Raw genomic sequence first — 72089 nt, 5'->3', positions numbered from 1 at the left:
GAGCAGGGGTTTTAGCCCTGCCAGCTCCCTCCTTTCCCAGTTCCTTCCCTGCCCTAGGTCACAAATCCAGTGGCAAAGCAGCTACAGCTACAATCTCAGATTTAGAGAAAGCCTGCAGGCTCTGACTCCCCTTTCTGGCTTCCAACCCAAACTGGATGTTGTACTTTTTACACACCCAACCATTGAGGGGTTGGGTCCAAGTCCTCTTCCTTTGGATCCGGGTATACTTGTGATCGCTTAGACAAGTAGTATGGCAGAAGTGATCCTTGTGACTTCCAAGCTAGGTCATCGAAAGCCACATAGCTTCCACCTAGTTCACTGGAGACTAAGCTCTCTGATCAACAGTCCCTGCTGAGCCCAGCCTTGCATCCAAGTCCACCCATGAGTCTGACATGTGCGTGAAGCCATCACAGACCCTTCAGACCAGCCCATCTGCCAGCTGAGTACCTCCGAGAACCATAGTTGGTGCCACGTGGAACAGAATTGCTCAGCCAAGCCTGGCCTGAATTCCTGACCCACAAAAACTGTGAGATATAATAAAATGGTTGTTTTAATCTACCAGATTTGGGAATGGTTTGATATGCAGCAATAGATGACTAGAACACTAGACATAAATACAAGAAACTTTGCTGACGGCTTTTGATAAATTGAGGCTGATTTCATGTGATTTGCCCTATCCATCTGCTCCTGACCATGATAATTCCATTCTGCTTAAAACTTGGATCAAGTTACCTCTTAATGGAGCCAGAACTTCACCTGGGTTCACGGACAGCTCCCTGAGCCACAGCAAAGGTTTCAAGCTCTCCGACTCTGGTTTGGTTGTCAGTAAACATCCACTCCGCTCATTCAAACACAGCCCTGCATGATGCCTTCATCCAAAAAAGATTTGCAGAACTGGCCACATATTGGAAGTGTGGCGGCACAAGCCATTTTCTGTGGATCCAGAGAAACAACGCGGAGACAACTTTTTCTCAGCATCTTCACATACAGAAAGGGTATCTTCCCATTTCTTGGCTTGTACCTGCCTTCAAATATAGAGTACAGGATTTCCACATGGCAATTTTTCTCCCCAGTTACCATCATTCCTGTCCTTACAGCCCAGAGACCTCTTTTTCAGCCTTGATTTGAGGAAAGTTCCCAGTTTCCTGAGTGCGGTGAGTGTGAGTAGGGGTGGGCTGTGTCCCTGTGGTCAAGTGACATGCTTATGTGTGCCCTTCTTGAAGTGTACTAACAGGACAGGTGTGGACTTGGAGTCAGTAGGATGTGGGTTCAGACTTGAGCTCTACCACATGCAAGCTCTGTGACCCCAGACAAGTTACTTAATCTCTTTCAGTCTTAGTTTTCTCATTAGTCAAAAGGATAGTTTTCACCAGTTTCACAGGAAATATGAGGCTGTCTTAGTTTGGGTTTGGCCAGAAGCAGATCCTGAGACAAGGATGTGAGTGCAAATGGTGCATTTAAAAGGTGGAGGGAGCACAGACAGAGGTGTGGAAAGGAAGGAAACCAGTTAGGGGTTCATTAGCAAGCCAGTTATCACTGTGGGCAGCTGCAGCTTGATCCCAACAGAGGCATTCTTGAAAAAGGGTAAAACACATGCCCTGAAAATTATTCTCCCCATGGGGTAAGGGAGCTGGGGTATTTAAACACTGACCCCTCCCAGTCTATTGGCTGAAGGCTCTTCCCCAGAGGGGGTTAATTTCCCAGAGAGAGAGCTAATGTCCTAGTTCAGCTGGACTGCTCCCTTCTGGAAAAAGCCCTCAGACCCACAGACACCAATCCTGGAAGCTGGATGTTTTCTGGAGCATGCTGAAAGGAGATGAGGTTGGAGGGTCACAGGCAGCACTGTAATAGCATCAGTTAGAGAGGACAGAATGAGATGTATGAGATGTATGTAAAAAGCTGGGGGCTTCCCTGGTGGCACAGTGGTTGGGAGTCCGCCTGCTGAGGCAGGGGACGAGGGTTCGTGCCCCGGTCCAGGAAGATCCCACATGCCGCGGAGTGGCTGAGCTCAGGTAAATAAAATAAAAAAGCTGGGCTACAACAGGCACCTAACACATGCCAGCTCATTTCTCTTCTTCCCTTTCTTCATCTCTCTCCTCGGCCCACAGTGACCTCTGCCTTCTCGTGTCCTTACTGAACACCCCAGGTCATTTGGTACTTGATATATAGTGTTTTACCCACTGATAGCTTGTCCTTCAGATAAATAGTAAATGCATCAAGGGTCAGCTCCTCCCATTTCTTACACTTTGTTGCATCTCCCATAGTACCCAGCTTAGCAAGAAATATACAGTAGATGCTAAGTAGTAAATACTAGTCAGACATCAGGGGCAAACCACCTTGGTTGATAATGGGAAGGGCTTGTACAGGTCTGGTGGAGTAACATGTACAAGTGAGTTAACGTGTATAAAGCACTGTACTAATGCCAGGGACAATTATCCAGTTGATTGTTCCTTTTTTATTTGTGGTAGCCTCGATCATGAGGTTAAAGACAGCAATAATACATGGAGGAGACAATGACTCTCAAAGTAAAGAAGAAGGAATATATTCTGGGAAAACAGTTTTCTAGTTCCCTTTTACTTTCCCCAATTATTGGGAAACAAACAAATCCGCTGTTACCCTCCTCTTGTTTTGTGTGACACAATATTTAGACATTGGTGTTGGCTGTGCAGTGTGCAGGTTATGGTAACAATGGACAATTTACTGCGGGCACTCTGTAATGATTTTTATGATTAGTTCTCATCATAAGTCTATGAAGGAGATTTTATTTCCATTTTATAGATGAGGAAATTAAAGTACAGAGAGATTTAGGCAACCTGCCCCAGGTCACACAGTTATTAAGTGGCAGAGCCAGGATTTAACCAGCTTGTTGGGACCTCCCTGGTGGCGCAGTGGATAAGACTCCATGCTCCCATGGGGCTTCCCTGGTGGCGCAGTGGTTGAGGGTCCGCCTGCCGATGCAGAGGACACGGGTTCGTGCCCTGGTCCGGGAGGATCCCACATGCCGCGGAGCAGCTGGGCCGGTGAGCCGTGGCTGCTGAACCTGAGCGTCCGGAGCCTGTGCTCCGCAACGGGAGAGGCCACAGCAGTGACAGGCCCGCGTACTGCAAAAAAAAAAAAGACTCCATGCTCCCAATGCAGGGGGCCTGGTTTCGATCCTTGGTCGGGGAATTAGATTCCACATGCATGCCACAGCTAGGAGTTCGTGTGCTGCAACTAAGGAGCCCTAGAGCTGCAACTAAGGAGCCCACGTGCTGCAGCTAAGACGCAGCCCAACCAAATAAATAAATAAATATTTTCTAAAAAAACCCCCAAACCCAGCATGCCTGCTCCAGTGGCCATAATAACAAATGCACATACCACTTTGTTCTAAATTAACTGTGGAGAAGCAGAGTGTTTGTGTCCTGAATCATTTTCCCTTCCAGAACGAGGGTTCAATAATGCAAATTCGTGTATATGGTCATTTGGAAATGGGTACTGATGAATCTAATATTCCTTTCTGCATGCTCTCTCCTCTATTGTTAATATGTCCATTGCGATCAGAAGTTCACCAACGTGCTTAGCTGGATAGAGAGTGACTGCCCAGTGTCATATTTGCTCTGAAGAGCCTGATTCTTGGGGAGCAGAGGATGTAGGTGAGTGAGTCAAAAGGCATGGGTTCTTCCCCAGCTGGAGACACCCTGAGGGGATGATGAGATGGCCTGATCTCATGGTGAGGTGACAAACTGTCCCAGTGTGCCTGGGCCTGAGGGACTCCATTGGCACTTTAGTGCTAAAACTAGGATGGTCCTGGGAAAATCGAGATGATGGGTCTTCCTAACTCACACGCCAAAGTATTAAATAAGGAATTTGTTTTTAACCAGAAAACAAGAAAGAAGAGCTCTATAGATTTTCAAGGTGCTAAGAGGAAGGCTTCTAGATGTATCTCAAAAGTCAAGTTTCTGAGACTTAATAAGAAAGTTACAGTGGAAAGGAATTTGAGCCAGAATACCGGGAGTCCCATTAAGGAACTTTATACTGTGTGACTTAGAAAATCCTTCTAACCTCTCTGAGCCTCAGCTTGCTCACCTGAGAAATGGAGAAGATAATCCCAACCTGTTTTAGTCACAGGGGCTGTGGCTGCCATCAAAAGACATAATGGAATTGAAAAGTTACTTATTTGCAGACGCTCACCACAGTCCTATAGGATGACTAAGGGCTGCTGTGAACAATCCTTGTGGAATACAGTAAGGTCAGGTCATCTTGATGAATAAGTGGGAGGTCAGCCCCGTGGGGAAATACGGCATCTTCACACACAACTCTGAGACTGTGTAGACAGAATCATAGGATCTTTTCAACTGATAGACCAACCACAGTTCAGCTGGTACCTGAGAATGTATCAATCCCTTCTGAGGTCTCTAGGATTCAAGATGCCCGGAAAGTGTATATTGATGAAAATGAAACATGCAAGTCATTAGAACTCTTAGATCCCAAGAATCTGTAACAATCTGTTCATCTCTCTTCTGCCCTCCTCTAACATTGTTCCTGTAACCTGGATCAGTGAGTGGCCAGGAAACCTGGACTCTGATGTCACCTGCAGCCCCTATCACTCCTCACAAGGCACAGTGGTTCTATTTATTACTTAAGTATCGTGCATCAGCTGTGCTTCCTTACTTGTGCTAACCCCTGCTGTGGTCTCGGCTGTAGTCAAAACTTGGCTCTTTTTTGATCCACCTCCTAGAGTAATGGAAAAAAAAACAAAAATAAACAAATGGGACCTAATGAAACTTAAAAGCGTTTGCAAAGCAAAGGAAACTACAAACAAGACAAAAAGACAACCCTCAGAATGGGAGAAAATATTTGCCAACAAATCAAAGGACAAAGGATTAATCTCCAAAACATATAAACAGCTCATGCAACTCAATATTAAAAAAACAAACAACCCAATCAAAAAATGGGCAGAAGACCTAAATAGACATTTCTCCAAAGAAGACTTACAGATGGCCAAGAAGCACATGAAAAGCTCCTCAACATCACTAATTATTAGAGAAATGCAAATCAAAACTACAATGAGGTATCACCTCACACTGGTCAGAATGGTCATCATCAAAAATCTACAGACAGTAAATGCTGGAGAGGGTGTGGAGAAAAGGGAACCCTCTTGCACTGTTGGTAGGAATGTAAATTGATACAGCCACTATGGAGAACAGTATGGAGGTTCCTTAAAAAACTAAAAATAGAACTATCATATCATATGACCTAGAAATCCCACTACTGGGCATATACCCAGAGAAAACCATAATTCAAAAAGACACATCCACCCCAATGTTCATTGCAGCACTATTTACAATAGCCAGATCATGGCAACCTAAATGTCCATCGACAGACAAATGGATAAAGAAGATGTAGCACATATATATATATACACAATGGAATATTACTCAGCCATAAAAAGGAACGAAATTGGGTCATTTGTAGAGATGTGGATGGATCCAGAGATTGTCATACAGAGTGAAGTAAGTCAGAAAGAGAAAAACTAATGTCGTATATTAACGCATATATGTGGAACCTAGAAAAATGGTACAGATGAACTGGTTTGCAGGGCAGAAATAGAGACACAGATGGTAGAGAACAAACGTATGGACACCAAGGGGGTAAAGCAGCGGCAGGTGGGGGTGGTGGTGTGATGAATTGGGAGATTGAGATTGACATGTATACACTGATGTGTATAAAATGGATGACTAATAAGAACCAGCTGTATAAAAAAATAAATAAAATAAAATTCAAAAATTAAAAAAAAAAGACTTGGCTCTGGACCCAGCCCCTCTCATCTGCCTTTTCCAGAATCAGATCCATGGATGTGGGGCCATGGAAGGTGGGGTCACATGACTTGGGCTTTACTGGATTTGTGTGTACCTGAGTCTCCTCTCTTGGGGATCCAGGGATTGGCTGCTGAAGGACATAGAGAAGGTTTGATGAGTCTTTGGCAGCAAATAGTGGGGCCTCCAGGTTAGTGACTCTTAAACATCAGCATGCAGGATGTTTAACCACCTGATGTACATGCTGAAATCTGATTCCCTGGCCCCATCCACCCAGAGTTCTGATCCAGTATGTCACAACAATGTGGGTTTTTAAATAAGCTGCTGGTTTGCTTCTGATACTTGTGCTCTGTGAGTTATACTTTCGAGAACTATTGCTGACAATTGGGGCGCTTCAGTTAAAGAGATATTCAAGCTAAGCTAGATATGTTACCATGAACTTTTAGAGACCAAGAACATGATAGTTAAAATATAATTTAGCCTTTGGTGCTTTGCCTCTGGTGCTATTGCAGGCTGAGATAGTCATTATTTAGAAGTGAAAAAAGTTTTGGAGTGTATTTCATTTTCTGATGGTTTGGATGCTGGTGAAATGGAAAATTGACTCAAGGTCTTGGACACCTTCGTGACTATTATCTCTTCTGTCCTCCCAACGTTCAGGAAAGTGAAATGCAGAGATTACTCTATCCATTTTATAGATGAACTTGGCCAAGTTCCTTGGCTTAAGAAAACCCCCATGACTGTGCATTATTTTACTGTTTCAAAGAATTTGTACATGCATTCCCTTACTTGAGCCTCACAGGAAACTGTGCAGGTAATACCATTGTCTCTGTTCTGCAGGGGAGGGAATTTAGTCTCCGAGAAGTTACCGGACCTGCTCAAGGTCACGGGGTGAATAAGTGATGACACCAGGACTGGCCGGCTGCTCTGGCTCCTGACATCACACTCTTTTCAACGTGACCGTGTGCCTCTCTAGAGAAGACAGCAGCACACCTGAGACTGGAACCTAGAGACCCTGATTGTTGGGGAAGCAAACTGTTTTTCCAGGCCCGTGGACATTTCTCCCAAGATTTAAGATCCACTGTGACAGTTTGCTAGCTCCACCCTCACATCACTTCCCAAGCAGGGAAAAATGAAAAGGAACTGGCTCCTGATAGCTCCCCATCAGACTTCCTGGATAAAACCAGGATAGACGGCAACTTAATTTAAAAGAAATGGAGGAAAAAATAGGAGATAAAAGTGACAAATGGATATGGACGTGTTCCTACAGTCGTGACCGCCCTGGCTGCGTCTTTGCCTCCTGTCACAGATCTTTCTGTGTCTGGCACCTTTGTCTCCCCCACTCTGGGGCCCCCAGGGAGGCGGGGTGGTGAGCAGGGACAGTTGTTGGGATTTATGGGGCTGCTGCAGCACCCCCCCCCCGCCCCACCTCCCACATGGTAGGGAGGGGAAGCAGGATCCATTTCCTCCTGGGTAAACATTTTCACGGGAAGCATTTATCAGATGTCCGCAGGGGCAGCGCAGGGTCTGGGATCAGTCAGGCAGGATCTGCCTCTCTCCTGCTCTCCCGGGTGAAGGCTGCGGGGTTTCTCCTACCCATTCTCACCCTCTCTGTCTTGCGTCCCACCTTCTCTCAACCAGCTGAGCTGCAGGGGAGGAGAACAGATCCTAGGACACCCCAAGTCCACTCCACCCTTTTTAATAAATGGGGTTTTTGTCAGCCTGAGCCCTGTAATGAAGCTGATTGCCCAGATCCTTCCAGAAGAAATGCTGATGAGGAAATGTCTGGAAAAAGACTCAAGCAAATAAAGCTCCATTACTCCTCAGGTGCTGGCCTTGGACTCTGAAACCATCTCCCTTCCTCTGAGGCGGGGACCGGTGACTTGTACTTGACTCTTCTAGTTGGAGAAGGTTGGCCAAGAAGGACCCCTGATTCAGGGCTCTCTCCTGGATTTTCAGATTCCGGCCCCCTCTACCAATGCAGAGGGAAGAAGCCTTCCCTCACCATGCCTGCTTTTCCCTCACGGTGCCTACAACCTGTCCTCTTCTCTTTTATGAGAAGCAGTATGTAGTAAAGAGTTGAATCTCAACTCTGCTCAAATCTCCTATTAACTGTATGACCTTAGGCAAGTGACTGTACCTTCCAGGGCCCAGTTTCCTCATCAATCATTTCTTTTTGTAAATTAACTGAGCACTGTCTCCGTCCTAGGCACTGGGCGAGGTGTTGGATAAAAGTTACCCCCTTACAGGTTTTTGTGAGGGTTAAATGAGACAGTTCAGTGAGAAACACTTAGCAAATCATAGAATAAGTACTCAATAACGGTGAGCAAATACAGTTATTCTCACTGTTATTATTTCCACTTCTGTCTTTGGGGAATTTGAAAGCCCACTGGTAGCTTTCCAGGCCTCTGACCCTCATGCCATCATGTAGAACCCTCTTGCCCTTTTCACTGGATCAAGGTTGCTGTCTTCCCAGATTTCTCTGTGGAACCACAGCCCAGTCACTCACTTACTCTGTATTTTAATCATTCGACAAAAATGTACAGAGTGGGCTTCCCTGGTGGTGCAGTGGTTGAGAATCCGCCTGCCGATGCAGGGGACATGGGTTCATGCCTCGGTCCGGGAAGATCCCACATGCCACGGAGCGGCTGGGCCCGTGAGCCATGGCCGCTGAGCCTGTGCGTCCGAGCCTGTGCTCCGCAACGGGAGAGGCCACAACAGTGAGACGCCCGCGTATTGCAAAAAAAAAAAAAAAAAATTGCATAGAGTGTGTCCTTTTTGTGACAAAGAGGAATAAGAAAGGCACCAGCCAACAGACACGGAGCTGGGGGCAGCAGAATACATCACCAACTGCAGCCAAGTCAAAGACAGAGGTGAGACTCTGGAAGAGCTAGTAAGTAGTGCTCCTTCTGGGGAAGAAGTGGTTATTTCTACCTGGGGACCTGAAGGAAGGCTTCATGGAGGAGGTGCCATCTGGGCCATGCTTTGAAGGAGGAAGATGGTTGGTGGGTCCTGTGGAGGGGGGAACATGCATGAGCTGTGAGACATGTTGCCAAGCAAAGGAAACCACCTCAGCCTGGGGAGATGAAGTGTTTGGTCTCTGGGCTGTCACTTAATTGTGCAGACATATTAAAGCTTCCATTAGATTATCAATAATACTTGTGGGTCAGTTTCCACATGCATAATGTTGTTTGAATTTCACAAAAATTGAGTCAGAGCGAGAATTATTATGCCCACTTTCCAGATGAAGAAACTGTGACTCAGAGAGGTCAAGGGATTTGACCACATCCGTGAAGGTGGCCGGTGGGAATGTGGTCACTGAACTCGTGTCTCTTGGCTCCAAGTCCAGAGCACTTTCTGTGGCATCAAGCTGCTCCTCCCACCCCCTCCCACCTCACTCAGGCTGGTAAAGCTGGTCTTTGGAGCCAGAGGAGCTTTGAGCTGGTCCCTTGGCCTCCGTTGATGCTGCATCAGCACTTGCCAAGACTCTGCCATAGCATCCTTAGAGGTCTTCCTGCTTCCATCGGATGGCCTCCAATCCATCTTCTATAATCATCTTTTATGCAGAGTAACCTTTCTAAAGCCGAGGTCTGACCATGCTATGCCCTTGCTTGAAGGACCAACCCAAACTCCTTCACCTGTTCTTCCAGGCCCTTCAGGATCCATCCTGCCCTTTTTGGCATCCCCAGCCCCCTTCCTTGCCGGCCTCCCTTGAAATTCCTGTGTGTAACATGCTGAATTTCTTGCAGTTCCCCAAATACTCCAAGCTGTCCCCTCATAGTTTTGTGCCTACATGGGCCCTGGAGCCAAACTTCCTGGGTTTAATATTCAGACCCACCACTTAAATAGCTGTGAGATTGAGAACAAGTGGTTCAGTGGCACTGTGCCTCAGTTTCCCTATCTGTAAAATGGGGATAATAATAGGACCCATTGTGAGGATGTTGTGCAGACTCATTTTCATAGATATATAAGGATTAGCCCAAGGCTCAGTACATAGTGGGTGCTTAATAGATATTGTTGTGGCTGTTCGCAGTGCAGGAAAACTTTCCTTGGCTGGTGAGTTTCCTCTGCTGGGCTGGTTCTCTCAGGCTCCTTCTCCTGTTGCCCCCTCCGGAAAGCCTGCCTCAACTGCCCAAGGTGAGTACCTCTCACCCGCTCTCCTGTGTCCACAGGCCCCTGCACGCGTCTTTACTGTGCTCCTCTGGCTGTAACTGCCAGCTTGAGTTGGCCTCCTTACCACACTTAGAGCTCCTTGAGGGCAGGGTCTCATCTTTGAGAGCTGGGGCCACGTCTGAGTTACTGTGGTGCTTTTCATGCCCAGCACGGCCCTGACACATGGGAAGTTCTCATACCGTCTGCGGAGGGAGTGATTGGCCTGCAGGGCTGCCACAGGGCTTTGTTGGTGGCATGGTCACTGATGTGTTGGGTGACTGACCACAGACACCTCTCTACAGCTTTGTTTCCCCAGAAATGGAATGGATGACTGGCCTGCCTGGTCGGACAGGTGTCCCAAAGACCACAGTGCCTTCAGGACCACACCAGTAGCACCCTGGAGGGTATGACAAGCTTTGGAAAGGAAACTGTTAATGTCCCATCACAAAACGTTAGCCTGGGGCTTCCCTGGTGGCGCAGTGGTTGAGAATCCGCCTGCCGATGCAGGGGATACGGGTTCGTGCCCCGGTCTGGGAAGATCCCACATGCCGCGGAGCAACTAAGCCCGTGAGCCATGGCCGCTAGGCCTGTGCGTCCGGAGCCTGTGCTCCGCAACGGGAGAGGCCACAACAGTGAGAGGCCCGCATACCGCAAAAAAAAAAAAAACGTTAGCCTGTTAGAGCGGATTTACTGGGAGGTCATAAAGCTCATGACAGGGCCCCTCATTGCCCAGCTGCCTTCCAAGGCCCTGCGCTCCATGTTATTCTTGGCCCTTCAGATTCTTTTTCTTAAAGATGTCCCCCCCCCAAACTGTACCAGCTTCAGGACCCCCAAATCCCGATGGCCCTAAAGCTCATCCTTCCCCGGTGAGTCTCCTCATCTTCTCTGAATCTGGGACTCTGAGTCAGGGAGGAGGACCAGGAGCCAGGCCCCTGTCACACTCTGCCCTCTCCTGGCTTCCCCACACTCACCTGTACCTGAAGAGCAGCTCTGGGAGTTGCCAACATCCATGCAGAACCCCTCCCGTCGCCCACACCCGCGGCTTCCTCCCACAAGGCTTCTCAGGTCCTCAGAACCTCCCTGTGGGATTGGCTCTGAAACACACCCCACCCTGTCCACCTACCTTCGGGGCGGTGTCCTGGGGTACAGGCCTCCTTGGACTTTGGGTGGTCCAACCTCCCCCTTCCAGGATCCAGCCTCCAGCTCCACCCACCACAGCCCCAAACTGCAGGGCAGGCCTGTGGGTCAGAAAGGTGACCTCCCTGACCCATACCCATGGGTGGGAAGAGGTAATGGGGGGATGGCAGGGTGATGCTAGACACATTCAGGCCATTTCCTTAGGCAGGAAGTGGCATTTTCATAAATACGCTATTTGAAGGCTACCTACACACACCCTACAGGGCACAGTTCTCAATCCTGGTTGCACTTTTGAATGACTTCAGGGAGCTTGAAAATATGCTGGTGCCTGGGTCTCGCTCCAGAGATTCTGTTCTAATTGGCATGGGATGCAGACCAAGTACACGGCATTTGTAAATTTCCCCAGATGATTCTAACATGTGGTCAAGACTGAGAATCACTGTTTTAGGGAACAAGCACATTCTGTAAACATGAAGGCAGATGAACAGTAAGGGTTTGGAGCAAAATGAGTTTTAGCACGAGTAACACGCCCACGCTTGCTAAAGTTGCCTCCCTGATTTGACCTGAAAGAGACACACCGTTGTCTCCCTCAAGGCCCGAAGCTCTGTGGGGTGGGTGAGGATCACACTGGCTCAGCCCACCTCCCCTCTCCAAGAGGGTAGGAGTTTTAAGGTAGAAGCAGTGACGTTTAGGGGAGCAGGGCCAAGCCTTCTTCACTTTGGCGTGCCCCAGGCCTAAGTCGGAGGTCATGGGCTCGCCGGGAGCTTGGGGCAAGGGTTCAGCATTTGTATTCCAGCCGAGCCCCGGGTGCTGTTCCATGCCTGCTCCTCCTCCTGCCTCCTCAGCTCAGAGAATTGTCCCGTCATCGTCGCGGCTGTTTGGTCTCCCCAGTTCACTCACCCTGGACTCTGCCTCCATTTCCCTCCAAATGCAGTTGGTCACCACATTCTGTGCCTTCCCCCACTAACATCCTCTAGATGCCCTTCCTCCCCAGCTGCCCGCCCAGGCCCTCCTCAGGTCCCCCCTTGCTACTTCTACCAGAAGCCCCTGCTCTGGACTTCCTGTTTTCTCTTTCTGCATCAGATCATGTTCCTATCTTAGTAAGTCTCTTCCTTTCTTTTTTAAAATTAATTTGATTCAAGTAGAGTTGATTTACAATGTTGTGTTCATTTCTGCTGCACAACAAAATGATTCAGTTATACATATACATACATGCTTTTTCATATTCTTTTCCATTATGGTTTATCACAGGACATTGAATATAGTTCCCTGTGCTACACAGTAGGACCTTGTTGTTTATCCATCCTATATATAATGGTTCACATCTGCTAATCTCATACTCTCAAGCCATCCCTCCCTCCCTCCCCCTCACCCCCTTGGCAACCACAGGTCTGTTCTCTATGTCAGTGAGTCTGTTTCTGTTTCGTAGATAGGTTCATTTGTGTCATGTTTTAAGTGATATCATATGGTATGTGTCTTTCTCTTTCTGACGGTAAGTCTCTTCCTTGCTCTCTCTCCCTCTCTCAAACGCAGTCTCCGGGAGCCAAAACCTCCTGTGATTTCCCTTGACCCAGCCAAGTGGTCCTTAAAGTGTCTTCCAAGGACCAGCAGCATCAGTGTCACTTGGGAACTTGTTAGGGATGCAAGTTCTCAGGCCCCAGCACAGACCCACTGAATCTGAGCTCTGAGGATGGGGCCAAGTACTCTGCTTTAACAAGCCCTCCAGGCGCGCTTCTGCTGTGTGGCCTGGACAATTTAGTCCACACTCCTGAGTGTGGCGTTCACGGTCTCTCACACTGCAGTCCCAATTGACCTGTTTATCCACTTTTCAGCTCTCACATCTCCCATATGCCTTTCTTTTTTTTTTTTTTCTTTTTTTTTTTTTTTTTGTGATATGCGGGCCTCTCACTGTTGTGGCCTCTCCCGTTGCGGAGCACAGGCTCCGGACGCGCAGGCTCAGCGGCCATGGCTCCCGGGCCCAGCCGCTCCGCGGCATGTGGGATCTTCCTGGACCAGGGCACGAACCCGTGTCCCCTGCATCGGCAGGCGGATTCTCAACCACTGCGCCACCAGGGAAGCCCTCCCATATGCCTTTCTGTGGGACTCTGCTCATACTGTTCCCTGCCTTGGAAAGCCCTTGACCACTTCCACGTATCTAAATCCATTTCTCCTTCCAGATCCAGCTCAAACATCATGCATTTTGGCAGATCCCAAAGACGCCACCTCCAGGAATATTCTTCCCTTCCCTGACCTCCGTAACATTATTTTTTCCCCTTCTCTCTCTCCCTCCCCTTCTGTCTGAGATTTCTGAGTTTTACCTTTAAAGCAGGGCTTCTTCCAATCATGATTATCTATTAGAATCACTCAAAAAAAAAAAATGTATACCCAGGCCATACTCCAGAGCAATTAAATGAGAATTCCAGGATGAAGCCTCTCATCATATATTTGAAAAGTTCCCCAGATCATTTAACGCATACCCGCGATTAAGTCCCTCTCTCCTAAAGCAACCAGAGGGGAAACTGTGACAGAAAGAGAGATAAATTTACAGTTAAGAGACCCAGGTTCTGTTCAGGGCTCTGTCCCAATTGGCTGTTTAACTTTGGGCAGGTCACTTGCTCTGTCTGAGCTGCTGTTTCCCAAACTGCCATTTGGAACACTGTTTTAGATCAGTGGCTCTCAACGTTGGCCAATGCCTGATCCCATCTCTAGAGATTTCCTTTTAATGGATCTGGGAGGCGGCCTGGATTCTAACATGCAGACACGGTTGAGAACCACTCTTGTAGAGCTTATCTAAGGGCCATGAAACTGTGTCTAGTGATTTACTTTTGGGAGCAAGGAGGCCTGCCTCTTCAAATACATGGACTTCTCTGCCCCGGCGCCTGCTAACATTTTCTCCCTAGGAAAACGCACACCTCACGTCAGTGATGAAGGGCACACAAAATGTCCTTGTTTGGTAGCAGGATGGCCAGGGATTTTTGAGCAGCAGGTAGCCAGGTTGGGTGTGTTTGTCCACTGTGGAAGAAGGAGGATTAAGGACCAGATGAAAATCCTCACCAGAGGCCTGGCAGAGGGTCACTGAAGGGACCCATTCTTCAGCAACCTTGAGGCCTCACCTTATGTGTCTCAGCTCCTAAAAACCTTGTCACATCAGCACAGACAGGACATAAGCTTTCCTTCACAGCCAGGTCAGGGGCTCATTTAAAGGCAGGTGTAAAAAGAGAACTCATGAGGAACAGAAAAACATGGAAGACACGGAAGCAACCAAAATGCCCATCGACAGATGAATGGATAAAAAATGATGTGGTATAGGGCTTCCCTGGTGGCGCAGTGGTTGAGAGTCTGCCTGCCGATGCAGGGGACACGGGTTCATGTCCTGCTCCGGGAAGATTCCACATGCTGCGGAGAGGCTGGGCCCGTGAGCCATGGCCACTGAGCCTGCGGGTCTGGAGCCTGTGCTCCGCAACGGGAGAGGCCACAGCAGTGAGTGGCCCGCGTACCGCAAAAAAAAACAACCCCAAAACAAGATGTGGTATATATGCACACAATGGAATATTACCGAGCCATAAAAAGAATGCTATAATGCCATTTGCAGCAATCTAGAGATGATCAGACTAAGTGAAGTAAGTCAGACAGAGAAGGTCAAATATTAGATGATATCACTTATATATGGAATCTAAAATACGATACAAATGAATTTATTTACAGAACAGAAACAGACTCACAGACATAGAAAACAAACGTATGGTTACCAAAGGGGAAAGGGGGTGAGGGAGGGATAAATTAGGAGCTTGGGATTAACAGATACAAACTACTGTATATCAAACAGATAAACAACAAGGTCCCACTGTACAGCACAGGGACTATATTTAATATGCTGTAATAAACCATAATGGAAAAGAATATGAAAAAGAATATATGTATAACTGAATCACTTTGCTGTACACCTGAAAATAACACAACATTGTAAATCAACCATACTTCAATTGAAAAAAAAATAAGGAGCAGGAGACAGCATGCACCAAGGGCAGCTGAGGTCTGAAACTGGATGAGAAGTCCGCTCAAGCCTGAGGAAGGCAAAATGACCCAGCTGCAAGGGGAGGGGTGGAGGGGAGGAAGTAGCCTGCTTACTTAAGGGGTGGGTGCGGGGAAGGGAAGCGAATGCTTACATAAGCACCTCTCTGATGAAGGTGTTACTGATCCCCAGAGACACCCAACAGCCATCTACAATGGGCCCCTCTGTTTATCCGCACTTTGGGCTGTTCCCCTACAAAGGAAATCGGCCCAAGTGCAGGGGAGCCCAGAGCAGGGACCCTCGACCTCAGGGCCGGGAGAGTGGAAAAGTGAAGAGAGTGAAGATGGGAGAGACGGTCCCTGAGGTCTTTATCCCCTCCCCCATCGCCCCCAGTACAATGAAGCCTTTCTTACTCTGCTCTGTTCTTCCACAGCCTTCCCCAGTGATTCCCTCTCCCAAGAGGTAGGCTGGTCCTAAGTCCGGCTGCTGCCGGAGGAGGGAGGGGCTGTGTTTTGCATTGAGAGGTGATGCCGCCTTCGGAGGCCCGAGTTGCTTTGCAGAGGAGACAGTCCTGGGGGTGCGTTGTCTGGCTCAGGCCAGTCCTGGGAGCCAGGACAGAGGTCAGGCCGTCTGTCTGGATCTTGGGGCACTAGACCACGCTTCCTGATGACTTTACAGTCTAAGCCATAGAGGAAGAAAATGCACATGGAAAGGAGCTTTGTTTTGACCCTTTGACACTGTCTGGGACCAGCTCTCCCTGCCAGGGGGTGGGGGGCGGGGGTGGGGTGGGGGAGGGGATGAGGATGTCAAGGGCAGCGGGTGTGACCTGTCCACCCCCCCTCACCTTCCAAGTGTCTGTTGGAGGCTGAGCAGGTTGTTCCCTAAGGTTAAGATGCCTGGGGTTGCTCCAGGCAAACTGCAAGTTTTGAGGTGTGCGTGTTGGTCACATGGAGCTTTCTGGTCCCAAGGAGGGAGAGAAGTCATAAAAGTCACCCACCCAGAAGGCTCAGCATGGCTTTGGAGGCATCTATCCTCTTCACAAGGCCATCGTTTGGTTGCCTTTAAGGTAAGTGGATGGGCCCGGTCTGAATCCCACTTCCTTGGCAAGGGCTGGCAGGCAGCGAGAGCAGAGGGAGAGCTGGAGGGATGCACCTGAGGTTGGGTGTGGCCCCCGCACTCCAAGCTAATGGCAAAAGCAGAGAGGGCATTTCTGGACCCCTAGATTGTAAAGTAGTGGAAGAATCCCAAAGTGGGAAGGGAGCTTAGACCAATTTAGCAACTGTCTGCCTCGGGTGGCCTGACCTGCTGCTTTTCCAGATGAAGAGACAGGCCCTAGGATGCAGGGTGACGTCTCCTCCAGGGAGCTGTCAGCAGTCGGGCCCAGAGCAAGCTTGCCATCCCCAGCCCCAGGCACCCTCCGTGGCTCCCCAGAAGCTTCCTCCTTGGGACTTGACTCTGGGCCCTTTGGCCTGCTCTTCATATCCCTGCCCTCTGGGAGGGCCTTCCCCAGCTCTGAGATTTTTTGGCAACTCTCTTAACCACGCTGTTACTCAGACCAATGCATCTGGGAAGCCAGGCACGACCCAGACTCCTGGGAACACAGCTGTGGCACCCAATTGGCCTTTCTCTGCCAACTCCTCTACAGTCTTGGAAAGAAGATCTGGTTGGGGAGAAAGATTGGGGAGAATTTGTCATGGCTTAACAACACCCCAATAAAGGCTTGGCCTGTGCAATGCCCTGGCCCTTCCCGCAAACCCTAGGAAGAATGTAAAGAAGAAACATCCTAAATGATGATCCATCACAAAATCTTCTTTGGTTTCATCCCACACTAATCCACGGGATCTATTTTAAAAGAAAAGGAGGAAAGAAGATTGAAAGGAGGCCAGAGGTGGTGACTGCCTGCAGAGAGAATGGGCCAAGAAACCGCCGCCAACTGCATCGGTTCAGGCCGCCCATGGAAATCCACAGAAGGAACCCCAGTTTATCATGTTCGGAAAAGAGGCGTGTTGTCCAAGGTCAAGAAGCAGGGTGATAGTGGCAGGGTCCAGAGAATCCCCAGCGCTTTCCTGCCTGTCGAGGGCTCAGCTCCATCCTGTGTGCTGTTTGCACAGGTGGAGGTCAAGGCTGCATCTTTGTGTTGCTCAAGCAGCCACTGATGGCAGCCAGCCAGGGGAAAGCGTGGGCCAGATCCTTGCCCCGTACTGGCCCAATATCAAACTTCTTTGACTGATGGATCATGCTATCTTTTGAAATCCAGTGGGGAGGCTAGGGGAAGTCATAGGTCCTGAGATGTGGGTACAATGCCAAGTGTCTTCAAGAGCCACCTGAAGGGAGGTGACCAAGGAGGAGAGAACATTCCTATGGTTAGCTCTGCCACCTTAGGCTCCCTTGAGCATCCCAGAGACACCCCCACCCCCTTTCAACAGTGGAGCTCAGGCAGCCGGTGAGCAAATGCCAGCAGAGCACCTGGGAAGTGACGGATGCACCAGGATGGCATTCATGCCAGGGAGAGGCCTGAAAGCCCATCAGAGAGAAAAGGCCGAGTCCAGTGAATGCATGGAGGTGACGGGGCTATTCTGTTAGGTGGTCAGTGTGAGGATGGTTCTAGGTGCGGAGATAGGCCTCAGCTGTGGAGGAGGGGGAGGTGCAGGCACAGGAAGGTAGGAGGTAGGGATTCCCCTGCCTCCACACTGCAAGTGACCAACGACATCAGAGCCTCAGGGCTCAGAGGTTAAGAAGACCTGGCTTAGCAGTCAGACAGAAGGGCCTGACTCCACCTCTTTCTAGCTGTGTGAATGTGGGCAAGTGTCTTCACTCCTTTGAGCCCTAGTTCCCTCATTAGTAGGACAGGGGTTAGAATACCTACCTCACAGGTCATCATGAGAATTCAGTACAACAACAACATGTCAAATGTGTATCACAGGGCCTGCCACTCATTATAAAATTATTATTATGACTTTTTTCTTTCAGGGAGATTGTTTTTTTCAGGGATTTTTTTTTTTTTTTTTAATTTTAAATGCCCATTATATGCTGGGACATTTTGCCAGGTGCTTGCATATTTTTTTTTTTTTTAAGAAGATGTTGGGGGTAGGAGTTTATTAATTAATTTATTTATTTTTGCTGTGTTGGGTCTTCGTTTCTGTGTGAGGGCTTTCTCTAGTTGCGGCAAGCAGGGGCCACTCTTCATCGCGGTGCATGGGCCTCTCACTATCGCGGCCTCTCTTGTTGCAGAGCACAGACTCCAGACGCACAGGCTCAGTAGTTGTGGCTCATGGGCCCAGTTGCTCCGTGGCATGTGAGATCCTCCCAGACCAGGGCTCGAACCCGTGTCCCCTGCATTAGCAGGCAGATTCTCAACCACTGTGCCACCAGGGAAGCCCTTTCAGGGATTTAAAAAAAATTTTCTTTCAGGGATTGTTTCCAGACCCCATGATCTACTGGTTTATAGAATGGGAGTCTTTCTTTTGACACCCAGGAGAGCTACCAAAGAGGGAGGACAGAGGCTAGCGTGCCTTTTTGTGGGTATTACCTGTCTGCGTTGCTTTTGACTTTAGCTAGAGCAGGTGGGAGCAATAAGGTAAGGAGGCCTCATAGGTGGTCTACAGCTCCCTGGTCGCTTACAAATGCTTCCAAAACACAAAAGGGCCTTCCTCCTCCCTAGGACATGGGCTAACGGGTGGTCTGACTCAGGCTTCTCCCAAAGTCCCTCTCACACTGTAACATTCCTATCAGGTTCCTTACAGTTGGCCTCACAGTGTAGGAAGGGGCTCAAGTTGGCGAAAGTCAGGTCTGGCTCAGGCCTTGCCTGGCTGGGTGTGACCTCCCACTTGCTCCTGGGAGTGGCCGGGATCTCGGCCTCCCTACCTGGTGCCAGTATCCTCTGTGGCCGCCCTCTCTCTGAGGCTGGGGGCTTGCTGGGCCTGTGTGGTTCCTCTGGGGGATTCCTGGTCCTGGAAGTGCCTCCTCATTAAGGGCTTCAGGACCCTGCCTCAGCCTTTGGGCTGCATTACACCCAAGGGCTCCGATTCCAACGAGGGTTAGAAAGAGGCTACACTTTCAGGCAGCCCTAGAGAGGGGCTGGGAATCTTCATCAGCCCTGGAGTTGGCTCAGGAACCAAAGCAAGGGTTTGGGCAGGATTTCCTCAGGTCAGGGTGCAGCTCTCTTCCTCCCCGTCTCTACACAGATCTTGGTTTTGCCTCAAAATAAACTTTGAGCAAATGTTTAAAGAAGAACTGAAGGGGAAGGAGCAAATTATTAATCTTCCTGGGGCAGTCACAGGTCTTGGTATGAACCCAACTTCATATGAGTCCCTAAAACAAACAAACGATGTCAGGGACTGCAAGCAGTCAAGGAAATCTTGTTCTCTTCTTCCTGGTCATCAGCCAGACTACATTTCCCAGACTCCCTTGTGGCCAAGTATGGCCATGTGACTGAGTTCTAGCCAATGGAGAGTGAGCAGGAGTGATGAGTGTCACTTCCTGGTCTGGCCCATCAAAACATTTCAGGTGCACTCCTACATATTCCTTTGGGCCAAATGAGGATAATGCCCAGGTACCTTATATGAAAACCACATATTATAATGTCTGTGTCCACCTATCCCTGCAGATTCTGAGATTCCTACAGAGCCAAGTGGAGGAGGGTCACACACTGGGTTGACTCACTCACCCACTCAAAACTAATGTGTGAATGAGAGCTAAACATCTGTTGCATTTGAACTGTTCTGAACTTGGGTATCCATATGCTAGAGCAGTGCACTTATACTAACTCATATAGGAACAAACATTTGAGCCAGAGAGACAGCCTCTAGTCCTTGCAATCTATAAGCCGACACAGTCTATTCTTGTAATTCATGGTACGTGTATTCTATAGAGTTGCTGTGATTACTGAATTAGGAAATACTGAACCATCGCTCCTAGGAGGAACTCAGGGTTAGTTTCCTGTGAGCCTCTGGTCACAACATTTTTGATGACTGATCAATACAAATCTTGTTTTTTACGTGTTTCTGTTTAAAGACACCTGATTTAAATATATATTTTTTATTTATATATATAGATTAATAATATATATTGCATTATATATATATTAACTATATATATATATATATTAACAATGAACTGGCAGCCAACAGCACTACAACTCACAGCTGAATGAAACATACCTAACAATGCATATTATTTGCTCGATAAGGCACATCACAGCCTTCCTGCACTAAGGAACGCTAGACAGAACTTCAGTGCTATCCTTGGGGATTGTTTTAAACAGTGAAATCACTAAAAAACAAAACAAAAAAAAACCACACACAAAAATGCAAAAAAAGTGGCACTAAATACCACCCCATTACAGTATGAGAGCTGAAACAAGAAGGCACAGGGTGCGTATCAGCTGGGAATGTGTGCATCAAAAATGCAAAATTTTCATCCCTCTACAAATATCCATGAATGACCACCAAAGTGCCCCGAGTATTGACTTTGGAATTATAAATAGGTGAATCTGCAAATGATGAGAATAGACCATAGCTGGATACCACCAGAGTCCCCTGACCTGGTATTCTGACATGCGTAGCCTAGCTGATAAGGAGGATTGGGATCAGATGAACTGAGGAAGGTGTAGGGCTAGTACTGGGAGTATGTGTGTGTGGGGGTGGGGTGGGGTGTGGAATGTGCAGAGGGATGGTGTGAGTGGCTCCCAAAGACATGGTGGGTCAGTACCTGCTGCCTCTACTTGCACTGCTTGTTTAAGGACGCCTTTGGGCTGAAGAAGGCACCAAGGTCATCAGGCTACAATTAATTTAAAAGGGATGGCAGGATCCCTGGTAGAATCTAAAGTAACCACGCTCTCAATGGCTGTTTTTTAAGACAGGACTACATCTTGGGACTATTTCTGGTTTCATGAAAGCACCATGTTCTTTCTCACTTTAAACCTTTTCTTGTCTCTGTGTGGAACTCTATACCCTCCCCCTTCTTTTCCTTCTTGCTCTCACCTTGCCTGCCTAATTTTATCCACCCATCTAATCTTGGTAGGTTTTTCCAAGTTTGGACTCCAAGCTTGAACTAGGTGACCCAGCTCTATGCATCTCAGTACCCTGTTCTTCCTCCAGTGTTAATATTCATTATGTTATGCATTTTCTCTCTTCTTGACTGGACTGTCAACTCCCCCAAGGCAAGAAAGTTATTTGTTGTAATCTCCAATCAAACTGCCTTAAATAATGAAAATGTGTATTGGCTCTTGAAAATAAACATTCTAGGGGGTAGGCCTCAACATTGTTTTAATTCAGTGGCTCAGGGATGTAACCAAGGATCTAGTTTCCTTTGCTCCCTCTTCTTTGCCTTCTGTGTGTCAGCTTCATCCTAAAACAAGCTCTTATTCTGCTTATACAGTATCTACTAAGAGCCCCCAGGATACCTTCTTTCTTTCCATGTGCCGAGAAAGAAAGATAGTAAACATTGTTTCCCCTCCAACCATCAAACAAAGGTCCTCAGCTTTCGTCATTGAATGATCTGAAGTCATGTGCCCACTCCTGAACCGTGGAAAGAGGAAGAGGGTTACTGTGCCTGATTTAGATCTTGGAGCTAGGTTGGGACCAGTTGTACAGGACTGACCTTTGTAGAGGAAGTGTGGAATGGGTGTTGAGGGGGCCAGCTAGTGTGTTCAGGAGACTAAGGACTGGTGGCAGGAAGATCCCAGAGAGAATAAGTCCTAGATGAGCCGGGGACCTGGACAGGCTATTGGAGAAGAGCCTTGGACTCATGTGGACCAAGGGTGGGACCATTTCCTTCCTTCCGAAGTAAGGGAATTTGCAGCAAGGCAGGCGCTACTTTTAGAATGAAGGCCCAGTGGGATCAAAGCTAGAAGGCAGTGATTGAGGGGAAGACAGCACTGTGAGATGAGGTTGGAGAGATGGGGTGGGGAGGCAGTTCAGGCAGAGCTTTGCAGGCCATTTTAAGATTTGAGAGATTGAGCATGAACAGATCACGTTTCTGCAGCTTCCCCAGAGAGGGCTCTGAGGAAAGAGAGGCAGGCACACCACCACTGGAGAAGCGTCCTCCTTGGCATCTGGTTATAGGAATGCTGCTCACCTATAAAAAGCTTTTCTTGGTGACAACTGAAAGTGAAATAGGGCAGCTGCCCAAATGTGTGTCCACAGTGACTGGCCAGATTTTGCTTCTCCAAGAGAAGTGATTGTTTAAGATCATGCTCCTCAAACTGGGGTACCAGGTTTCCTGTTGGGGTGGAGACTCAGCAAAATCCATTAATTGACAGGATAAAATTGGCATATCCTCATGGGATATAAGTTCACTCTGCAGTAATTTGAAATATTTTTATAGTAAAACAAGATATATTATGGAGTAGTGGGATACAAATCCTGCAGGAATTTTTAAGCTTAACCACAGGCTTTAGGGAACGTTTGAGCTTGAGTGTAGGTGGGAGGAGTTTGGAGGGGTTTGTATAGGATACGCAGGACCCTTGCTGGCCAGCCTTTGGGGATATGATTTCATTTTCCTCTCCTATTTGGGATACTTTAGGGAGAAATGAGAAGCACTGGCTTCAAATGGCAGGGCCACTAATGCTTGTGCTTCAGGGCTAGGTGCTAACACCACTCTTTTATGACCCCATAATACCACAGAGCCTGGTTAGGGGGCAAGGCTCATCCTCCCCTCACCACATATAGCGAGATCCTTCAGGGACTTGGCAGGTAATGCCCCTTGGATTTATCCAAAACAGAAGAATATGCATTAGAGAGAATCTGTGCTTGAACGAGTTATCTAAAAGTGAGGTAGGGGCTGGAGTTTGCTGAATCTCATATGTGATGCCATTTGAATGCCTGGCTGTGACCCAAGGAAAAAGCGGGAGTGGGGATGGGGCATGGGCACCTCATAAACACCCTGCCTCTCATTTGCCTCTGTAAAGGTTATGTTTGTTCAAGGTCATTGCCTTTTGTCTTCTCTTTTTTCATAAATCTCAGTTCTTGGTATCCTATTTCCCCTCTCCCAGTCCACTTACTGCCTTCTGCATTTCTTCTGGACAATGGGTGTTATGCTTTTCATCTTTGTGATTTTTCTCTGAGTGCCCACTCAGATCAGGAGGGAAGTGTCTCTTTGGTTACTCAATTAGTTTTTGTCCCCGAGGGCTATTAGGAGGGGAAAGCATTTGGAATTCTTTCTCTTTTTTTTTTATGAAGAACTTTCTCTGTTCTTCCATGGGTAGTTCTTGAATGATCAGTTCCCCGGGGGAGCGATGAACCTCTTGATATCTGAGACTGTTTGAAATTTCCTGTGTGTGCCTCAGCGACAGCCTTCCCGGGAATGTGTTCTTGAAATTCTGCAGGGTGGTCTCCTTCCCACAAAGTGGGACCTGTTCTCCTTGGGCCCTGGAGAGGAAGGAAATGTCAGACAGGTGGAGTTATGAGAATTACAAGGAGGAAACAGTCAAAATGTCACCCTATAACTAATTCAAGTGTAATTGACATTTAATAAAGTACAGCGACCCATTTTGCATTTACATACCATCTTTCATCCGAATGTGGAAAATATTACTCTTTTCAGTCCTTTGGTCTGGTTTTTGCGAAGAGTCCCGTCTGTGTTTTGTTTTGTTTTTCTCCTCCTCCCTAAGGCAAAGAAAGAGTAACTGACTTATTCAAGTTCGCACAATAGCTCCTCAGATTTGAGAGAAGTTGGTGTTGGTGTTATTTTCAGGCCCCGGGGACAGGATGGGGGCTGGAAAACAAAGATGGCTTTTCTCTGGCCAAATGGTCACCCAGTGAAATCCCTTCCGGATGGGCCAGCCCTGTCAGGTGAGCACACCGATTCAGTTAAAAAATATGAAAACAGAACAAAACAAGACCAGTGTGACCTGTCCTCTTCACAAGTTTCTGGTGAGAGATCCCCTTTCCCCCTGGGACCTCTGACTGGTGGTTTAAGAATTTGCTTTATTTCATGATGCTGCTGAACACTTGGCAGAATATATTTCAGGATCTAAGGCAGGCCTTCGAAAGTAATGGTGTCTGAGTTTGGGGATAACATGAAAACGTCAGTAACATCCAGGGAGATGGGGTGGGGCATGTTTTATTTTGTGATCCAATCTGTCTTCTTCCCAATTAAACTATGTTTGGGGAAGAAATGCCAGCTTCTGGAAGCTAAATTTAGATCACTTATGAATCTTGCTTGATAAGATTCATGGAGATTTTGATCTCCCTGTGTGTCTATTTATTTATGATTTATATCTCACCTATTTCCACTTGAGATTGGAGAGTTTTATATTAAATATTTGAAATGAACATCAAAGATCAAAAACAACAGAAAAGAGGAGGGAAAAATGTACTTCAAGTTGCCAACTAATACAGTCATTAAGATCGGCAGTAGCTTTAACTCTGCAAGCACTGTATTGATTTCTGAAATAAATTTATGTCAAAGATCTGTATATGAGGCTCTTTGAAAAACATGATGACTATATTTTTAGCTGTACTTTGGCAACAGATGCAGTTGTGTTTGTATGTGTGGAGGGCAATTGTGACATTTCATCAGAACCTCCCAGGAATCCTTTCTGTCCTCGCCCTCCCTGAGAGGACCAGGGTGTTTAGGGGTTAGATACAGGCAGGTGTCTCCATACAGTTGTGGGTTGCAGGCAATAAAAACTGCTTCTGGTGGTAGTAGAACCAGTCTTGATTACCTCCTGGTGTCCAGGCTGGTGGACAGTCCTTTGGGGCTCAGCAGCTGGATGGACAAGGGAGTACAGCTCTTCTTTCCGGCGTCGCTGTACTTGGCTCCAAAATCCCAGAAATGAGATCAAGAAGTAACGCATGGGTGAGACGGCAGCTCCTTGTAAGGGGATGTCAAGGCATTTTGACAGATTGCATGCAAACTGCATACAAGGAGGGCAGAGGACAGACCCTAAAGGAAACTGGAATGCTGTTATCAAAGGACTTGAGTCCAGCAGGGAACTCTAACTCCACCCCACACTGGCTTTGCTTAAGGAAATTTCCTGATTCAAAAATAAAGCTGCTTTGGGACTTCTGTGGTGGTACAGTGGTTAAGAATCCACCTGCCAATACAGGGGACAGGGGTTCGAGTCCTGGTCGAGGAAGGTCCCACGTGCCACAGGGCAACTAAGCCCGTGGGCCACAGCTACCGAAGCTCACGCGCCTAGAGCCCATGCTCTGCCACAAGAGCAGCCACTGCAATGAGAAGCCCTCACACCCCAACGAAGAGTAGCCCCGGCTCACTGCAACTAGATAAAGCCCACTCTCAGCAATGAAGACCCAACGCAGCCAAAAGTTAAATAAATAAATAAATAAATTTATTTTAAAAAGTAAAAAAGCTGCTTTTTACTGTTTTCTGTGATCTGAGCTTAGTCTAGTGATGTTTTCATGCTCAGCTGACCTGATGATTGTCCAATGATCAATCTGAAAGCCAGCAGAGTATGAACTTTCTATCATCAAGAATGGGACCTGTTGGGCAGGGTCCCAAGGCTGCCATAACTCTACACCATAAACTGGGTGGCTTAACACAACAGAAATTTATACTCTTACAGTTCTGGAGGTCCGAAGTCTGAAATCAAGGTGTCAGCAGGGCCATGCTCCTCCAAAGGCTCTAGGGGAGAATCCTTCTTTGTTTCTTCCAGCTTCTGGTGGTAGCCAGCAATCCTTGGCGTTCCTTGGCCTGTTCCAACATCACTCCAATCTCTGCCTCTTTTGTCACGTGGTTTCTTCCCCTGTGTGTCTGCCTTCACATGGTGTTTTCTTCTTTGTGTGTCTTCTCTTCTTAAAGGACATCAGTGACTGGATTTAGTTCCCTTTCTAATCCAGTATGACCTCATCTGCTATGTTCTGAATGTTTGTGTTCCCTCAAATTCACATGTTGAAATCCTATCCCCACCAATGTGATGGTATTAGTAGCTAGGAGCCTTTGGGAGGTGCTTAGGTCATGAGAGTGGAGCCCTCATGAACGAGATTAGTGCCCTTATACAAGAGGTTGCAGAGAGCATCCTAGCCCCTTCTGCCACACGAGGACACAGTGAGAAGTTGGCAGTCTGCAACTGGGAAGAGGGCCTTCAGCAGAGCCCAACCATGCTGGCACCCGATCTTGGACTTCCAGCCTCCAGACCTGTGAGAATCAAATTTTTATTGTTTATAAGCCACCCAGCCTGTGGTATTTTTGTTATAGCAACCCAAGTGGAGGAACACAGAAAACCAGTATGACCTCATCTTCACTTCCATTTTAATTAGATCTGCAAATGCCCTATTTCCAGATAAGATCACCTTCACAGATTTCACATAGGCATGCATTTTGGGGGACACTATTCAACCCAGTCCAGGCAGAGAAGGGAGTTTGCTTTTCTGATGGTTGATGAAGTCAACTTTAAATACAAAATAACTAATGGGTTTGACCTGGAATTCATTAAGAAGGAAGCTCAGGGACTTTTGTTTTCCATCTAAACAACTTTTAAAAGTGCTTGGATTACATAACTGGGCAAAACAGGTATTATCAAGTTCTTGGACTAGTCTGTCAAGACTTAGTTTTTAGGGAGTTGAACATCAAGTCAGTTTAAGCAGCTTTGCTATGAAGGAAAAAAATAGTTTTTTCTTTGGATGAGTTCCCAGTCTGGAGCAGGGCATTCCTAGACCTCAACATGCCATTTATCTCCCTGAGTTGTCCCTTGGCTTCAGGCCTGCTTTTGTCTCCATTCTGCCCCTTCTCATCTTCCTTTTCCCAAATTTAGAACCGACAATCCCTTGAGTTACTTTAAGAGAAGAAAACAAGGGGCCTGGTCTCTAAGGGAGGTTGAGAAAGAGAACAGGAACTCAGAAACACCATATGTTTTGTCCCTCTCAGCTTTTATGCTTACTCTGGACTAAGTCACAGAGACGAGGTTCCCATGGTGACCCATCGGCATGGCCCACAGAGACTTTGCTGGGTGTCAACTCAGCTATTTTTTTCCTAATCTCATATAACACAGCAGTCATATGGAGAAATGCAATTGGGCTTGACTTTAACATGGCTTTTCATTTTTCCTGACACAGGTCTGTCTGGCAGGATTAGAGGCAGGGTTTTGAGCAGTGAGGCTGGAATGGTGGACAAGGGCCAGATGACCAGGGTCACTGAGAGCCCTGCTAAAAGTGGACTGTATTTGGGAGGTTTTCCCTTTCCAACTGTGCTGTCAGACCACCTACATCAGAATCCCTTGTGGGTATGTGGTGAAAATGAAGATTCCTGAGCTCCACCCAGACTTTCTAAACCAGAATCCCGGGAGTGGCTCAGAAGTTTGCCTTTTTCTGCAAGCACCCCAGGGGATTCTTGTGCAAGCTCTTGAGAGCTACTAGATAACGTGGAGCCTGGAGGGTGGTAAGCAGACTTGGGTTTTAGCAAGAGTATTTTGATATTGTAGGAAAAATATGAAGCTAGAAGGCTGTTTAATAATCTAGCACTTTATGAAACACATACTATGCTTACTACATGCCATGAACTATGTTTGTTGCTTTAGAAAATTAACTCATTTAATTCTCAAAACAACCCTAGGAATAAGATCTGTTATTTTCTCCACATTCTGGAGAGGGGAACTGAGGCACAGAAACTTGCCCAAGGTCATACAGTGGTGTGACTTCAGAGCACATGTCTGCAACTACTATGCTCTGTTGAGATGTAAGAATGTGGAGGCCTATTGGTGACTTGGGGCCCTGAGGAAAAAGAAATCATGTACAACCAGAAGATGATGGAACCATTAACCAGAATCTGAATGTGAAGATGTGCTGGTTTTTACATACTTATGAGACCCATACCTCCACTATTAGTTGTAAGCTCTTTAAAAGGAGGGACACTGAAGTCACTCACAGCTTCCAAAATGGAGTACATGTCGGACTGCACAGGCACCAGCCTCAAAACCAGTGAGTCAAGATTCTGGAATCAGCTCTGTCAATTACCTGCTGTGTGGTGAGTTACTGAATATTAGTTCCTCCATCAGTAAAATGCAAGTGCTGGATATGTGATGTCTCTTCCACTGTAACATGGGCAAGGCTGCAGGGTTGCAGAACTTCAGTGGGTGCCATTCTCTTGGAGTTCTCAAAGACAATGTCAACAGTGGTACCCAGGATTGAACACTATGGGATTATTGCAGAGGGGGATGATAGTACCTACTGGCGGATTAAATGAGTTAATACAGGTAAAGCATTTGGATCACCCCTGGGATATGCAGATGTTAGTTATTATTGTTATTATTATCTCTCAATTTGTTCCAGCTGGAATATCCGGAGTCTGAGATCCTTTGAAATAAAGAAATATCATTTCCCCCCAAGAAATATAGAAAGTGAATTTGAATTTGAAAGACAAAATAGTCTATAGGCAGACAATTTTTCCTCTTAACTGGTTTGTTCCTTTGGCCCCCTTTCTAGCATCTTCTTCCCTGGAAATTTCCACCTCCAGGTGAGCGAGGAAAGTACAGGCACTGGCAGAGGCTGACTTGACCCGCACTTTCTCCACCCAGATGGCTTTGTCTCTGCAGCTGATCAAGGTCATCTGTGGACAACACATTTCCCAGTGAAGGCCACTTTGCCTAATGCTCAGCTCACTGCTGAGACGTCTGCACAAGGCATGGAGCAACAGAGATCGGTGTTCTCAAACTACTTCTATATAATGATTTGATACAGAAATCTAGACTAAATCTAGACTAAAGGATATTTTTTGCTGGTCCTAAAAAATATTAATCAAGCAAAACACTTTCCTGAGGACATTTCCTGAGGATGTGTGAGCTCATACTTAAATTTGGAAATGGTGTCTTCTGAGGAATTTCAAGAGACTCAGTTTCTTATTTTTCATTCATCTATTCATTCAATCAACCAACTTTTTTTTTTTTTTTTTTTTTTTTTTGTGGTACGTAGGCCTCTCACTTTTGTGGCCTCTCCCGTTCCAGAGCACAGGCTCCGGATGCACAGGCTCAGCGGCCATGGCTCATGGGCCCAGCCGCTCTGCGGCATGCGGGATCCTCCCAGACCGGGGCATGAACCCGTGTCCCCTGCATCGGCAGGCGGACTCTCAACCACCACGCCACCAGGGAAGCCCTCAATCAACCAACTTTTATTAAGTGTTTATTGACTACATGCCAAGCTTACATTACATGTCAGTGACCCTGTCTACTAGTTATGTAGATCTGAAGTCAGAAGATTGGTTTTAAAATCCACTACAACTCACTAACTTTGCCAGCTCTGGGAACCTCAGTGTTCTGTCCCACCTCACAGGGACGTTGTTAGGGTCCAATGACTTCATATACATTACGGATGTCATATGTAAACAGATGTCACTATTAGGAACATAAGGAATGTGCTGGTAGGGCAAGGCTTAGCTCTGTAGATAACCATGGAATTCTTTCTAACAACACACTCAAATGACATCTCTCACAGGAGAGAGCCTGTGTTATTACAGTGGGAAAGCAGCCTTTAGGCCACTTGTTTTATCCCTGGGCATGATTAAACCTTTAAAACCCTTTGGGGAGTTGGAATGCTTCACTTCCCATACAGTTTTCTAAGTCAGTAATCCTCCAAGGCCATTTGACTTGCAGAATTTTTCACCAAACATTCATTGCTTCCCCATTTTTCTGTCTCAACCGATATTTCCTTATATTACATAATCATAATATCCCTGCTAGTCTGAAGGAAAAATCCTCCAAGGGCAGTTAATATAACATTTCTTATTAGGCCTATTTGATTCCTGTTGGGCATGGGCTTAGATGATCTGGCCAAAATTCTAGCTAGTTGCTGGCAGACTAGAAGGCTGAGCTGAGTTCCCATCTCTGTCCTATTTACCAAGTCAGAGCTGAGTGGCGTGAGGAAGGCCAGTGTCCCTCTTGGGCAGCTCTGCATTTCAGTCATGCTCTTGGTTAACCCATAAAGTCTTGAGTTTGGAAAAGCACCGTCTGACAGGACCTTGCTCACAAGTCCTTAAGGCAACTCTAGGAATTCCAGAAGATACTGACTACTCTTGAAGGCCTCATGAAAATCTCCTTATTTTGCGGCCCATTCTGCTCATTCATTAAACCCTCAGACTTCTGTTTGGAGCATAAGACAGGTCAGTTTCCTGCACCACTGTGGACCTGACCACTCTATGATCTGTACCGTCTAGTATGGCATCCACTAGCCACGGGTGCGTATTGAGCACTAGAAATGTGGTTGGTCCATATGGACATGCACTGTAAGTGTAAAACAGTTAACAGTGCTTGAAGACTTAACGCAAAATAGGAACATAAAATATCTCATGTACAATTTTAAAATATTGATTACATATTAAAATGATGATTTATTGAATATATTGGGTTCAATAAAGTATATTTCTATATTAATTCTTTTTTATTGAAATATAGCTGACATACAATATTATGTTAGTTTCAGGTATAGTACATAACGATTTGACATTTGCATCCATCATGAAATGATCACCACGGTTAAGTCTAGCAACCATCTGTCCCCATGCAAAGTTGTTACAATGTTATTGACCATATTCCTCAGGCTGTATATGACATCCCCGTGGCTTATTTATTTTATAACTGGAGATCCTTCCCTCTTATCCTCTTCACCTATTTGGCCCAAGCCCCACCCCTCTCCCCTCTGGTAACCACTCATTTGTTCTCTGTATCTATGAGTCTGTTTTCATTTTGTTTTGCTTTTTAGATTCCACATTTAAGTAGATCACAAGGTCTTTGTCTCTCTCTGACTTAATTCACTGAGTATAATACCCTCTAGATCCATCCATGTTGCCCCAAATGGCAAGATTTCGTTTTTTAAAATTAAGTAATTAATTTATTTATTTTTGGTTGCATTGGGTATTTGTTGCTGCACGCAGGCTTTCTTTAGTTGCGGTGAGTGGGGGCTACTCTTTGTCGTGGTGCGCGGGCTTCTCACTGCGGTGGCTTCTCTTGTTGCAAAGCACAGGCTCGAGGCACACGGGCTTCAGTAGTTGTGGCACGCAGGCTCTAGAGCACAGGCTCAGTAGTTGGGGCACACGGGCTTAGTTGCTCCACAGCATGTGGGATCTTCCTGGACCAGGGCTTGAACCCGTGTCCCCTGCATTGGCAGGCAGATCCTTAACCACTGCGTCACCAGGGAAGTCCCTCATTTTTTTTTTTTAAGTGACTTCCTGCAACGATCTGTCAGGACCTCAAAGAGAGTGGTGAACGTTCCTCCCTCGTGTTGCCTCTGCCTGAGTTCAGCATGTTTCCCAGTCCCCTGTCCATACTGTACGCCCCTGTTTCCTCTTCCACTAAATGTCCTTTTTGTTGTCTGACAGATGATGAAGATTTAAGAAGCAGCAGCATCAGAGAACACTGGCATTTTGAAGATTTGAGAGAAGGGCTGACCAAAAGTTTTCATATCTAGGTCTATGTAAACACACAAAATCCTTTCCTCCCCTGTCTAAAATTCTTTCCATAAACTCATTTGACTGAAAGATGAAGTCATGTGTATGAAAATATCCATGAGATTCTGAACATGTTTATCAGTAAAAAGAATTTCATTTTCCACAGGGAACTCTACTCAATATTCTGTAATGGCCTATATGGGAAAAGAATCTAAAAAAGAATGGAGATATGTACATGTAAGACTGAATCACTTTGCTATACACCTGAAATTAACACAACATGGTGAATCAACTATACTCCAATATAAAATAAAAATTAAATTAAAAAATTTGAAAAAAATTCATTTTCTAGAAAACTTACTTCTGTTAGACAGTGGGGGTAACCAACAGTTCAGAAAGGAGAATGCTGGGCCAAGTGACCTTTAGAATTTCCTTCCAGCTCTAAGATCGAGTCTGTAATTCCCTGTCCCAGGGTTTTATCCACGCCGGAGGGGAGCTGTCTCAGGGATGGAGAGAGAGCATGCAGACCAGATACATCTTCAGTGGAAGCTTCATTTTCATAGACATTTGCCCTCTAGAAACAGGGTTAAGGTCAATCCCTTTACCAAGAGGTCAACAAACTACCTTCTCAACTAGGTCAGTAGACTGACTAGGTGTAAAAGACCTCAAGCACCATCAAGTCTCCTTAGAGGGACTTTCTGAACATTCAGAACATGTGTCAATAAACTGGCCTGGACCCAGAATTCACTGAAGGGAGAAAAAACACAAAAGACTATGATAAACCCAAGGATTATCTTCTTGGCATTCCCTAGAACAGCTGTCTGGCAAATGTTACACGGTGTCTGAGATTATTTTAGAAACTTTGTCTTGAGGAAGAACACGTAGAGAGAATAGCAGACAGATTTGCCCTCATTTTTTGTCACAGAATAAGAATTTCAGGGCCATTGGTACTTTCAGTGAAATCATCCTGATGATGGTCTTATCATTTTTTGAAACTTAAATCATGTCACATCTAATAAATTTATAGCCAAGTGCGGTCACAAAATAAGGTGATACCAATAGTTATTGGGGCCTTCCTTCTCTTCCTGTTCCTTTTCCTCATTATCATGGTAAATAGACTATTCAAAAGATGTGTTAAACAAGAGAATTCTGCCAAGTATCCACAGATGCCCATCTTAAATGAAATACATATTCAGTGGTAAAATGATAAATGATATGTGCGTTCCTAAATTTCCTTTCAGACCTCATTTTCTCCCCAAATATCCTATTTTCAGGGCTTAGTAAAACAGATTATGCCAGAGAGGGGGAGGGAGGGAGAGATAAAGAGAGAGAAAGAAAGAGAGAGAAGAAGGAACGTTACCCGTGAGGGGTGGAATAAAAATTACAGCAAGACTGTGATCAGAGTATAAAACTCAAGGTAGCTCTTGGGGTCTATACCTGTGGGAGTGAGTGAGAGGGTGGCCTAGCACGAACCCCTCACTATGTTCTTGTTCACAGCAGAATTCTAAGTGAAAGAGCAATTTGTCAGCATGGATCACTTACATCAAGTTAGTGTCTGAACTTTGAACACGTGACTCACAGCCATTACGGGAAGATGCCACCTTAGCAGTTCGAATGATGAAGTTTGGGGTTGTGTGTGTGCAGGTGTTGGTTACTTTATACACTAATGATGGGGAGCTTTGTGGCTAATCTAGAAATCAATCTATTATTTGTAACATGATTTCCACGTTCTAAATAATAATTTATTTTTTTTTATTATTATTTTTTTTTTGCGGTATGCGGACCTCTCACTGCCGTGGCCTCTCCCGTTGCGGAGCGCAGGCTCCGGACGCGCAGGCTCAGCGGCCATGGCTCACGGGCCCAGCTGCTCTGCGGCATGTGGGATCTTCCCAGACCGGGGCACAAACCCGCGTCCCCTGCATCGGCAGGCGGACTCCCAACCACTGTGCCACCAGGGAAGCCCAAATAATAATTTTGAAAAAATTTTGGAACAAAGCAGGATTGTGACTTGGGGACATCCTGTTCCACTTGGAGAGAATGGAGTCAGTGCAGCTTCCTATGGAATGCTGTAGAAATACTCCAGACATTCCCCAGGCATGTCACTTCTTTGAAAAAGAAGAGTAGAAACAGCTAAGATGGAGTTTGCCCCAGCACACATACAGAACTCTGGATGTCGGCAGACTTCATTCTCTCTCCACAAAGGAAATGGGTATGTGCTGACTACATGTCTCCTCTCATTTCCAGCCTTAATTTTCTTTCTCTTCTTCCTTCCCCAGGTTATATTAAGCTAAATGATAGGTTCGCTAGGTGTAGATTTCCTAAAGTCTGCCAGGAAAATAGACTTACTGATCAACCCAGACAATGCTGAAGTGCATTAAGACAATGAAGGAAGGAAGGAAGGAAGGAAGGGAGGAAGGAAGGAGAGGAGGGAGGGAGGGCAAGCCAGTCATCATTAGACAAGAAGAGACATACACTGTATGATATTTCATTGGAAATTCATCATTTAGTGGGAAGGCAGTAGAGAGCACAGAAGAATCCAACACAGGAAGGTATTGTTCTGTGTGGTGGTGAGCTGGTGTGGCTTTTATTCATCTTACACTCTGATGAGAGCACATTCATTTCTGGTGGTCTTCCTTTTGAAGAAAACCAGTATTCACGTTACAAAATTAGACTTAAAAAACCCCTAAAGCCTTAAAGTGTTCTTTAGATGGGAACCATCTCAATACCCTTAAGTGTTTTGTTTTTCAGAACATTTTTTATTTCATTGAATGGGTCCAATTTAAAGGTAAAATGAAAGAATGCTTGCTAACTAAAAGTTGACTTTAAATGACTACCAGGCATCATGAATTCAAGCTAGCAAGGGGAGGGAAGGTTTGGGAGTTTGGGATTAGCAGATGCAAACTAGTATATATAGGATGGATAAACAACAAGGTCCTACAGTGTAGCACAGGGAACTATATTCAATATCCTGTGATAAGCTACAATGGAAAAGAATATGGAAAAGGAGATATATACATATATATATGTATAACTGAATCGCTTTGCTGTAGAGCAGAAATTACACATTGTAAATCAACAATACTTCAATAAATTTTTTTTTAAAAGAGTGAGGAGATAGGACTGGTTTATAGACATCGCATGGAAGCCTTTCTAGCCCTGCACCAGGCTGCCTCAACTGACAGGTTACTACCCTGTCCTTGAGGGAGGGAACCTATTTCCTGGAAGAAGTGACAAAAATATGTTTAATACTCTCTACTTTGACTTGTTTGTGCCTGAATTTCTTCTTTAAATTTTTAATTTTAGAATAATTTCATACTTACACAAAAATTGCAAAAAAACCCCCACCTTTTTTTCTGAGCTTGAATACTTTAGTGTGTAATTTTTACAAATTCCCTTACATAATTATAACGCAATCATTAAAATAAGGAAATTAACATTGACATATTACTACCATTTAGTCCTCAGATGCCTTTCAAGTTTTGACAAAGAATGTTTGTTATAGCAGACGATCCAGTTCAAGCTTATCTGCTGCATTTAGTTGTCATATCTCTTCAATTCCTTCACTTAGAATACTTCCTCAATCTTTCCTTGATTTTATAACTTTGATACTATTGAATATCACATTCTGATTATTTTGTGGAATTTCCCTCAATTTGCATTTGCCATCTGATATTTCCTCCTGAGTTCATTGTAAAATTGCTCTTTTTCTCTTTGTAATTAATAAGAATTTTGTGTGGAAGTACTCTGAAACTATGCAAATCTCCCATTTCTTAAACTTTCACCTACTAGTTTTAACAACTACTGATGTTTCTTAGATGATTTAATTATTACCGTGATGGTTGCTAAATGACACATTTTCTAATTCCATCATTTCTCCATTTATTAGTTGGTGTTTTACTGTAAGAAAACGTTTTTTCTCCTCTCTTTCTTTAGTTCTATCAGTATGGACTTACAGATTTTTATCTTAATGATTATAATATATTACTATCATTATTTATTTTGATACATAAATTGCCTCAGATTTGACCAGTGAGAGTGCTTTCAGGCTGACTTCTGTGTCTTTTTATATATCCTCATTCTTTGAAAGGCTGTGAGTCTTTTGAATGGTAGCTCTGCTGGGCTCAATGGAAAGGGGGCTGTTCTTAGGGTCTGAAGACCTGGGTTGAAGTCTTCTTGACTTCTTTCATTCCCAGTTGGGTATCCTTGGGGAAGTGGCCCTTTTGTATTCTGTAAATGGGGGTAATCAATACCTGTATTATCTTTAATATCTATATTGATTGAATTAAATCTGTATAAAAGGAAACATGATATTGATCTTACTAATCATGAAATTTAGTATTCATAAAAATTTCATTGCATTTGAAAACTATCTAGGGTTAGATTTTCCTGGGTCTGTATGAGGATTGTTGAGAACATTGTAGAAAATCAAACAAGTTACTTATAGGCAATTACTTTCAAAAGCAAAAATTATAAAAGAACCATGAAAAAATTTTTAAATAAAAATGATATTTGATGTGAGATGAATGTACATTTTAAGATGTTTAAAATGATGTGGAGTGGGCCCCTCGAACTAGGAGAGTTGAGGGCTTATGAAGGACCTAAGCCAGGCAGAACAGTTGGGGAGTGAATCCCCTGTTCCTGTTCCAACCACAGAGGCTGGACAGCTAGAGTTTTGGGAGAAGTAAGTGCCTTCCTGTGCTGGATGGTGGCGTGGGAATCAATCCCTAATTAGTCTGTGACCCTGACCAGATTGTGCCCCTCTCTGGGGCTCAGGGTCCTCAATAAAACCAAAATATAAGCATATATGCAAAAATCCTTTAAGCTCTCTTACACCTCTAAAAATTGTCTGTGACAGACATAGAAAACAAACTTATGGTTACCAAATGGGATAGCTGGGGGGGGGGGTAAAGTGGGGGGGAGAGCTAAATTAGGAGTTTGGGATTAACATATACACTCTACTATATATAAAATAGGTAAACAACAAGGACCTACTGTATAGCATAGGGAACTATACTCAGTATCTTATAATAACCTCTAATGGAAAAGAATCTGAAAAAGAATATATATATGTATAACTATATATATATATATATATATATAAAACTGAATCACTTTGCAGTACACTTGAAACTAACACAACACTGTAAATTAACTAGAGCTCAATAAAAACAAACAAACAAGCGGAAAAAAAAAAACCCCTCTGTCTGAAGATGCTGGACTCCATGATCACTCTCCATCCTCGAGACTCTAAAATTCTATGTACCATCCTCTGAGCTTTGATTCCAGGAGCTATTTATTTTGAGCATCAGTTTCTGCATAGCCCATAATCAAGGATTCAACTTCTCTCGCTGCTGGTGTCTGCTTCAGAGAGGAGCTGGCCTTCTCCCCTCTTTAAACATAATTGCGTCCCCACCCTAGGGACTGGGCTGAGAGAAGGAGAGGCTTTCTTCCTAATCCATATGTATACTGGTTTGTAGTCCTTGCCCTTGAAAATTATATCAAAAGGAGGACCTCATGAGGAAAAGATATTTTGCTAAGGTGGAGTATTAGTTTTCCATGGTTGCTGTAACAAATTACCACAAACTGGGTGGCTTCAAACAACTGTGATTTATTTTCTCACAGTTCTGGAGGCCAGAAGTCTGATCTCAAGATGTTAGCAGGCTTCAGGCTCCAACCAAAAGCTCTAGGTGAGAGTCCTCCCTTGCCTCTTTTAGCTTCTGGTGACCCCCGATGTTCTTTGGTTTGTGGCTACATCACTCCAATTTCTATCTCTGTTTTCTCCTCTTCATCTTTTTTTTTTTTTTTTTTTTTTTTTTTTTTTTTTTTTTTTTTGCGGTACGCGGGCCTCTCACTGTTGTGGCCTCTTCCGTTGCGGAGCACAGGCTCCGGATGCGCAGGCTCAGCGGCCATGGCTCTCGGGCCCAGCCACTCCGCGGCATGTGGGATCTTCCCGGACCGGGGCACAGGTGGACTCTCAACCACTGCGCCACCAGGGAAGCCCCTCCTCTTCATCTTTATAAGGGCACTTGTCATTGGATTTAGAGAGCACTTGTGTGATCCAGGATGACCTTATTTAGAGATCCTTACTTAATTCCATCTGCAAGTTTCCTTTTTCCAAATAAGGTCACACTCACAAGTTCTGGGAGATTGGATATAGACATATCTTTTGGGGGCTACCATTCAACCCACTGCATGAATGTTGGGCTACTAGCTCTTAGATGAGCTCTAGCGTGTCAGTGATGGTGGATAGACAGGGTGCTGTGAACAGTGTCAGGGAGAGGGAAGGATGGAAAGAGTGAGGAGTGTGCACATGACCCCTGTTGACCTTGGCTGGTGCTGTCATCAGCAGTCCTGCAGTTTAGTGGGGGCCATTCTGAGCACCCATCTCTCCTCCTTTCCAAAGGAGGGTGCTGTATCCATAAGTTAGGCTTGGCTCTGCTGCAGTCACAAACAACACCAAAATCTCAATGGCTCATACAACAAACAGTTTTCATTCACTTGCCTTAAGTCTCTGATAGGTTGACAGCAGGACTGCTCCATTCTGGTTCACTCTGGAACCAGGATGATGGAGTGGTAGACTGGGAATATGGCCAGTCTTGTGGAGGATGGAGAAGAGTGCATGATAAACCTCAAGCTGGCTCTAGAATCTTCTGCCTGGAAGTGATGGGTGCCTTTCCTGCTCATTTCACTGGCCAGGGCAAATCACATGGCCAAGGCCAATGGCAATGAGGAAGAGAAAGATCAGCTTTTCCCAGGGAAGGGCAGTGAATGTTTATGAACCACAATAAGGCAAGCCACAGGTGCTGTAGGAACAGCCCCTCTGTCTGCTGAAAAGATGCATAGCTTCCTCTACCACTTCTCACCCAGGGAAGATTGCTGCTCATCCAGGTTTTCTTGAAACCCTTAGCATTCAATTCTCCGAGGATTGTGCTATCTGCATTTTATGAGTATACACTACTCATTATCCTGTACTATGCAGGCCTCCCATCCCTGCTCATTCCCCATCTCCCAGGAAAAAACCATTGGGTTATAGTTTCATACCATTTTCTGGAAGAGCTGCTGTTGGGATTATGCTTTCCAAACACTACCTACATTGAGTGTCTCCAGCCTAGTGATTTTCACAGCAGCTGTGGGAAGAACACTTTGCTCCTCCCTCTGTTTGCAGAGGCTCTGAGAAAATGGTCAGAGGCTCGGCCCTGAAGTCACAGATGGAATCATCTATGGATCCCCAAAGTCTTCAACGATTAAGGTGGAAGAGGTCTTAAAGAGGTGGAGTGCAGCTTCCATGAATCTAATGGTCCATAGATGAAGTGCAAGGTTCTGTAAGTTTCTAAAATTGTAAGTATAACTGTGTCAGAGTATATGTCCAGTGGCTGTGTATTTTCTGGGGCCAGGAATCAGAGCTTACATCTGATTCTCAAAGAATCTGTGAATCCAGGAAGATTAAGAACCATGGAATCTCAACCATGTACCAAATGGACTGATGCTAATGTATTGACTAACTTCCCCCAAAGCCTTTTCCCTATACCTTGGTTTTGTTTCAGTGAGTTAATTTCTCTAGTATCACAACCTAGTCTGGGAGAAAGAAATAGCCTTTGGAAAGTTACACTGACTTTCAAAGCCAGGAAGGTATCCTTTGGTGCATTCCTACCCCAGCAATTATTACCCTTGGAGTGCCTGCAGAGCTCCCTCCGGGCTTCCCTTTAGTCTCCATGGGGACTCACTAGGTTTCTAATAGTCAAGTGGGAAGACTTACAGTGCTGGCTTACCAGAAGGCCTTGTTTTGGGAATTTCACATACAGGGCAGCTTCTGTCTTGTAAGGAAATTTACACCCCACGAAGCAGAATAGGGAATGACTATGGCAGATGACGATAATAGGATTGCATCAATATTACATGCCTGCCAGCCAAAGAACCAATATGTTTTAACAGCACAGGTTATTTATTCTCCTTTATGAAGCTAGTTGGAGGTGAATAGTATTTCCTTTTTACAGATAAGGAAACATAGGGTCAAAATTTTATTAGCCTCTTGGAGCAGAGATTCTTAACAGGGTCCTTGGATGGGACTTCAGGGGTCTGTGAACCCCTGAAATGATCTGCAAAGACAAGAATAAATTTGTATGCGCATTTGGGAGGGGAGGAGAGAGGGAGGAGCATGAGATTTTCATCAAATTCTACAAAGTTCTGTGACTGTAAAAGGTTCAAAACCACTCCCCTAGGGCTTGTATTCTTGTAAAATAACTGGCAGATTAGCCTAATCTTAACGTTCAGCCCTATCTTTGTGAGGTTTTTTCCGCCCTTGGCTGCTGACCTCCACAACAGTGAAAAAACTAGAAAGCAAGAACAATCGTGGAGGAGTCATATTTAGATAAGTTTCCCTTACCTATCTCTCTTCTGGAAAGTTTAAAATCTTACTTCTACCCATGATCATCCCACGTATGTTGGAGTCCCAAAGACAGAGTGGAAAGAAACCTTAAAAATCATCAGGTTTCATGGATGGGAAAACTGAAGCTTAGAACTGAGGCTTGATCACACTCACATAATAAATCAGTGATCAAGTTAATGTTCATTCCTTTCTGGGAAATCAACTCCCATCTCAGCTGGAAACCCCTTGCCAATATTTTTAAACAAATGCCAATTCAATAAGATTCATTTTTCTTGACATTATGCAAATAAGGCAAAGGAGACTGTGTGGCCTTCTGTCCAGGGAGTAGGAAGTGAAGCCTGTATGGGGCTACACGCTCCCTTGGGACACGTTGTGGTGTCAGAAAGGAGCTCTGGAAGAAGCAGGTCCTCGTCCATTTCTGTTTCAGCCACAGCTGGAGGTGTGGCTCCCGACCCACTTCCCCCGGGAGTTAAACCAAAGTGCATCTCCTCAGGACGCCTGGCAGGTTCTACTTTCCCAGAGCTGCCATCAGAACCTCCTTTCCTCCCCAGCCTTGCTTCCCACTGAGGGAAACGTTGACTTTTCCAGGTTAAATGTTCCGAGTCAGATAGTCCCTCCCGTGAGAAGCAGAACCGTGGTCAGGTCACAAGGCAGGTGAGACCTGGGGACCAGAGAGGCCTGGAACTGATGCTGTTCAAGTGTGCTGGGTTTGATCTTTAAAGACATTTAAATGTCTTTCTGACCCAGAGGCAGACTTTGTTCTGGCTGGAGGGACCCTGGACCTCTCGAACCTCCATGAGGGGTAAAGTCTGGTGTTAATGTCACTAGCGAGCCGTCAGTCACAGAAACTGGCCATGCCCCGGTGTCTTCCAAGGGGACCTAACAGTGTTTCTTCAGAGAGACCTTTGATAAGACTCTTCAGAAACGTAGTGATTCATAAGAAAGATGTTATTTTCTACAGACTAGGAAAGTTGGAGGAGGATTTAAGATATTATTCACTCATTAGACAGACAGATGAGGAAACCAGAAAGGGGCAGCTGCCTGAGGGCCCAGAGCCAGGAGGTAGAAGCACCGGGCGGGAGACTTGGGTCTTGTGACTGACCTGTGTGCTTCAGGCTACTCTACACACCACAACTTTCTGTCTTCCTTCCTACTCAGACAGTCTTCCTTAAACTTCAATCTCCAAATTGTACCGCTGCTCTACACACCACAACTTTCTGTCTTCCTTCCTACTCAGACAGTCTTCCTTAAACTTCAATCTCCAAATTGTACCGCTGCTCTACACACCACAACTTTCTGTCTTCCTTCCTACTCAGACAGTCTTCCTTAAACTTCAATCTCCAAATTGTACCAAGGGTTCATTTGTGGGACCCCAAGTCAAATTTCAAGAACTAAAGAATGCAGATGAAAAGATTTGCCGAATAGCATCTAAGGGACTTATGGACACACTCTCATTGAAGTGGAGAGGGCTGCATCCCGTGCCTGCAATCAGGATAGTGCACAGACCCTAGCCCTGCTGCTTCTACATTCCCTACAAGCCCAGAGCCCAGGGATCCTACTAGGACATGGCCGCAGCCAGCTATCCATACACACAGGTGCCCAAGGCCACTTGTGTGGGAACCCATTCTCATCACCTCTGCCTCCGGAGACTTCAGATGACACCTCCCCACTCTCCCTTCCCCTGCTCCAGCCCCTCTCTGGTCGTACAGGAGCCAAAGGGGATTTGTGCAAACAGGCACAGGCCCAAGCCCAACCCAGGCCTGAGGAGCTTGACCTGAAGCAAGAGGATAACCCAGGACAACACACTCAGCTCCCTGGACAAGGAGGGGTGGCCCGGCAGCCGGAAAGAAAACTCCTGGACTTTTTATTGAATCCATAAAACAAAAGGTGAAGGGGTTCTGGGGAGGGGAGGAACGCCCGATGATTTATGGCGCTGGTGTGCAGAGGAGGAGAGCAGGGAACTCTGTCCAGCTCGGCGGGCGGCGTGTGATTCATTTCCCCCGGGGCCGCGGGGCCGGCCGGGCGGGCGCAGGCAGCCTGGGGCCGCCGCACACCCCGCGCTCGTTTATTTACGGTGGTTTATCAGTGGCTGCGCGCGGCGATAAAGTTTATGAAAAGAGGCGGCGGCTCCGGCCGGCGGCCCGGCCCGCGCTCCTTTCCCACACTGATTAGGATCGAGCAGGGCTTTGGAAGCTGTAGTTAAGGATCTCGGGTGCCCGGAGCCGCGTCTCCCCCTTCCTGCCCCGCCCGCCCGCCCGCCGGCTGCCCGGCTGCTGCCGCGCGTGGGAGCCGAGGTCAGGGTTGCGGCCGCGGCCCGGCCCGGGCGGGGGAGGGGAGAATCGCCCCGCGCGGAAGGGGGAAAGGGAGCGCCCCGGCCAGGGATGTTGGCAAGGAAGAGAAAAATACCATTCAAATAAAAATGCGCAATCCCCCTGTTAAGAGGTGGAAGAGGGGTGATGGGGATTTTTCTCCTCTGGAAGTGTGGCGTATTCTCATCCCCTACGTTTACTTTTTTAGGTCCTTCTCCATCATTTCACCTACATTGTTTTGTCTTTGCATTTGGACTTAAACATTTTTTTTTCCTTTTCATGAGCATATGTTGTTCGTCCCTTCAAGATAGTTATTGAACACCTACTTTGCAGGACACCTCTAAGCATGGGGGTTTTGGCGGGGTTGGGGGGGAGATTCAAATATGAAGAGGGCGGTCCTGTCCCTCAAAGTTCTCATGTCCACAGGGACAGACAGTCCAGTAAAGTGTAACAGCAGCCCTGGGACTATAAGTAGCAGACACTGAGGCCGGCAGGAAGGCAGGTGCTGGCGGCAGTAACTTGTTTACCGGTCAGAGCGACTTTAGGAGGGAGGTGCCATTATTATGCTATTTTACATATGGTAAAACTATGGCTCAGAGAGGGCCAGTGACTTGCTTGAGATGACTCAGAAGTCAGTGGCTGAGCCGGGATTTGAACCCAGGAAAAAAGTCCCCAGAGCCTGGGCACCTAACCTCTAAATCTCCCTGATGCTCTAGAATAGACAGGGAGCAGTGGCGGTGCAGCAGCCTGATGGCCGATCCTTCCTGGGAAGGACAGTGGACAGTGGACTGTCTGCAGACGGGGCTGGGCATCATGAGGGTTGGGCTCGAAGAGTAGGTTTTCACAAGACAGGCATGATGGCCAGAGGAAGGCAGTTTTAAACAGAAAGAACTTCTGCCGTCCTGGTACTGAGTTCTCCAGGCCCAGCTCCTTTCACCTTCCATTTTGTATTCTTCCTCCAAGGAATGGAAGAGCAGCAGTACAGAACCTTCATACTGCGTGAAAAGAAGGTCACCTTCCCAGGCCATTTCCTTGATCTGGAAGGTTGTATCTGCAACTGCTGTAATCCTAACAGTTTTCAAGTTTTAACAGTGTCATCCCCTCCTGAAAGCTCTCCTAGCGGCTCCTTATTTTCCTGCCAATGACTGAAAGCAATCCTTCCTCCTCCTCTCTCTCACGCTTGCCTGTAGGCAGTAAAGCTCCCATCTGTCCTTCTTACTCGACTGTGAACTCCTGGAGGGCACTGGGATATTCCTTCCCTTCTCACCTGCTTCTGCCCGAGGCCTGGTTTAATATCCTGCACATAGGAGGTTCTTACTAACTGCATTTGGTGAATAAATGGGGGAGAAAGAGAAAGCATCTGATCTCATAGGTGTCTCATTTACCCCTCGATGGGTTTCATAATCAAGCAAGCTAAAAATGGAGATGATATGTGTCCTCACCAGAGAAGGTCTGGACCAACTCTGCCAAGAGAACACAAAGGCAGAGTCACCCAAGCCCCGAGTCCCTTAAAATCCCTCCAGACTGGGAGTAGGATTAGTCCTGGAGCCTGGGCATAGCAGGAAGTCTTGTTGCCCCAGTTATGGGGAAAGGGCTGTGAGGGACCGGAGCCAGTCACTTCATTGCGTAATCCGTCTTGATTTCAGTGATGTTTTCCATGGGGCCAATGGCATGGTGGTGGACATTTGACTCCAAAGGGTAAGGCATAACTACGGGCACCTGTCAGCACCACTGCTAAGGGGGTCAGGGCTGCCTCTTGTTCTTTGTTGTAGTTTTGTTTGTTTAGAACCAGCTTTTTAAAAATTTAATTGGAAAAGTACCCCATGCACATGATTTTAATTGAAGTGATTCAAAAGGGTATACAATGAAAATTCTGCCTCCAGCATAGATTCCTCAACTCATCACCTCCCTCCCCAGGGGCAGCCATCGTTAATTAAGAGTTTCTTTTCCCGAGATGCTGTGTGCATATATATACACAATATTTTTGTATTTTTTCATGATGACTTAATGAGGTTATTGTGGACATACTCAATGCACTTGCAGGTGTTGGTGATGTTGTTACAGTTGTTGATACCCTGGAAAAGAAGTTTAATGTTCACTGAGCTTGAGAACTGGAGAACTAGTCTTGTACATTCTGAGTGATGTTGAGTAATAAAAACTGTGTAATAGCAAAACGTAGATATCTCAAATGCTATATGCAGGAAGACTGATCCGGTCCATGGGTAGTGGAGAAAGGATCCAAAGAGGCATGGTTGGCCACAGGGCAGGAAATGTTAGGCCATCTCTAGCAAGTACCAGTATGCTGTCAATCAGGGTGGATTGTAAGGAGTATAACTGATGGAAACCAGCAAATTACTTTCGAGGTAGGTTCTCATTAAAGTATTTATCAATCTCCTGTTATTTGTACTCTGTTATAGACTGGTAGGAGGGAGAGTCACAGAAGTGAATAAGGTAACTTCTAGTTAAATAACGAGGACCAGAATGCACTCATATGACATTAAAATAAAGATGTCCTCCATAGACTGGCTGACAGAACTGGCATCCTTTAATCTAGAGAATAAAAGGACAAAAGGTGACAATTATTTAAGTACCTGGTAAAGGAAGCTGAGCACCACAGATCTCACTGCCTGAGTGTGACTTCTTAGTGGCACTATACCCTAAGGTACCTAGGGCAAGGGATCTCCAGCTCTCTGCACAGCCTAAGAGCCCCAGGGCCTGCTCCTGATGGCTGTCCCTAGGCACTCTGCAGCCAGAGTTCTGAGGAATGAGGAAGAAGGTTCTTTGCTCATCTCCCCTCCGTGTGACATTCCAGTAGTGTGGCTCCAAAGCTCTACTGTCTGCACTCTGTTCCCATAAAACTCCAACAAAATTGTCTTTTCCATTTTTCCTTCTGGTCCTGATGCTCTTGATAAAACTCAGATATGAGTCGAAAACGTGTTTAAGCAAGGCGTACTTGGGATGAATTGCCTCCAATGAACAAGACTGTCCTCCAGGGTCAACCCGGGCCCCCTCCGGTCTCCTTTGCCCCAGAACGCCCTCCCTCCCAGGAGCCCGTTGGTCCCTCATGCAGTTGTCAGATGTGCTTGGACATGTCAGCCTCCAGCTCAGGTGCAAACTAGGACCTAGATTCCCCCTAATAATAACTAGCAAGTGCTTGGTTGTTTTGATGAAAGATTCTGCTAATTGTTCTATAAGGAAGGTCAAATAAGAGGCTGTGGATATAAACGATGGCAGGAAAGATTTTAGAGAGTGAAAAGGGAGGATTTCTTATATCAGGATGATAGGAAGGAAAATTATTGCAATCTCTCTAGGGAAAAGTCTGCAGTCTTTCTTGAATTGTTCAGGAATAGGAGTCCTAATTCTTTCCAAGCCAAGCCCTTGGTATTCCTGAGTTGGACTGAGATGTCCTACCTTTAAAATTGAATAATAGTGGCTGTTCCCCTAATTCAGGTGATGTAATTTCTCCATGTAAATGTTTTTCCATGCATTTTTCCTATGTCTTAAACCTTTAGCACCTGCAGGCAACAAAACTAATGAACAAGTAGTAAACAGATATGAACGAGAAAACTTGAAAACCACCGCAGATCCTGCTGAGTTTGTTGCTTTTTCTAAAGAACATGAGTGCTTGTGGCTTTATACTGCCTGCCCATAATGTAGCCATATTTTCTGCTATTAAAATGGTTCCTAGTTCATGGACGGAATGAAACAGACCATTAATCCAGGGTGTTCCTGGAAGAGCCTCATATTTCAGGAGGCATACCACGACTTTTCACCTTTTCATCCTCCACCACCTGAGTACACTTGAGCTTCGCTATTGTCCACTCTTGAGTGTTAGTTTCCGTTCCTTCCCCTGCCCACCTCTCTCCACCTCTGCTGTTTCACATCATGGCCCAGACTGACTCCCCTCCTCTGCCAGGCTAAAGATAACCTCCCCATCTGGGATATCACCCACAGGCTAAATTTATTCTCAGAGGTGAGTTGGGGCTATCCTGTCCAGTGACTCCAGGCAAACATCTAAGCCCTCAAGCCTGTATGTCATCGAAAGAGATGAAAGGAGCTTGGGAAGGGGAAGGGACCCCTGGGGAGAGAGGGGGAGGGGTAGGAAGGAAAGATGAAGAGGGAGATTCATAGGAAGTTAGCAAAGGGACTTCAGAGAAAGGGTGACACACCGTGACACTGTGACTACAGCATAAGCTCAGTTAGTCTGAAGGATTTGACTGCCCCCAGCAAAGATTCCATTTCTGTCAGTTATAATATTACTGTAATACAACCTTCAGAGGGAAAAGCCCAGTGCTAATTAGGGCTCAAGAAGTCAGCGGACTTGATGTACAGAGTGGGGTGTTTAGTTTTATGATGTGGCTATGGGTTACATGAGAGACTAATAAAAGAACTCCATAAAATGTGGCTTGGAGCAATGGGGTTGCAGTCTCTGCCAGAGGGTCAGCCCTGTTCAGAAGTTGTTTTAGATCAGGGCTGATGTCTAGCTGGTATGGCCATTCTGGTTCGTGTTACTGAGTGGTCAGTAAGTGCCAGGCAGTGTTCCTGGAACTGGAGATGCAACAGTTATCTGGAAGTGGTTCTGCTCTGAGAGACTGTCCAGTCCATTGGGGCCAGAACTAGGCAATCAGGGAGACCAGGGGAATCAAGGGTGGCTGAGCTTTGCTTCTGAAGCCCATTCCTGGCCTGAGTGTATCTTAGGTGGGGACCATCCTGTGTGACTCTTGGTGAGAAGCTTCTGTGTGGTTCTGCTTTGCCCCCACAGGTTACTAATAGCCTGGTGGGTCTGCTGAGAGCATGGAGTTCTCAAGAGGGGCTCTCATTGTACAGACATAGAGGTGGAGAGGCCAAGGACTGCTTGCCATCTCCTTCCTTACACTCTAAAAATGCTTGTAAGCATCAAACAACATTTTATGATGCATTTCACTGAATTAACAATTGAACACAATAATTCTTTTACCTTTCATAAGCAAGAAATATTAGACAATCTGGATAGGAAAAAAGAAAATAATAAAAATTATAAATTCATCACCTAGAGACAACAATTTAGCATTTGTTCATGCAAACTTTTTTTCTGGATGTATTTCCTATTTCTACAGATGAGGGAGATACATACACACATATATACACATATGTATGTACTTTGGAATCTGCCTTTTTCACTCACTTTCCCAATGAGTGCAATTTTAAAGTAAATCCAATTATTCAAAAATATTTAATTAATGCACACAACTTTGAAGGACTCCCCCCGCCCCAAAATCCAGCGAGAACAAAGAGTTTAATCGTCTTAGAAGTAAATGAGGCACTTGCCAGGGATAGCAGATCAAATTTTTCCTGGTTTTACATTAAGACATGGGATGGAAATTTTCATATGATGGTGCCCTGCCTGCCCTTGACTCTCAGTTCCAACCTGGTGTTCTCCTGATGAGGCAGCCAATGGGAATGATGGGGGCGGATCCTGGAGGAGCAAGGGCAGGTGAGGCTCGTTAGAGACTTGGGGAAGGGAGTCAGGGCAAGGCTTTCTCCCCTTTGAGCCAGTGGATGGAGAGATTGGGGATGAGGTTCTAATTGAGGTGGGTCCTGGGCTACATCAGCACTCATGACCGGCCCCCCTCCTGCCAGGTTGCTGAGGATAAGCTGAACCTGGAGACACAGGGGAACTGAGAGGTTTGCTCCCTCCTGGTGCCATGATTGAGACCGACTCCCTATATGCAACTACTCACAGGATTAATGTCACCTAAGGAATTCACAGAGCTGGCCCTGAGTTTCAAAGAACAGATAGAAAAAAATAAGTGTGCATCTAAGAGGGATCAGGGGGCACAGAGGGAGAGGAACCCAGCAAACAGCTGATATTCATCACCCTGAGCAGAAGTTACAAGGACCTTCAAACACAGTAGAAAAGGAAAACAAAGACTTTCTGGAACTAAAGATATTTTTAATGAAACTCCTAACTGGATGAATTAAATCAGAAGATGGACTTGACAGATCAAATGAAAGAGCATCCTATACCCAGAACAAAAATACAAAGAGATGGAAATCATGAGGGCAAAATCAGAAACCTGAAGGCTGGACCCAGGAGACCTAAGATGTCAGTAATAGGAATTCTGGGAGGAGGAGAAAAATAAACAGATGAAGGAGAGGAATAATTAGACAAATGACAGATGATAACTTCCCCAAGTGAAAAAGACTCGGGTCTGAGTCTTTGGTTTAAAAAGAACTCATGGGGTCACTAGGACTGAAAGCCACACACCTAAGCACATCCAGATAAAATTCTTGAACAGCAGGTGTAGAGAGAACCTCTTGCCCCCTTCACTACAAAGAGGAAAACATTAATTACAAAAGAAAAGAAAAGAAAAGAGGTGGGTGTCATGTTTCTCACTTACCATAATGGGAACTTGAAGACATCTAAAAAACACTAGAGCAAGCCAAAATACTTCTTGCTGGTCAGGGTAACAAAATAAATAAATAAAAATATCACCCAGATATCCAGGCAATGGTCTGAGAAAAATACTCTAGAAAGAACCTTAAGCAAATAAAAAAATGTACTGAAGCAGATAACTCAAGACAAGAGAAGATGAAGAGAGAATTTGGTGGTGGGCAACTGGGCCTCACAATCTCTCTGTCTCTGTCTCTCTGTCTCTTTGTCTCTGTCTTTTCCTCTCTTTCTGAGGCAGTTGCAACAGAGGCCTGTGCTCAACCCAAGGGGAACTTTGGAGCTGGGATTGTTCCGAGTTGAGATGGATCTGGCTTTTTCACCCAGACCTGGGGTTTGGCAGTTTCTTTCAGCTTCAGGCAATTCCTGGGGAGACAGACTTAGCTGTGAGCTGTCAGCAGACAACACTCCTTCAGCTGGGAGCTGGGATGGGCATAGCCCCCAGCATCCCTCACAATGCATGCACGGTGCCATTTATGTAAAATGATATGTATCAATACATAATTATGCTGGGGAGTGTTTAATAATCAGCTCTTGGGGAGATGGGGGCTGGTGTGTGTGTAGGGGATTTCCAATTTGTAGCCTCTGTGGATTCTTGTGGAATAAATACTCCTATCATGGCTGATCTCAAACTACCAATGTGATGTCACTGCAGAGGGACCTGGGACCAGACCCAGCAGTTGCCCAGGAGGTTCAGGGAAGGGGAGGGGAGGATAGAAGGAGCAGCAGTCACAGCATCTTATACGGTGGGAGTGCTCTGATACTGGGAGTTTTCCTCTGTTGGCCTCCTTTTTTCTTTTTGGTCACCTTTCTAACCCTTGTCCCTACAGTCCACTTCGGTAAGTTGGTATTCTTTGCAGGCAGTATTCCAGAAGAAATCTCAAGCCCTTGTTCATACCGAGGCCCACGTGACCATCAAAACTCAAGGCTGGGCTTCCCTGGTGGCGCAGTGGTTGAAAATCCACCTGCCGATGCAGGGGATGCGGGTTCAAGCCCTGGTCTGGGAGGATCCCACGTGCCGCGGAGCACCTGGGCCCGTGAGCCACAACTACTGAGCCTGTGCTCCACAACGGGAGAGGCCGCGATAGTGAGAGGCCTGTGTACCGCGATGAAGAGTGGCCCCCGCTTGCCTCAACTAGAGAAAGACCCAACACAGCAAAAATAAATAAATAAATAAATAAATAAACTCCTACCCCCAACATCAAAAAAAAAAATCTTTAAAAACTCAAGGCTTTGTCTTGGTGGGCGGTGCTGGGGATGGAGTTGAGGGGGTGTGGAGGGGTTGGCAAACCTCCTCTGAAAGGGGCCTGTGGTACATATTTTTGGCTTTGTGGGACCTATGGTCTCTGTTGCAACAACGAATCCCCCGCAGGACATAGTTTGCTGACTCCTGCTGTACATGATACCATTGTGTCATAAACCTCACTGAAGTGTTAATTATGACTATTTCAAAGGCCCCAGAGGAAAGAGCCCCTTCACTCTAAACCAACCAACGAGTTCAGACCAACCAATACAGAGGAGGGATTTAGGCCTTGGGGGAGGTTTTGTGGTTCAGCCGCCTTCTCCAGGAATGTATTTTAACTTCTTTTCTCCAGGGTTAAATAAAATGAGGAAAAGAGAATGCCTGGGTTAAAAAACAAAAAAACAAAAAATAAATTGACAAAAGAAGTCCAAACCCCTCAAAAACCAAAAACCCAATTCTACTAACATACTCTTTATTTATTAGTATCCTGTTAATTTTGGATTGGAAAAATAGACCTGGGAAGGAGGTAGGTCCTCCCCACAGCACTAGCTCTGAAGGAAGGTACCGTAGACAGATCAACAGAGTAAACCAAGCCCGGCAGCCAGACCCTTCATAGGGCTGAGACATTAAACTCTTCCTCAGCTTTCTAGCATTATTTGAATGTTAATATGAAATCTCTGTCTATTTATAAAAGTGAATCATGTAGGACTTTTTTTGGGGCAACACTTGATGAATACCTCTAGCGTGTTGGTGTAGATACTAAGCTACAGTTTTCCAAATATATTTGGGGCAAGTCTCTTTTCCCCCGGCTTCAAGTTTTCCATCTTTGAGTATTTACAATGTCTTGGACAGCCTTGTGAATTTTTGTGACTTTGTATTAATGTGGATTCTTAAATTTCACCCAAACAGTTAAGCCCCTCTACTCAAAAGAACTGCCTTTGACTCCTGACCAGTCCTTGCCTTGTAACTCCATGAGGTGGACAGCATGACAGGCGAGTTCTATTTTGGCTTTTGGTTTTGTCTTAGAATGTGTGTGTGTGTTTAAGCTTGGTGGTGAAAAAGTTATTTTGTAGTAGAAAGTCCTTGCCTTATCATTACTTTGCTGATTTTTCCCTGGTGACCAGGAAGCTCAGAGCTGAATTTAGGGTCCATACAATCCCACCCTGGTTCTTTCACAATGATCTTTCGGTAATTCTCAGTCTTTTTGGGTTCACAGATCTCTATGGGAATTTGATGGAAGCAAAGAGGAATCTCTCAGGAAGCATTCCTATCTGCCCACAAAACATAGGCAGAGAGTGGATTCTGATCACTCCCTTTGGAACTCTTCACCTACCATATTTTACATTTTATTTGTGTTACTTTCTGGTGCCCTCAGTGCTGATGCACCCAGGACTTCAAGAAACAGAGGAGATGCTGACAAACGTTGGAAGGGTTTATTTGTTCTCATGCAAAGTGGGGAGAGGTAGTCAATGCTTTCTACCTCAAGAGTATTTCTCCAGAAACATTATCACAACTTAGTCCTGTAGTACAGGGGGAAAGAACCAGACTAAATTAAAGCCCTGGTTTTATCACTAGCTAGTTCTGAACTTAAACAGATCCTTTCACTTCAGTGAGCCTCCATTTCCTTAACTGTAAACTGAGAGCCCTACAGAGGCCGGTGGGAGATTAAGGGAAAGACTTTCTGTTGGAAGAGCTGGCTGCTCTGTAAAGTGTGGTGCAGATGACTGGTTCCTTGGGATCCTTCCTAACCAGCACTCAGTTAAACCAAGACCAAGGGGTGGGACACACAGAGGCCATCACCTTGCCTTGTACAGCGATGGCCACTGACTGATGACCTAGCAGTCCTGGGCCTCCATTTGTTCCTTCCTGATCCAGGAAAAAGATGAACATTTAAGGAGGCTCTAACATGACTGAAATAAGCAGGTGGAAACTGATAGACCAGTGAGGGCCTGGGCCCTGTCTCTGGGATGCCCATGAGAAATGCCAATCTCTCCCACAGATCACCCCTCCCCTGCCTCCATACTTGCACAGTTACGCCTCCTTGCAGCTCCAATGCAAGAACCAGCCCTACCACAGCCCCTTCCCTGACTGTGTTCTTTTTTCTTCTGCAGGCCACAGGATTCTTGTCCATCAGATTCCAGTAGCATTTACTGCTTGTTGTTTATCTGTTACTAAAGCTAAATTCAGTAGTCTACTGAGTACTTACCATGTAGAAGGCTTTGCTCTGATCAGAATCCTATATTGCTTGATTCATCATTTTCAGATTGTTCATCTCTATATGTGTTGTACCCTTTACGGAATGGGATCATGTGATCCCATACATCATGTGATACATGCATCCTCCAACCATCCAGCACACTGGAGCTGACAGCTAAATGTCCATGCTTAAGTCAACTCCCGCTGGCTAGAGCTCTGGTATAACATAGTGGTGAGTCAAACACATAATTATAAAAGTTATACATAGCCAGTTTAAAGAGTTTGGGAATATATAAAATATAAATTTACTTATAATCCTACTATCCAGTGATAACCTCTATTAATATTATAGTACATTTTATTTTAACCTTCTTTTATCTATGTCTCTATTTATCAAATAAGGAACCATCTATGTGCAAAGTTTTACACTTCACATTTTTCCCATGCCATTACAAATTTTGAAAACATAATGCTGTATAATATTCCATTATATTGATGAACCATCTAATTTATCAATTTCCTTATTAGACACGTAGGCTGCTGTCAAGTTTTCCACTATTACAAAAATTATTGTAATGAGAATTTTTTGTACATATGTCTGCATGCCTACATCTCTGATTATTTCCCTTCAATGTGTTCATGGAATTTAAATTACTATTCAAAGGGTACAGAACTTCTAGTTATTGGTTTGTATTACCAGATTGTTGTCAGAAAGGATTGTCCTTTCTATCCCATCAGAAGAGAAGAATGCCTGGTTTATTATTCCTACACTAACATTAATGATATTTTTCAATATTTACAAATTTGATTAGCGCAGATGAGTTTCAGTTTTGCCTTTCCATATTTCTTTGATCATTTGTGAGCTTAAACATTTTTATATATTTATGAGAAACATTATTTCTTCTCTGAATTATCTGTTGATGTTTCTGACCATTTAAAAAAATGGAGTGTTAGTATTTTCCCTATTGGTGTGCTACAGATCCATTATTGAAGGTTTTTAAAACCATTTTAAAATCAACTGAATATTTTTTATTTTTTTATGCCACATCATCCACAGCCACCTTAGAAGAAAGACCAATTCCAAACGCAAAGAGCAGTTCCTTCGGTTATTTTGGGTTATTGAATCATTTCTTCTTTGCATAAAGAATGAATAAGAAAAAAAAAAAAAAAAAAAAAAAAAAGAATGAATAAGAAGGGCTTCCCTGATGGCGCAGTGGTTGAGAGTCCGCCTGCTGATGCAGGGGACACGGGTTCGTGCCCCGGTCCGGGAAGATCCCACATGCCGCGGAGCGGCTGGGCCCGTGAGCCATGGCCCCTGAGCCTGCGCGTCCGGAGCCTGTGCTCCACAACGGGAGAGGCCACAACAGTAAGAGGCCCACGTACCGTGAAAAAAAAAAAAAAGAATGCACAAGAAAATGTGAGTGCAGTGTTTTCCTCAACACACTTGCTTTCCATTAAGTGGATCTTTTGTGCTGAAACAGATTTACAGACCCACCAAATCAGAGGATGCCGCTGGCAGAAAGATGAACCTGGTCTGGTGTTAATGCAAGAAGATCCCTGTGGTACAGACGCAGGAAGTTGGACCATATGGAGAATTTTCTACCTCTGCCTTCTTTCCTTCCTTGTTCCTTTCCTTTTACTTTTTTGTAATTGTAAGGTGTCAGCAATGGCTTGACTCATTAGACAATACATATTTTTCAGAAAGTCTCTGTTTTTTTCATTTCCCTCAGGTAATATAGATAACTGAAAGCATTGAAAGAATAAAGACATTTTTTGAAATCCATTCATAAGATGCGCAAGAGGAATTCATCACAGAAACTTCAATCATTCTTAAAAAACAAAAAAAAACAGGCTTCAACAACTCCCTTGAGATAGGTGTTAGTATTATCTTGATTTTACTTACAGAAGAGGCTTAGAGAAATTAAGCAATTTGCTCAAGGTCAACAGCCAGGAAAGCAACGACACCAAAACTTGGACCCAGTTCTGCTGATGCCAAAGTGCCAGTTCCAATCTATACTATTCCGCTAAGATAGCTAGTTATAGTTCTTAATTACATGTGATCAGAAAGCTCTAGTTGCAGTCTTTATATGTGATCAGAAAGCTTGTATCAGATCTATGAGGCAGGTGCTGTAGGAAACTGGGCACAGTGTTGGGACATCTGACAAAGTATTGGACCATGGGGCCAAGAGAGTCAGCAAATTTGTGAATGAGAGAGAATCTTTAATGGGGGTCAGAGTGACCATCTTTCTGGCAAAATGGCAAAAGGGAAAATTGGACACACTGGTATAGAAAGACAAGGGATGGTTAGAGAAGGAATCAAGGTGGTTTCTCTTCTTCCTCAAAGGCTCTAGGGGCTCCACGTTTGAGTCTGTTTCAGAATAATTGTGAAAAGCTGTGGAGTTTTTAGGACGATGGGGGAAGAAGAGTTGTCCCCAGGAAGATGGAATTGAGCCAGGTGAGGTTCTATCAAGGTGTAGAAATAAGGACCCAGGAGCAGGGAGCTGGGCTTCGGGAATGGTGGGGCTTGAAGGAGGAAGGCACAGCAATAAGGGAATGGATGTTCCTCTCTCATGAGCTGTGTGATGAATTGTTCTCTTAATCAAGTTGCCGTCATAACTGCAAACAGTGCTCTCAAGAACTGGGATGTAGAAGAGGGGAAAGAGTGCTTTCTGGTTTGGTGCAGCAGATCCTCTAAGACAGAGGCTTTCATACTTTTTCAGATTATGACTCACAGCAAGGATTACCTTTTCTCTCATAAGCCAGTGACATATACATTTCTATGAAACTGAAGCAAAATTTCATGGGACAATGCTTACCCTTACTATGCAAGATACATGCTGATATTTTCTATTCTCTTCTGTTTCATTTGAGCAAAATTGCTGGCACCTCTCACAAAACGGATTTCTCAATCCTTGAAAGGGTCATGACTTACTGAGTGAAAAATCAGTTCTGAGTTGCACCATATGTCAACAAACAGAATGTCCACAGAAGCTATCATTCGGTTCTTACAAACCACAATCAACAGCATGGAAGAAGTTGCATGCAGAATTTTTTCCAAGGCAAAGAGATAAAAAAGCAAGGTTTTAATTCTGGTTAGCCTGTGTCCTTATAGCCTGCTACTAACTTCCACTGCAGTGGATTTTCAGATTGTCCAGAATGTGATTCTGTAAGGGGGGATTGGAAACATGTTCTGAATATGTGCAGAAGTTTCCTGAGTACCATTTAAGTTCAGTCGTGCTAAGCCTGAGATAGGGCGTCATCCCTCACAAGCTTCCCAGGACCCCTTGGCTGTGCACACAAAGAGAACCCGGCTTTTCTTGTTTGGGCCTTTGCTCCTTCCTATTTGATTGAATCTGAAGAGGAACTGTTTGCCTTAGGCCGTACATCCTGAATCACAATCAGGATGCTGCTGGCACAGAAAAGCTGCTCCCACCCTTGCCTGAAATAACTGAACAGGGAAATAGAGTTCCTCCCATCCCCAGCCTTAAAGCAAGAGGCTCATAATTTATGGTGTGCTGGCAATACATCAGAAGTCAGTTCAGTCACTTACAGTAAAATCAAGGAGGGCAGAACAATGAATATAAAGTGAGATTAAAACACCTCATTAAGGGACAAATTGTTCAATGGACCCCAGAATAACGATGCTTTGGTCTTTGTTAGCCAGAGTCCAGTGGCCTTCAGAGATGCTTCCTTGTCTGTAGGATACGAAAAAAGGTATAAAACCACACCCTCAGCTATTACAATTCTTCAACAAATATGCTTTATTCAAACTATCTATCAGGGACAGTGCTACTAGGATATATGCGTTCCTTAGGGCTGCTGTAACAAATTACTATAAACTTGGGGGCTTTTTTTTCTCTTAAATTTAATTTAATTTTTGGCTGTGTTGGGTCTTCATTGCTGCATGCGGACTTTCTCTAGTTGCGGCGAGTGGGGTCTACTCTTTGTTGCGGTGCACGGGCTTCTCACTGCGGTGGCTTCTCTTGTTGCAGAGAATGGGTTCTAGGTGCGCGGGCTTCAGTAGTTGTGGCGCACCGTCTTAGGTGCTCTGCGGCATGTGGGATCTTCCCGGATCAGGGATCAAACCCGTGTCCCCTGCACTGGCAGGAGGATTCTTAACCACTGTGCCACCAGGGGAATCCTGAACTTGGGGGCTCTAAACAACAGGAATTTATTCCCTCATAGTTGTGGAGGCCAAAAGCCTGAAATCAAGGCATTGTCAGAGCTGCTCTCCCTTCAAAGGCTCTAGAGGAGAATCTTTCCTTGTGTCATCCAGCTTGGTGGTCCTTGCATTCCTTGGCTTGTGGCTGCATCACTCTAAGCTCTGCCTCCAGCTTCATGTGGCTTTCTCCTCCTTCTGTGTGTCTCTCCTTTACGTGTTTCTTATAAGGACACTCACTTGTCATTGGACTTAGGGTCCATGGACCTGGATAATTCAGGCTGATCTCATCTGGAGATCTTTAATTATATTTGCAAAGACCTTTTTTTTTCCAAGTAAGGTCTCATTCATAGGTACTGATGGGGTTCAGACATGGCCATGTCTTTTGGAAGGCCACCATTCAACCCACTATACAGAGGATACAAAGTTGAAAAGGACAGGGTTGTTTTTCTCAAGGAGCTCAGTCTAGTGGGGGAGGCACTAGTTATATAACTACGTCAAAAGAATAACCACAGACAGAGCTGTGTTCCATGGGCTGAGGGGATCTTACGAGTTTGTATTGGGAGTTGATGTGGAGGTTATAGTGGGGCAGGGAGGGAGTGTTTTGTTTTGTTTTTTTTTTTTAACTTTTGAACTCTACAATTTTCTGGCATCTAGAAATCACTATAAAATAAGTCCAGTCTGAATGGAGAGGATTAATACCAGCAGAGCCAGGTCTTTTGGGTCTGGCTGAGTTCAGCCAACCCTGCTGGTTGTCTGGAGGTTTGGGAGAGCAGGCAGGAGAACGAGGGAAAGAAGAAGCCTAGGAATTGGTTGGGATTGCTGACGGCTACGTTGCTGGGAGGTCAGGAGCAAGACACCATGAAATGGGTTATTAGCTTTCTCTGTGGTGGAGAAGGAAAAGAGGAGCATTTGTGTCTGCCGCCCAGCCCAAGTCAGAGCATGTGGGCCCTGGTGGGGGGATGCCGCAGGCCAAGGCAGCTGCTCCACTGAGGTCTTCTCTTTCGCTCCAAGGCCTTGGGCCAAATGATCTGCCTGGGCCTGGTGTGGTGGAAGAGGGCAGCTACTGCCTCTAGACGTGCTGGGGAACAAAATAGAGATGGTTTGCACATTTCTCTTTTTGGGAGAGCATTTTTACAATCTTTGCAGATTATCACCTCCAGGTCTTTATGCTCTCCTGGGACTTCACCTTCTTTGTGATTGTTGATTATATTTTAAAAATTCTTGGTAATAGATATTATGGAATTATTGTTAATATGTTTGGGTGTAATACACTTGTTATGAAGAAGAACATCTTTATTCTTAAAGAGCACATACTGAAGTATTTATGGGGGTGTTACTAATGTTGACAGTTTCCAATATTTCGGTGAAAATGTAGGTAGATAAACCTAATATCACAAAAATGTTAAGAATTGCTAAGTCTACGTGGGAGGTATGTGGATGTTCATTGCTCTATTCTTTCAACTTTTTTCTGTACTTGAAATTATTCTTAATAAAAATCTTGGGGGAGATTGGGAAAGGAAAATTCTTGAAGCAGAGTTTCTTGACCTATGTTTCATGGGCTCTGGGGGAAGAGGTAGATGAGCTTCAGGGACCAGGAAGCTTCGAAATGTATATGTCAAGTTTGTGGGGTGTGTGTGTGCGTGTGTGCGCACACGCGCACGCATGTGCGTGTGTGTTTCTATCCTCATTATGGGGAAAGGTTTATTGTTTGCAGCTCTTCTTCGATTCTCAAATGGATCTATGACTTCCCTTCCTCAAGATTAAACACCATTGCTTCAAACTAGAGATAAATTTGCAAGTATTATACCTTTTCTAAATGTATACAAATGGCCAGAGTCTGTTAGCAACGTATCATTAGTATTTTGTTGCAAAATTTGAGTTAGTTTATAAATATAAATTGTATACTACTCTGTATTTATATTCATTAACTCATTTCTTGGTTTTTCTTATTTCTTTTCCTATTACAGTTGGCTTCTTAGACTTTCTCATAGTTTAAAATACTAATTGCTAATATGAATATACCTGTTTTCCTTTGCACAAATTTAAAACTGAAATAATAATTTTGGTATCTTTCTACATTATAAAAATAACATAACCTCACTATATACAGTAAGTCTCCTACATATGAACGAGTTCTGTTCTGAGAGCACGTTCTTAAGTCCAATTTGTTTGTAAGTCCAACAAAGTTAGCCTAGGTACCCAACTAACACAACCGGCTATATAGTACTGTACTGTAATAGGTTTATAATACTTTTCACACAAATAATACATACATACAAACACAAAAAATAAAGAAAACGTTTTTAATCTTACAGTACAGTACTTTGAAAAGTACATTGGTACAGTACAACAGCTGGCATACAGGGGCTGGCATCAGTGAACAGGCAAGAAGAGTTACTGATGGGAGGAGAGAAAGGAGATAGGGGGTGGTAGGGCTGAAGGATCGTCAGCAATAGGGGATGGAGGGCAAGCTGCAATTTCACTCATGCCTGACGCTGATGGAATGCACGTTCGCATCTTTGAAAGTTTGCAACTAGAAAGTTCCTATGTATGGGACTTACTGTACAACTTGTAAAATACAGAAATGTATAAAGAAGGAAATAAAGTTACCATTAACCAATGCTCTGGAGGTAACTGCTATTAACATCTTGTTGGATTTCTTGCTTTTGGTGTGTAGGCTCCTGTGTGTATGCATATATATATATATGAAACAAAATTGAATACGGCTGAACATGCAGCTTTATATTATGCAAAAAAGAACATTTCTAACTTCTTTACACTTTATTGTCTCCCCAATTTTTATATAGAAGCATTCAAATGGATTTCTTCAGTCTTCATATTAAATATGGTTGTTCAAATCCATGTGTTTAGGTTTTAGTGAAGGCAACTTTTCCTTGAAATCTCTTATCTCTTCTGAGTACTTAATACCCTGAGTAATATTATTTATGTTCAGTGCCTAGAGTTATAGTTTGTTTTGCCCATTGAGTTGCCCCCGTGAGATGGGCAAGAAAAAAACAAGTTTTCAGTCCATACTCGTTGTTGAGGATAGAACCAAAATACAGCTGACCCCAAACAGTTGGAAATCTGGGGGGCTGGGGTTCGGGGGGGGAAATCTGAATAAACTCTGATTTGTGTGTAGCTTGTTCTTACAGGTCTGATATTTGGTGAAATCAGAAGGGTGCAAAGGAAAAAAAGCTATGGCTGCCTGCAGGAGCCACTTCTGGGAGCCAGGAGGTTGCCATAGAGATGTCATGGGGCAGAGGAGAGACGAGGGGCCTGGAGAGACTGGCCGTGTGACACTTGCCATCCCCTGACTTTCAGTGGCACTTGGTGAGTCCCTAAACACATTTTGATTTGAACCAGGGTTATTTGTTTACTTAGGTTAATGTATGTAAAGTGCCAACAAAGTGTCTGATACTTAAATAGCACAAAACAAATACTAATTCCCTCATGTCTTATTAGACCATGAGTTCTTGGGAGGCATTTGTGTTGTTCAGTGCAGTGTATAAGAACATGGGGCTTGGATCCAGATAAACCTGTTTAGGGTGTTGAGTTTGCCTCTTATTAGCAGTATGACCTTGGGAAACTTGCCTCATAAGGATAATAATAGTTCCCATCTCTTTGGGTTATTGAAAGGATTAAGTAAAACCATCCCTATAATAAAGGCTAATATTTATCAAGGGCTTACTACATTCAGAGCAGTGTTTTACGTGCTTTGGGTGTGACCATCTTATTTAATTCACATCAATCTGTGTGCTAGGTGCTGCATCCCCATTTTGCAGATAAGAAAACTGAGGCACAGAGAAGTTGAGTAACGTGTCCAAGGTCACAAAACTATTACATAGGTGAACTGGGATTTGAACTGAGGAAGTTAGTACGCTGGTATTTTTACATCCCACTTTGCACGGCACCTTGCCATGGCCATCCCCTCATTGCATGTTTGTGCGACTGCACGCCTGGGAAATACTGAATAACATCTATAGGAGTGTCTTTCCAGATTGCTAGTTAGAAGAGCACTAAATGTATTCCTGTTGTGAATAAGAAAATGTGCTCATTTAGTAAAGAGGCACATCATATGAACCTGATGTTCAATCCTTTAAATAAAATAGTAGCTTTAAAACTCACGTTTGAATAACCTCATGGAAGAAAGGTTGGTCTGGTGAACATTTCTGCTGTTGCCTGTTCCAATCAGCTGCTGAGTTGGGCTTCTGCCAGATTAATGACTCTTCTCCCATGTGCAAGAGGGCGAAGCATGAGAGTGTTACCAGGAACTGAGACCTGAACGGGCTTGCAGGGCCGGGCTCCCAGCCGAGTCACACCCAAGTGGTGGGCGCTTGCCAGCTTTGGGGCTAAGCTTATTGCCCCAGAGAGGCTGGGCAGGGCGGGCAGCTCTTTGCTTGCTGATTCTCTGGTCTCCCAGGGCAACAGCCTAGAGCCGACTGTGGTCACCCGTGAGAATGCTCCTCCTGACTCAGCGGGGCCTGCAGTGCCCCCGGGTGTGGCTGTGTGTTCCTTTGGGCCCCTCACAGATAGCATTTATTTCAAAGGATATCACTGCGCGATAGTGGGTTGAGGGCTAGAGCTGCAGGACGGAAGCTGCTTGATTTGAGCCCTATTAGGTCCCCAGAAAATGTCAACTTTTAGAACTTTTCACTGGGCTGCTGCTGTATACATAAAGTGCTTAAGATGGGGACATTTTAAGCCTGTTAGTGTATCAGTACATCCGTGACCGTCAGAAAGAGACTAGAGACCTCGATTCTAGAACCAACTCTTTCTCTTATTTGTTGTATATTTGGAAAGATCACTTTCTTTCCTCTAGGCCTCAGTTTCCTCATCTGGAAAATTAAAATAACTCCTGCCCTACCTCTATCCCTGGATTCGGCTGAGAACCAGATGGGATGATGAATATAAAAATGGTCACTAAGCAGCCAGTGCTGCCCGAAAGCAAAGAGCCATTTCTTCTCCTGCAGGTGAATCTTATTGTCCTGGCTCCTAGTGATCCTCCTGTTTTTTTGAGTCTCTGACCATGGCCAGCTTGGAGGGCTGGGGTTTGATTTTATTAAGAGAGGTGGCTGGATTCCTGACCTGAGATGCCAGCAAGGAACTCCAGGAGGAAGGACAGTCTCAGGAAGCCGGTGTTGGAGGCTATGGGATTAGCCATGCCTGTTCTGTCTGGGAGCCTCCCTCCATTTCCAGCTTCAGTGGGTTGGGCTCTCATTTTACTAAAGGGGGAAATGCAGGTTTCCTTAGTGCCTCTCAGTCTTCCGCGGTACTTTTGGGAACTCTTTTATTTTAGGGGCACATATTGGGGTGCAGGGCACCTTCAGAGTGAAGGTTAGTTTGGGAGGGGGAAGTGGAGGCCCCAACAAGTTTAAATCTCAGCTCATAAGGACCAAAAAGGAGAGGAAGAGAGGGAGGAGGAAAGGGGGGTGATGCTAGCCCAATGGCAGCTACGCTGGCTCTGATATGCTCACCATAGATTTTCTGGCAGGAACAACAGAAACTTTTCAGCCAATTCTTTTTTGGGGGGGGTTGGCACCCTTGTTCTTTGTGCATTAAGATATAGCTGTTGTTGTATCAGAATAGTCTACTAATGGCTGCACAATGGTAGACAGGGGTGAGGTCTGGCCCCCAGGGGTTCTGCACTCGGTTCCAGTTAGAGCATGTCCTCAGGGGAGTGACATAAAACTCGTGTCACAGAAAGTGAAGGGATGCTTAGTGAGGAGCGTGAGACTTGCCTTCATATTCCTGAGGACACATCCTGGGGAAGGATAGCCGACTCTGTTAGCTCCCAACCTTTCCTCCTCCTCCCCTACTCTCCATGCTTTGGCTTATTATAAGCCAGAAGTTTCTATAAGTCAAGGTACCTAAATGTGGTGAAGCAGAAACTGACTCACCTCATGAAGCAGCCCACGTGGAAGGGTCTCAGAGACACAATGAAGTTGACCTAGCCTATGCCCCTCCAAGTCCTAGAGGCTGTGATCTCAAGGACTGAGTTTGCAAAGTTACGATCCGACCTACATGAAGTTCACTCAGCAGTGCTCCAGAGCTTTCTCCATGATGAGAATATCCTTTAGGACTATTTTGCTGGACCTTTCTCCATCACAGTAAGCCTTTGAGGTGCTGTAAAGTTCCACTGCCCTCTGGTTTTGCTGGGAGGGGAGGATGGCCCACATTTGTCATTCTGCGTTCTGACTAGCCCCCTTTTTCATGTTTCTTGTTCCTTCTTTATTCTCATTTTGTTGCTCTTGGCGCTAGAATTTGTGTGGATTTGTTCATAACAATTACCCTCCGCCTTGAGAAGCATGTGGAATGTTTTAGGAATATTTTCACAGAGTCTCGGACCATATTTTTATGGCTGGAAATTAACCAGAGAACTGCAAAAATGCAGGCTTGCTTATTCAGTTCTACGTCCAGATGATGAGCACTTCTTGCCTCCCGCTTCTGTTTTCTAGGTCCTTGGGCCATAGTTACTCCTTAGACAGGATCCCGTCTCCTCTGACAGGACTATGGGTTACATGAAGCTCTGTGTTTTTATTGTCAAGCCTTCTGGTCCTCTTCTCACCTCCCAGATACCGTCTTTCTCCTTGATTTCCTTTTTTCTCTCTTCAGTCCTTGCTGCCTCCCCATGCCCCATATTTCTTCCATCTTAGAAGCCCCTCTGAGCTGAAGGTACTTGCCTGCACCAGTGTTTACACCTGCTTCCTGAAGGACTCATGGAGATCATGCATTTGGGGCGGGGGTTAAGATGAGTGGGCTTTAGTTCCCTTTAAAAGGGCTTTAGCCAGTCAGAGTACTGTTTCTCTTGGGAACTGAATTGGCAGGATGCTAATCTCCAGCAGACATCCTTTTGCTCAGCCATGCTTGTGAAGTCCTGGTCCATTTCCACATTTTCATCATTTTGATCATTCTTTTCAGATTCCCACATAAAGGCAGGTGTCTGGTGCCTTTTATTTTCAAATTTAAATTGTTAAAGGCTGGACTTCCCTGGTGGCGCAGTGGTTGAGTGTCCATCCGCCTGCCGATGCAGGGGACAGGGGTTTGTGCCCCGGTCCGGGAAGATCCCACATGCTGCGGAGCGGCTGGGCCCGTGAGCCATGGCCGCTGAGCCTGCCCGTCCGGAGCCTGTGCTCTGCAACGGGAGAGGCCACAACAGTGAGAGGCCCGCGTACTGGAAAAAAAAAAAAAAAAAAAAAAAAGACAATAAAATGTTAAAGGCTGAGGAAAACTGTCTGAGTCTTGAATGTGAGTCCACAGAGTTCTGTTTGTTGGCCCATGACCCCACGTCAACTGGGCATTATTGACTCTGCAACAGGTGTTGGGGGGTAGGCACGGGGACAAAGGAACTGGTGTGACAGCTTCCTGCCCTCGGGCAGTCAGAGTCCAGCCAAGGAGACTCCCCTAGGGCATGACGAGGGCCAGACCAGGTGCTGTGGGTGCACCGAGGGGGAAGGCTTGAATTCTGCCTGAGATGGTGTAGGGGCAGAGGGGAAGGCTGTTCAGCTAAAAAGGTAAAATCTCAGATGGGTCTTAAAGTACCTGAGGAAAATCTTGCTGGGAAGACAAGGATTCCGTGGGCAAGGAACAGCATTAGGAAAAGCAAGGGATTATGAGAAGAGCGGTATGTTTAGGGATCAGAGAGCAGCTGGGTGTAAGTAGAGGTAGTGGACGCGGGTGGAAGCCGGGGTGGGAGATTGGGGAGGTGTCTTAGAGGGGGCTCATGAAGGGCCTTGGGCGCCACATGAAGAAGTTGGGATATTGGTGATGGGAGTCATATTGATCTCTGTCCCCCACCCCAATCACCACAACCTTTCTGAAGGGTTTCCCTGCCCACCAACTCACTGCGAGATGCTCGGAGAGGCCTCTGTGAGTGTGTGTATTTCCGGCTGCAGAATGAAAGACAGACAGGAGTAGTGGGAGACTGGCCACAAGGAGATGGCCTCCGAGGATTCTGTGATAATCCAGGTGAGAACCGTGGAGCATCCACAAGACAGGCAGCCTCTGCCTCATGGACCGCACGTCAGTATTGCCCGCCACGTCCAGTGACAGTGCCTGCCCTGGTGCTCAGGCCGCCTCTGGCTTGCTTGTTTACGGTGGCCCCTGACTGAGGCTGCATCGCCAGAGCTCCCTCAGGCACTCCCCCCAGGACACGCAGGCCAGAGACATGGTGGGATGGATGAGGTGTAGCCTCGGGGGCCGCCCCCTGAGGAATGCTTACAGGAAAACAGAAGTTCTCTGTGTCTCAGCTGAGTTTGGGTTGGACTCACCATTTCCTTAACATCCAATGCAGTCCCTGTGGCTGTCTGAGGAAAAGGATTGTGTGGGCTGGGGAGGCCTGCCTACATTAATGTGAACTCAAAGGCTTCCTCCTCACCGCGTGGGATGGCTTCAGACCTGTCTTTGCAGGCCTTTTGGCTGCACCGGGGGAAGTTCTTGCATGACCTCACCCAGCTGAATATGTGCTTGTGTCATCCTCAGGAGCACTGGCAGCTCCCAGGGACTCTGCCAGCTTCCATCTCCCGGAGAAGAAGGCCTGTCCTCCCAGCCCTTCCCTCTATACTTTGCCTCCCAAGGTTTAGAGCAGTGTTTGCCTGAATGTTCTAGCTGTTCAGCAGACAGAGGATCTCATGGTGGTCCAAAACCTTTGGGAAGACTCTGGGTTGAAGAATGCTAAGTAGTTTAGTTCACTGTAGGCCTTCTTGAGATCTCTAATATGCTAATACAGTTGGCCCTTTGTAGCCAGTGGAGGGTGGATTGTACTATGTCATTTTTTTTTTTTTTTTTTTGGCTGCGTTGGGTCTTTATTGCTGCGCATGGGCTTTCTCTAGTTGTGGTGAGTGGGGGGCTACTCTTCGTTGCCCTGAGAGAGCTTCTCATTGCGGTGGCTTCTCCTGTTGCGGAGCACAGGCTCTAGGCGCAGGCTCGGTAGTTGTGGCGCACAGGCTTAGTTGCTCCACGGCATGTGGGATCTTCCCGGACCAGGACTCGAACCCGTGTCCCCTGCATTGGAAGGTGGATTCTTAACCACTGCACCACCAGGGAAGCCCTACTATGCCATTTTATATGGAGGAGTTGAGCATCCCTGGATTTGGGTATCCACAGGGGTCCTAGAACCAATCCCACACCAATCATTTGGGATGACTGTATTTATACTGTGAGTCTCCCAGAGGGTGTAAGAATATGAACAGTCCATTTTCCACACTTATTTGGTCAAGGCACTTCCTCATGCCCCTTTCTTTGTTACCGTAGAGGCTTTCCCTCTGGAGAAAAGGAGCTCAGCTGGACTTTGTGGAGAAGATTCTGAGAGCAGCTAAACTTTATCTCCTAGATTTTGAAGGGATTCTAATTAGGGTCAGCAACACCCCAGTTTGCCCGGAGCAGTCTGTTTTATATGCGTTGCCCCAGCATAATTCAGATAGGCTCCCGACTTTTACTCTCCAAAGTGCCCTGTTTGAGGGCTGAATTATATGGTCACCCTGGCCATAAGTCCACTACAGAGCCCAGAGCCCAGCCACTGGCCTTCTGGATTCCAAAGGGCAGCTATTGTTAGGCTCACTTCTGCTTCTGTCCATAACACAGTCTGATGTCACCCTTTGACTCACCACTTGCTCTCTGACAACCTTTGATATTTGCCAGTGGGTCCCGAATTCTTTCCCCTTTATTCAACCACCATATTCAGCCTGGCAAAATGCCTCACCTTCTCAAAAGTGGTTCTGCAAGGGAGAGTGACAGAAAATCAGGGCCCCTAAGAAACGCAGACCTTTTGTGTTAGGTGTCCCTTCACAATGCAGGCCTTCAGTCGTGGCATTTCTGGACTGCCTCAGCCCGTGAACTTTTGGACTCTGCGTCTTCTGGTCTGTCTCTGGGCTGTTTGTGCGTGTCATTCTTTCTCCTCCTTCCCTTGTCTCCTCTTTATTCCTGCTACTGAAACAGCCACCTTCCTGCTGTTAGAGGCTCTGAAGGAATTCGTGTTAGAAAATATCAAGAAACCATTCTCATTTAGGGGATGAGAGGAATAAAAGGAAAAAGGCCAAGCACACAGGGCAGGAACCAAGTAGCTGATGAATTAGCGCGATCACAGAACTTATGGAGAAAAATGAAAGAATTAGAAATTGTCTTGATTCTTTTGGAGGGGCAATTAATGGCCTGTAAGATTTGATCTCAACTTTTGTTCGCTTTTTGAAAAATATTTTTGTTGACAAATTAATTTTCAAAGTGTTACAGTCTGGCTTTCCAAAATTCTTTACGTGGAGACTCAAAGTGGAAAGATGAGGATTTACTAAAGAAATGCTTTCTTTTTATTTGATAAAGTAAAAAGTGAGAAACATCTTTAATATTTGCAAAAGCCTCCAAAAAATCTCACCAGTTAGAAATACAAAAGGAAACTAGTGATCACATATTTGGGATTTCTGTTTTTTTAGGGGATGTTTTTGGATTTAAATCCTACATACCTGAGTTTTATCTGGTTGTAAATGTCCCGAGCAATAGGGTTTCTTCATGGATTTTTGCTTCATGTTCTCAGTTGTCTGGGACAGACTCTTAAACCCGTGTCTCTTTCTCAAAAGAAAAAAAAAAAAAAAAGTAACTATTTTGATTTTAAATTTAATCCTTTAAAATATTGCTCAAGTTATGGATCTTAAAAATAAGATCCACTCGTTTTTGGTGACCATTTTGGCCTTTTTCTCCTTTCCCCCCACCCTCTTCCTCCCACCAACTGCAGAGTTTTGCTTTGCCTTTTTTTGAGCACATGGAGGACGTATTGTTTTCTCCTTAATTCTTTTGAAAGAATGAGGTTATTTGGCTTTAATACTGTCATCTAGGCTTTTCTAGTATGTGTCTGTTTATAGCAGTTTTTAATTGGCCTAAATACCATAGTTTTCAGCTCATTCGTCTGTTGTAGAGTCTTCATGACTTTCCTTGACCAAACCAAACTAAACAAACAATCAAATCACAGCCCACTCTCAAAAACACAGGAAAACTGGCCCTCTGGTTCTCAGGAGATAATTGACTAAGGTTACTTTCTTATTTTTCTGAAATATATTTATGCACATAAATATACACATATATAATGGATATTACGTTTCAAATTTTTTTCAAAAGATGCTTCAACCCTATTATGTAAATCCTGACTGAAAAATTTTAAAGAAATATTTGTACCTAGACATTAAAATCAAACCTTGATTACACAAGCTCCACCTTATTTTGTTGACTTTATTTTTAAGAGAGAAGGCCATTTAATTAAAAAAATTCTCCGTTTCTTTCTTTTCTTCCCCTCTCCCCTCCCCCACCCTTGCTATTGTCTCTTAGGACCAGGAAGTTTATATGTAAACAGAAGCTGTAATCAGACCCCTGACCTCCTCTGGGCTTTCAACCCAGTGTTTCCACAGAGGGATTAACCCCAAATACCAACTTGCTCTCAGAGGCAAAATTGTTCCTGAGGCGGGCATCACCAAAGGGTTTTCTTCTCTCTAGGCTTTCACATTCACCCTGCAAATAAGGTCTTCTCAAAGGGAGGCTTAAAGGCGGCCACGGGAAAGCAAATTGCCGGGCAGGCTGGAGCCGGGAGGGATGCTGAGAATTCTCTGGGCTCTCCAGCCCCTTAGTCTGTTCTCTGCCCACCAAGTGGTCATAACCTTCCCGATCCATGAGTGTGGTGGAAAAGGGCCAGTTTGCTTGGTCTAATAATGCATCACTCTGTGCACGCGTGTGCATCCTTGCGTGAGTCCCTGTGGGTGCACATATTCCCATCTTTGGATTTACACACAGGGTGTCTTGTGGATGGCCGGCTTGGGGGCAACTCAGGGATGCTGGCAAGGAGCAGAGCGTGGGGAAGGTGGGGATCAGGATTTCCTTCTTGGGGGGACACGAGCAATAGTCCTGGCCTCTTGTCCAGAACCACAGCTGTGTGCCTACAAGGGGAAAGTTTGCAAGTCGTTCTGTTTTATTCTTCCCTGCAGGTCTTAGAATGTCCACTCATTCTAAGACTTAAGGGAACGCTTTGAACCAGGCATCAGGCTCTGGGCTGGACGCCAAGTCAGCTCTGAAAACAGTCAGAGCTCCCCTCTGGTTCCCTACTCGCTGGGCAGAAAAGCTGAGAGAGTGGGTTCTCACTTCTGCACCCACCTCACACCGCCACCCCCCGGCCCCGCCCAAGTCAGTTCCCCACATCGCCTGAACAGCCCTGCTCTAAGCCGGCATGCGGATGAGACAAGACAAGGAGGTTTTCTTAGACCAGCGCATCCTCTCCCCACCCAGACCCCCAACAATTTCTCATCCGAGAGACAAAGTATCTTTCTTTTAAAGGCTCCATGTGGCATGTCCAGAAATATCTCATGTTATTAAGAAGGGGGATGGGGGTGGGGAAAGGGCCCGAAGAGGCTACTTAATAGCTCCTAACAGCTGTGGAAAGTTTGATGCCGCAGGAGCACCCAGACAGAAAATTAAAAAACTAATAAAGTCCTCAGTGAGGGGGCGCTGGCATCACGACAGCTTTACTTCTCCAGACACCTAATAAAGAGACATTCCGGGACACTCACTCATAAGGGGAGTCTGCAGGGGTCACGGAGAACAGTGGAAGGCGAGCCATGGAAACACAGCAGTCACTCACATCCCTGCAGGGAAGGGGCCTTGGCTTCTTCTCCCCCCCCCCCCCCACCCCTTGGCTCTATGTTAGGAAAATGGCAGGGTGCTCAGGACCAAAAGAAAAAAAATAGACCAAAAAGAAAAGAACCCACAAAAGAAGAGGAGATCGATTACAGGAGCCCCGGATTTAGAAATGTCACTTTCACGGAAAGAATAAGCAGGAGGCTGACGTTTGACAGTTTAGGTATTAGAGGGACAGGAGGTGAGGTGGAGACTGGGATATGGTTTGGCTTCTGGAGGTGGCGGAAGAAAAGGGCTTGGAGGACTGAGGTTGGTTCAGCTGGAGTTTTGCAAGCACTCTCTTCCCCATAGGTTTTCTCACGTGGATTTTTCCACTGAGGTTACTTGGTCATTTTGGATCTGAGTTCCTTGGGGTCTGTGAGGTTTTAAAGGACATTTATGTTACTATGTCTTGGTTCTCAAGTCAGTTTTGTGTGCATTTGAAGATTTTTTTCACCATTTTTTTTTTTTTTTTTTTTTGTGGTACGCAGGCCCGGACGCGCAGGCTCAGCGGCCATGGCTCACGGGCCCAGCCGCTCCGTGGCATGCGAGATCCTCCTGGACTGGGGCACGAACCCGTGTCCCCTGCATCGGCAGGCGGACTCCCAATCACTGCGCCACCAGGGAAGCCCTCACCATTTTTTTTAATGGTGACTTTGAACAACCAAGCCATCAGTCAGTTGTGGAGATAGTCCCACGGGCTGGTGGTACCAGTCTTTTCACACAGATAACTGTGAAAGTGCCAAAGGTGGAATGGAACAGCCTATTAGGAACAAGAGAGTGAAGTGAAGTAAGTCAGACAGAGAAAGGCAAATACTGTACAATGTCGCTTATGTGTGGAATCTTAAAAAAACAAATGCGTAAAAAAAAAAAAAAATAAATAAAAAAAAAATAAAATAAAATAAATTAAAAAAAAAAAAAAAAAAAAAAAAAAAAAAAACAAATGCGTAGGAACGGAGAGAACAGATTGGTGGTTGCCAGAGGGGGGTCGGGGTGTGGGTTTCGGGGTGGGGGGAGAATGAATGAAAAAAAAAAGTCAAAAGAAAGTTAGTTCCATTTCCTAATCTGTTGAATTCAGTTCAAGTTTTTGAGAATGGCTTGACTTAGTTCTCACTTTCTGCCTAATGTTCTGAGAGCAGCAGCCAGACTGGTTCCTCGGGATTACCTCTCCACAGCAGTGGTTACAACCGAGTAACGATACATTTGCTTTAGGAGAATACAGTTTCACGTTGTGCAAATGGCTTTTGCAAGCTGGCCTGGAGATAGTCCTTGTACAGATTTCCCAAGGGCTTCTGGTACCATGGAAAGAGAACCTGAGACAAGAAACCTAGGCCCCATCCCGGCCAGCTCTGCCACTAATAGGCCTGGGTTGCTTGAACAAATCGCTTGTCCCCGGTGGACCTCAGTTTCTTGTTCTACAGGGTGAAAGGGTGGGAAACGACTTCTAAGGCCCCCTCCCACTCCAAGCCGCTGTTGTTTTGTGAGGTGAGAAGGTTTGCCTCTGTATTGGCTTTCCTGGCTCTCCTGTGTCATTGAGAATGTTTTCCTTCTGGCCTTTTGTTCAGCTATGGCTTAGCAGAGTGGAGCTGTAGCCCTTGGGTATGATGCCGGACAGATCAGTGGTTATGGGATGAAATATGGGCTTTTCAACTTTTCAAGTCCAGAAACTCTTTCATGGTCTTTTTGTCTTCTTTGTTTTGTTTTTTCTCAAAAAAAAAAAAAGGTTTTTCTCCCATGAGTAGCGTCCCACATTTAAGAAAAGAGCAATGCTGCCACTGGGGTGGGCTTGGGCTTGTTTCTATTGGGTGGATCTCTCTGAGGGAGGCCTGGGAAGTTCTTGTTTATACTGGAAAGATCTAGACCAGTGCTTCTCAAATTTCAAAGTGCGTAAGTATCATTTGAGGGTCTTGTTGAATCCAGATTCTGGTTCAGAAGCTTTGGGGTGGGGCATGGAAGTCAGCATTTCCAAAGAGCTCTCAGGCAATGGTGCTGATGCTGGTCCATGGACGACAGTGTTCGTAATATGGCTACACGATCCCAACTAAGGTGTCCTCTTGGCTCCTCCAGAGAACAGCAGAAGTCACAGAATGGGGACACTGCAACCAGACCCTCTGGACCAGGGCTTCCAGAGGGATAGAACTCCCTATGTTAAGAGATGATTTTTCAAGTTCATTCTAGATGTCGGTCTGTCACAATCTGGCTGAGAATCAGTCTTTACGTATGTTCTCCCTTTTGTCATCTGACACTTGAGTGGTTTCCTCTCTCTGTTTCTCTCTCCCTCTCTCTCTCTGTTTCCGGCACCGGGAAAAGAAAAACTAGACAATAGGGTAGGGAAGAACAAAACGTCAATTACTTAGAAAGCTACAGCATAGAATCAAATGAGCCCCATACTCTGGCTCATTAACAACATTTTATTACTTAGCAAGTCTAGAACTAGTGCTGCAGCTAAAGAAAGAAACGTAAATCATTTAATACACCTTTCTTCTCTCACTGTTGTGGCCTCTCCCGTTGCGGAGCACAGGCTCCGGACGCGCAGGCTCAGCGGCCATGGCTCACGGGCCCAGCCGCTCCGTGGCATGCAAGATCCTCCTGGACTGGGGCATGAACCCGTGTCCCCTGCATCGGCAGGCGGACTCCCAATCACTGCGCCACCAGGGAAGCCCCTAATACACCTTTCTTAACTGAGCCGCACACCAGGGCCACCATCCCAGTGCTATTATGGCACCAACTACCTCATTAGGAGAGAAGAGCTGCTTATATGACAGGTTTTGGAAATTAAAATAGCTGAGGGACATCCTTCAGGAGGTCTAATTCTGGGCTGGCCTGAGTTGAACAGTGAACAGCAGCCCAAAGGGCCTTTGAGGACCTGGGACTGAAGGTAGGACAATGATCCCTGTTCCGTCTGACCCCAGGCTTAGGGACAAGATCTGATTTCACTCTTCCAGTGTTCTTTGGTCAAGAATGTAAACCCCAGTGGCTCTTGTTCTTCAGTTTGTATAAGATCCACTGGGGAGGCTTGTTAGTAATTCATGTTTCAGGGCCTTACCTTGAGATTCTGATCCAGGAAAGCCGGGCTGGGCTCCAGCCAAACCAGCCTGTAGTAAGGCCCCTGGGTTGTTCCCTTGCAGGAAGCCCAAAGATGCTCATTTTTTTGGTAGAAATTGTAAAGAGGGTCCCAGTGACTTCACCCCAAACCCAGTTGGGTGTATGCAGGTTCCTCCATCACCACGGGTTTTCATCTTTCCAAAATACAGACCAAATGAGCTTTGCATGGGTTTGTTTCTTTAGACGCA

At 45.6% G+C, this 72089-nt stretch overlaps 2 long non-coding RNA genes across 2 annotated transcripts; one reads left to right on the top strand and one right to left on the bottom strand.

Annotated features, from left to right (window-relative positions):
* Nucleotides 1-23672: 23672 nt before the first annotated feature.
* LOC136794324 (uncharacterized) lies at nt 23673-25668 on the bottom strand. The gene is made up of 3 exons (XR_010840931.1): nt 25620-25668; nt 24761-24909; nt 23673-23699 (listed from the first exon to the last, which is right to left on the bottom strand). It is a non-coding gene; the product is annotated as an uncharacterized lncRNA (long non-coding RNA).
* A 15906-nt stretch (nt 25669-41574) lies between these two features.
* On the top strand, nt 41575-53570 carry LOC131757096 (uncharacterized). Its single transcript, XR_010840723.1, has 3 exons — nt 41575-41701; nt 50706-50788; nt 53474-53570. It is a non-coding gene; the product is annotated as an uncharacterized lncRNA (long non-coding RNA).
* Nucleotides 53571-72089: the final 18519 nt, after the last annotated feature.

Source organism: Kogia breviceps, chromosome 5 (genome assembly GCF_026419965.1).
Source record: "Kogia breviceps isolate mKogBre1 chromosome 5, mKogBre1 haplotype 1, whole genome shotgun sequence".
Lineage (NCBI taxonomy): Eukaryota > Metazoa > Chordata > Mammalia > Artiodactyla > Physeteridae > Kogia > Kogia breviceps.
Note: the sequence above shows the minus strand (reverse complement) of the source record. Positions and strands in the feature narration are given on the sequence as shown.